At 37.4% G+C, this 71,430-nt stretch overlaps 4 protein-coding genes across 15 annotated transcripts; 1 reads left to right on the top strand and 3 right to left on the bottom strand.

Annotated features, from left to right (window-relative positions):
• Positions 1-6,028: 6,028 nt before the first annotated feature.
• LOC137746182 (uncharacterized) lies at positions 6,029-8,112 on the bottom strand. Of its 2 annotated transcripts, XM_088685432.1 has the most exons (4): positions 7,395-8,112; positions 6,934-7,027; positions 6,530-6,811; positions 6,029-6,427 (listed from the first exon to the last, which is right to left on the bottom strand). In XM_088685432.1, exons 1-4 carry the CDS (start codon positions 7,791-7,793, stop codon positions 6,360-6,362), a joined length of 843 nt encoding a protein of 280 aa, XP_088541558.1. In that variant the 5' UTR covers positions 7,794-8,112; the 3' UTR covers positions 6,029-6,359. The 2 variants fall into 2 exon arrangements, with proteins under 2 accessions (XP_088541558.1, XP_068342656.2); XM_068486555.2 differs by having other exon boundaries at positions 6,029-6,811; positions 7,395-8,110.
• A 9,846-nt stretch (positions 8,113-17,958) lies between these two features.
• Positions 17,959-31,597, top strand: LOC137732834 (uncharacterized). 5 transcript variants are annotated; one of them, XM_068472096.2, is made up of 25 exons: positions 17,959-18,097; positions 18,247-18,414; positions 18,956-19,065; positions 20,138-20,303; positions 20,460-20,560; positions 20,697-20,769; positions 20,929-21,064; positions 21,905-22,065; positions 22,380-22,504; positions 22,590-22,689; positions 23,795-23,891; positions 24,690-24,741; positions 25,020-25,121; positions 25,204-25,350; positions 25,482-25,644; positions 25,745-25,972; positions 26,060-26,214; positions 26,742-26,870; positions 26,988-27,105; positions 27,196-27,391; positions 27,574-27,685; positions 27,758-27,912; positions 28,785-30,216; positions 30,299-30,493; positions 30,752-31,597. In XM_068472096.2, exons 2-25 carry the CDS (start codon positions 18,282-18,284, stop codon positions 31,226-31,228), a joined length of 4,863 nt encoding a protein of 1,620 aa, XP_068328197.2. In that variant the 5' UTR covers positions 17,959-18,097; positions 18,247-18,281; the 3' UTR covers positions 31,229-31,597. The 5 variants fall into 5 exon arrangements, with proteins under 5 accessions (XP_068328197.2, XP_088543004.1, XP_068328204.2 ...); XM_088686878.1 differs by having other exon boundaries at positions 26,973-27,105; XM_068472103.2 differs by having other exon boundaries at positions 17,967-18,097; positions 18,269-18,414.
• A 1,686-nt stretch (positions 31,598-33,283) lies between these two features.
• On the bottom strand, positions 33,284-37,760 carry LOC137715819 (uncharacterized). 5 transcript variants are annotated; one of them, XM_088686691.1, is made up of 10 exons: positions 37,219-37,760; positions 36,551-36,652; positions 36,330-36,446; positions 35,655-36,191; positions 35,207-35,568; positions 35,017-35,116; positions 34,768-34,827; positions 34,483-34,566; positions 34,244-34,360; positions 33,284-33,970 (listed from the first exon to the last, which is right to left on the bottom strand). In XM_088686691.1, the coding sequence occupies exons 1-10, from the start codon at positions 37,288-37,290 to the stop codon at positions 33,665-33,667; spliced, it is 1,857 nt and encodes a 618-aa protein (XP_088542817.1). In that variant the 5' UTR covers positions 37,291-37,760; the 3' UTR covers positions 33,284-33,664. The 5 variants fall into 5 exon arrangements, with proteins under 5 accessions (XP_088542817.1, XP_088542816.1, XP_088542815.1 ...); XM_088686690.1 differs by having other exon boundaries at positions 36,551-36,655; positions 37,219-37,736; XM_088686689.1 differs by having other exon boundaries at positions 36,551-36,649; positions 37,219-37,433.
• Positions 37,761-50,386: 12,626 nt separating this feature from the next.
• Positions 50,387-56,814, bottom strand: LOC137717935 (uncharacterized). Of its 3 annotated transcripts, XM_088686282.1 has the most exons (4): positions 56,590-56,792; positions 55,435-55,529; positions 53,717-55,212; positions 50,387-53,133 (listed from the first exon to the last, which is right to left on the bottom strand). In XM_088686282.1, exons 1-4 carry the CDS (start codon positions 56,649-56,651, stop codon positions 51,028-51,030), a joined length of 3,759 nt encoding a protein of 1,252 aa, XP_088542408.1. In that variant the 5' UTR covers positions 56,652-56,792; the 3' UTR covers positions 50,387-51,027. The 3 variants fall into 3 exon arrangements, with proteins under 3 accessions (XP_088542408.1, XP_068313549.2, XP_088542409.1); XM_068457448.2 differs by having other exon boundaries at positions 53,717-55,529; positions 56,590-56,814; XM_088686283.1 differs by lacking the exon at positions 55,435-55,529 and having other exon boundaries at positions 56,590-56,798.
• Between the last annotated feature and the right edge of the window lie 14,616 nt (positions 56,815-71,430).

Genomic DNA, 71,430 nt, shown 5'->3' with positions numbered 1-71,430 from the left:
CCAATTTGTTTTTTTTTTTCTTTTCAAATTTCTAGGGTTAAAAACCCTATTTGATTAATTTCGATGTTTGACTCACAAATTCCACATAGCATAATTGCGTATTGTATGAACAAGTGTGTGTGTGTGTGTGGGTTCATATATATTGACAAAATATATGAATATATATACAATATAAGTTATAACTATGTTGAATTATTCTTCATATTACCAAAGTCATTCTCAATACAATGTGGGCAATATGTGCACTTTCATCCTCTTACAAGTTAGGGTTTTATCGTTTGGTATCTAAGGTCCACATGAGTCAATGGTATGGCGCTGACCTTGTATATAATTCCTCTGTTGTGGAAACCAAAGGTTCACACCCCGTTCTGACGACATTGGTGGCGGAGCACGCACAAAATCGTACTAGTATTTGAGTCTCCTGGAAGCTTAGCACTTCTGGCGACATTGATGCGGAGCACGCACGAAGTTGTAATAGTATTTGAGTTTCCTGAAGCTTAGCGTTACCCCGCCGCTTACCACCAAAGCACCGGCTCTTCACATTTCAGTCAATTTTCCAAACAATTATTACGACAGAAGAAGGATGACGTTATATACAAAATGCAACCAATTCAATCATAACCACCAAACGTCACCTGAGAAAGTAGCCTTATTTACACTTTCTTATTTTGGGCTTAAGAGCATACCCACCGTTGGGTATTGCTCGGGGGACAGTGTCCAAAACAATGGCCCGAGGGCCGGTGGGAGGCCTCCAGTGTGAGGTAGCCCGGTGGAAGGGGGAGGCCCGAGCAAAGGGCCCGTGAAGGATTGCCAGCCCTTGAGCCCGAGGTGGAGGTGACGCAAGGCTGACGCCAGGGTGGCGTCAGCGCATTATTTAAATTTTTTTGTGTCAGGTGCGTGCACCCCACCCGCGCGTGGGGGCGCGTCCCGACACCAAAATCAGGAAAAAAAAAAAAAAAAAAAAAGGCTGTCAGTTACCGTTGGGAAGCCACGTGGCTTCCCACGGTGCGTTAGATCTTAACAGTCACTTAATGTGGACCGTTAGATCTCAACGGTAAAAAAAAAAAAAAAAGTCAGATTTAATATCCACCGTTCGATCTGAGATCAACGATGGATATTAAAATGCTTTATAAATTAAAAAATAAATGAAAAAATAGTTTAAAAAATCTGAAAAGTTACCGTTGTGACACGTGGCACAATCTGGAGTGTTGGAATTCAAATTTTTTTATATCCAACGGCAGAGATTAATTAATTGAATAAAAATTTAAAAAAAATTGTAAAAAATTGTAAAAAATTCAAAAAAATTCAAAAAAATATCTGAAAAATCTGAAAAAAATTGTAAAAAAAATTGTTTTTACTTTTCTATAAATACCTTCTCATTATCATCTACCTTACACAACAATTTCATATTTTCTCAACTACTTTCAATCACATTCCTTTCTTTGTCTCAAAGTTTGAATCCATTTTTTTTTAACAAAATGACCACTGGTGCAGGTACGAATTGGTCGCTTATTGAAGATGTTGCGTTGTGTACTAGCTGGGTTGAAGTTACTCATAGTTCGCTTACGGGTAATGAGATGCAGTTGCGAGAAATGTGGAGTCTTATTCATACCAATTTTCTTGAGAAAATTGGTGGGAAAAGAACCAAAGAATCGATGTCCAGTCGTTGGAAATTAATTAGCCAATTGTTTAGTACGTGGAGAGACGCTTTGGCACAAGCTAGTAGTAATATTCGAAGTGGGGAAAATTACTCGGATTAGGTAACAATATATTATTTATTTGATACCCAAATTTACATTATAATTATTTGTTTGTATTATTTATTTGATACCCAAATTTACATTATATTTATTTGTTTGTTTGTATTATTTATTTACTAAACTTGGAACTCTAGCCCCATGTTATGATTAACATGACATATATATATATTTGCTAGTTACTTATTTTCATTATTTACTAAACTTGAAGCCTTCTTACTTATTTTCATTATATTTGTTACTTATATATATATATATATATATATATATATATATATATGTGTATATATATATATATATATATATATATATGTATATATTTGCTAGTTACTTATTTTCATTATATTTGTTACTTATATATATATATATATATATGTATATATTTGTATATATTTGCTAGTTACTTATTTTCATTATAATTATTTATTTGTTACTTATTTTCATTATTTACTAAACTTGAAGCCTTCTTACTTATTTTCATTATATTTGTTACTTATATATATATGTATATATTTGCTAGTTACTTATTTTCATTATAATTATTTATTTGTTACTTATTTTCATTATTTACTAAACTTGAAGCCTTCTTACTTATTTTCATTATATTTGTTACTTATATATATATATATATATGTATATATTTGCTAGTTACTTATTTTCATTATAATTATTTATTTGTTACTTATTTTCATTATTTACTAAACTTGAAGCCTTCTTACTTATTTTCATTATATTTGTTACTTATATATATATATATATATATATATGTATATATTTGCTAGTTACTTATTTTCATTATAATTATTTATTTGTTACTTATTTTCATTATTTACTAAACTTGAAGCCTTCTTACTTATTTTCATTATATTTGTTACTTATATATATATATGTATATATTTGCTAGTTACTTATTTTCATTATAATTATTTATTTGTTACTTATTTTTATTGTGTAGGAACTTCAAGCACAAGCTTGGTACGCTGCCAAAACCAAAAGCAAAAATAAATCATTCAACCGGTGGGAATGCTGGAATATTGTCAAAGATTGTCCTAAATTTAGAGTTGTGTCAGTCGGTCCAGAAGTGCACATGAACAGCACCCCTCTACACTCTACACCCGATCATGTTCATGAAGATGATGCAGAAGAAGTGCTCGAAACGCCCCTCCCTGAACAAGCGTCGGGTTCGACCCGTTTTCCAATTAGGCCTCAAGGTAAGAAGGCTTCAAAGAGAAAAGGGAGTGCTTCCAAGAACGATTATGCAAAGTTCATGGAAGAACTTACTCGCCAAGGTGAATTGACTTTGGCGAGGGACCTGGCGAAAGATGAGGCTGATAAGGCTAGAGAGGCATCAAAACAAGCAGTTGTTGAGAGAGAATTTTATGCTAATGAGAGAGAAAGAGAGCTACTTAGGCAAGAAAGGGAACATGTTAGAGAAGAAAGACGGGCTCAACAAGATCGTGAGATTATGAACATGTCTTTACAAGGGAAGTCTCCAAATTCTAAATTTTTTTGGAAGTCAGAGAAAGCGGACGTTGTGCGAAGGACGTGTGCAAGAGAAGCAATAGCAAGCCAAGGTGGTTCTAGCACCGCAAGAGAAGATCATCCTAGCACCACAAATTGGTTAAGTGATGATGAATAGAGTACTTTTTGTAATCGGAGCCCATAATTTTCCAATCACTTTGGGTTGTAATTTATTATTTATTGTTTGTATTATTTATGTTGTTTCCAATTTCTTGAATATTTATTCAAATTAATTTGGTAAGTTATTTATTAAAAGTCCACTGTTCTAATTAAAAGTCCTTATAAAATAATTAAAAGTCCATCGTTCTAATTAAAAGTCCTTTACATAAACATAAACATAAAAAAATTACATATACTAAGAATTACATAAACATAAACATAAAAAAAAATACATAAACATAAACATAAACATACTAAGAATTACATATACTAAGAATTACATAAACATAAACATAAAAAAAATTACATAAACATAAACATAAACATACTAAGAATTACATAAACATAAACATAAAAAAATTACATAAACATACCAAATAATAAAACACACCAAATAAAATAACATAAACATACCAAATTAAAAAAAACACACTAAATGAACTTAATTATCTTCAGCTTGTTTCAATGCCCACTGGTGCTCTATCAAGTCAATTTGTCGGGCATTGTGCATGTCTGGCATTTGAAATGCAGTATATCGTTGAATGAGCCTTTCATTGTAACGTTCATCCCTTTGTAATGGCTCATGTTGCACGGGCTTATCGGTGGCGTCATGAGCACAATATATACGTGTTCTTGAATTGTTCATCGGGTCTGGCTCATATTCATCAACAGCTTCATAATCGTACTCATCTTCCACAATCATGTTGTGAAGAATGATGCACGTCATCATGATGGAGCGAAGCGACTCTCCATCAAACAATCTGGCAGCACCCCTGACGATCGCCCAGCGAGCTTGGAGGATACCGAAACAACGCTCCACATCCTTCCTGCACCCCTCTTGACAGCTTGCAAAGTGTTTTTCTTTTGCACTCCGCGGACGTGGCACTGTTTTGACAAATGTTGACCAGCGCGGGTAGATGCCGTCAGCTAGGTAGTATGGCCCGTCGTACATACGTCCATTGACCTCATACGTAACTTTTGGTGCCTTTCCTTGCAGGACATCGTTGAACACTAGGGATTGGGCAAGGACGTTGATGTCATTTTGAGCTCCCGGGACCCCGAAAAAGGCATGCCAAATCCATGTATCAAAAGATGCCACCGCCTCAAGAATGATACTTTTTGCTTCTTTTCTATCCCCGTAAGCGCCTTGCCATGCACTTGGACAGTTTTTCCACGTCTAGTGCATACAATCAATGCTTCCAATCATCCCAGGAAAGCCACGCATCTCCGCCTTCTTCAACAACCGCTCCAAGTCCATGTGTGTAGGTTTGCGGAGGTACTCAGCGGTGTAGATAGATTCAATTGCTCCGCAAAACCTCATCAGGGACTCAAGAATGGTTGATTTCCCCATCCTCGTTATCTCATCCACTTGGTCTGCAGATGCTCCATATGCAAGCATCCGCAAGGCAGCAGTAATTTTTTGCTCAGGCAGTAGACCCATAACACCAAAAGCATCTTTTTTTTGCACAAAATAAGAATCATGGTTGCAAACAGCAATCATGATTTTGTTGAACAAATGTCGTTCCATTCTAAAACGACGTCTAAAGTACGTATCAGGGAATGCACTATTAAGAACAAAATAATCATCCAAGAGTTCCATACCTCGTCGTTGCCTACTTCTATCAAGGTTTCCGGAACGGCTGGGCCTGCAGATCTGAGCCGCAGCTTGGATGACTCGACGGGAATGTGAGGCTCTGCCCCTTCTTACTTCGTCATTTCTCATTTGACGCTCCTCATCCTCTTCCCTCTCATTTCTTACCCCCTGGTGATTGAAGATTGCTTCAGATTCGTTAAACAATTCTTCCTCTTCCTGATTGTATTCCCACATCATCCTTGAGAAAGAAGAAGAAGACATTGAAAGAAAGAAACATAAACTATGAATAATGATACAGATTTTTGTGAATAAGGAAGCAGAAACTATGAATAATGATAGAGATCTTGAGAATTTTGGTGTGAGATTTGTGAAGATGGATGGTGGATTATATAGAGGATTCATAAAGGATTAGGTTCTGCATAATGCCACGTGGCATGCCGTCATTCGTTACAAATCTGATGGAAATCTATCCTCAAAGATTGTGAACATATTATGACACGTGTCATGCCGTCATTCGTTAAAAATCTGATGGAAATCTATCCTCAAAGATTGTGAACCGATTATGACACGTGGCGCGACGTGATTGGTTAATAATCTTATCAGAAATCCATCACCAATAATTGTATTATTTTGTATTATTTAATAATACTTCGGATAATGACACGTGGCGCAACGAGAACGATTAAAAATCTTATCCGATATTACAATTAAAATTATTTTGTATTATTTTATAAAAAAAAAAATACTAATATTTTATTGCCTATTGCCAGGGCTATTGAAGTGTAACGGTGGAGATGCAAATTCTATTGCCAGGGCTACTTACTGTTCATTAAGGGCAGTTATTGTTCATTAGGTGGATTGAATAGTGTATTGCCAGGGGGGAGGGCTCCAACGCTGGAGTTGCTCTAAGTGTGAGAGTTGACAAGGAACATCATTAGAGAAATATGAACTTGAATGTGTCCCCTTAATTATTTCTCGATAATAGTTGAGAATCACATACATATAATCTCATAAATTATATTTATTTTAAAATATTTATTTCAAAAACAAAAAAAAATCACACACTTAATAATTTATACGACGAAAATAATTCAATCCAAGACACCAAGCATGGCATCAGAAAATGGTCCTATTTATGCTTTCTTATTTTGGATTTAGGGGTTTGGTGTGAAAAGAAGGGAGGAATGGTTGTACTTTTGACTAGAAGTCTAGAACACTAGAGAAGTATGGGGCATCCCCACACTCATCTTTAAGCTGGACCCTACAATTTCCAGACCACTTGGAGATAGATTAGGACCTCTGCCAGCAAGAGCTTCTCTCCAAGCGTACTAGGTCCAGTCGATCCTGCTGCAAACTGGCTTCACAGTGTCTTCAAGCTCTTTCTTAAAGTAGTAGGCTGAGGAAATAAAAAGAATTATAACTTAATCATGATTAAGTAATTATGATCACATGATTATGTGGAGTCCAACTGATTAATATTTGACATTAATTGGCTAACAGAATCTGGGGGGGTTAGATGGACGAAGGTCGATTTCTTGGGTCCAAGCACTCCGGTCTTGGACGTGCAATTGCCAGTAGGTTTGAGCCACCACGTCGGGATCCATTACTCCGTCAACCCCTAACGTCATCGTCATCCTCTGCGAAGTACTTGATGATGATTGGCTTCCTTCAGATGGGCCAATCACACCGTCAATAATCACATGCGCTATGTGTATCCCATGCGGTTGAAATTCCATTGACAAGCATTGTGATAGTGCTCTCAGTGCAAATTTTCCACAACCTAGTGATAATATCACATGTTGCCGTGACAGAAAAAAACTCTATTAATTTCACCTTTAGAAAGTGCCATAATAAATTAAACCAAGAAAACCAATGTTAAAAGTAGTTGTAAAGTGTACTTACATAGTTCAGAGTAGCCAGCAATCCCCTTGAGTGAACCTGAACATCCTGTAAACAAGATCGTTCCCCTTCCTCTTTCCACCATTGCCGGAAGTACCTTAAATTGATACCATGTTTAACATAAATATAAATTAGTACACCAAACACGCATTAAGACGCATATTGCTATGCAAAACATATTGTTAAACCGTTAATCTGAACAACTAATTAATCTTGTTCTTACCTCCAACTAATACCATGTTTAACATCCTATTAATTTATGTACTACAAACACATTAAGTATCTGTATTCCGTAGAATATCTATTGTCAAACTGTTAATCTGAACCGATACCTAAATTCAGGTGCATAATGGCAAATCACTTGTATCATAAAACTATGGATCTAGCTATTTAGGTTTTCAAACTATCAAAATATATTGTCCGACTTTGAATTTAGACCATTGATTAGCGTTCCTAGCTCTTACCTGTTGAGCACAGTGAAAAGCTCCGACAGAAGAAACGGCGAGGGACTTCTCAAACGAGTCGAGGCGGATGTCGGTGAAGTTGGTGGGGTGCCAATTGGGCGGCTGCTGGTACGCATTGTAGACCAGCACCTCTACAAAACCCAAAGACAAAACCCCTTCAAATGCCTCCCTAACGCTTCTAGACTCGGAGCAGTCTATTCTAATGGCGAAAACCTGCGCCTTCTCTTCCCTCGCAATCTCGTCCGCGAATTTGGAGAGCCTCCCGAGATTGCGGGCGAGAATAGCGACGGTGTAACCTTCATGGGCGAACTTTCGGGCTATGGAGCGGCCGAGCCTTGGCCCTACGCCCACGATGGCAGCTATACCGCGTTGAGGAGCTGAGCTTGCCATGCTCCTCATCTTTCACTGTGTAGGTGGTGAAATATGAGTAGGGGTTTTGGGTTGGCTGGGCTAGGATCTGCTACGGTGATACGTAAGTCCTTGCCTCCTTCGTGAGAGTCACAGCATCGTTCTTGCCTTTGCCCTTGTAGATGGAAGTGTCCGTCTGAAAGGGTTCTCGCTTCTGGGTTTTCGGATCTGTTATTTAAGAACCGCAGCCCTCCGCTTTTAGTTATGCTTCAGTGCCTAAGCTAATTATGTTTAGGATTATATCTGCAAAATATTTATATAAAAGTAGAAACGGTGACTTGTGCCAAAAATAATGATACATGTGCCACGAACAAGGATATTCAAATGTTAAAGGAGTTGTTGACGCTTTAAAAATATCATATGCTATATATTGGAATGTAGTTTCACTCCAGCATTTATCAAAAAATACAAACAGTGACGAAGTTGGCTTAAAGAATCTAGGAAGAGGAATAGCAACACATTTGTTAACCATTTTCTAGTATATTTACATAGAAGTTCAGAACTTTGTAAGTCAAATACACCAAAATGACTCTAATCTAATAGAGTAAATTTTCTTTACACGACATTATATATTGCTGAAAAATCACAATAATAGTGAATATGTGGATGCTGAAAGATCATAACAACCTCCCAAATTTATATGTAGCTCCTTTCTTGAATCGAATATAATAAATGAAGAGGGTTGAAAATCATTTTGCATCAAAATTTTCGGAGTCTCAATTATGGTTACCAAATGTTTAGACAACGAATATAGAAATTTTATATGACCTTTGCTTATCTTGTAGCGTAGGCATCATTTATTGGAATGTCAAGGGTTTTTAGTGTTGGCATGTATGCCACCTTTATAATAGTTCTAGCTGTATAAAGCTTGCTTCCACTTCTCATCCGGTGTCAGGTCGGCAGCAGTTTTGAAACATCTGTCCCTTTTACTTATAGGTCATTCAATTGATACACAAACGATTTACAACCATAGAAAAAATTGATATAATTAAAAAAAAAAAAAATAATTAGTATTTGATCCTTAGTTACTAATGTTTATTGACAAAAAATTTATTAGTTTTCAGATTTTAATCCAAGTCTCTAGTATTAATGTAATAATGAATTTACATGTCAGTTACATAATTTTTTTTAAAATAAAAATTAATAATTGATTTAGAATTTTAATACTCACACCTTTATTAAACTCCTAACTAATTTTTAATTCAAAACATTTCCAAAATAAATAAATAAAATTAGAATAGGTTTGTACCCGTTAGCTTTTTTAAAACAAGTTTTCAAATTTTTAATCTTATATGTACCCATTCATGTAATTTTTTCAAATTTTTAATCTTAAAATGTACTCATTCTTAAATATACCAATTTGTTACATGTAAAATGTACCTTTTTTTTTATATAAAATCTATTCAATTTCTTTTCTAATCCATTTTTAAACTTATATGGGTACATTCTTTTTTCTATGATTTGAGAATGTATCCTTGACAAGTTTAATCAAAGAAATTTACTAATGTTATTAAGCTTAATATTTTTTTTTTTTTTTTTTTTTTTGGTGATTTTGAAGAATGTTCCCATGTTTTGGTACAATAATTTTTTGGTTAATTTTGATAAATGTACCCATGTTTACACACACACACACACACAATAGTATATTTATATTTTAATATTTTTAATTCCACAAATTATGATTTTTTATTTAAAATCTCATTAATATAAACAACTATAAATTTTAATTTTTAATTTAAAAAATATCGTAACATACATAGAAATAAATTATCACATTAATTTCAGGGACTTCAATCAAAAATTGAAAACCAACAAGGTTTCAATCAAATAATATTCATAGTTAGGAACTGCATCCAAAGTCTCCCTAAAAATAATAATAAAAAAAGCCCAAAGCCTTCTTCGGTTAGGATAAGTTGAGTTTTGTGGAGACATAAATTAATAATTTAATAAGAGAATGATATTGGACTATAAGCTCTTTATGACGAGTTTACTTTTGACGTCATAAGCAGATTCACAGAGTACTTAAGGGATGTGGCATCTACCTACCTCATGGGTACAAGGCCTTCAGGTCGTCTTGGAGCCCTTTAGGCCCATGGTATCCTACCATCGAGCCATACTCGGCCTAAGGTGGTAGGAAGCTGACTCTTCAGAGTCTTTTTCTTAGGTGTTCAGTGTGAATGCATATTTCCGCCACTGGGCAATCAACTCGTTTGAGTCTTATAACCTGCTTGCCTGAGACTTGTAGACTTGGAACACAAAGTTGGAGTTAAGGGGAACAATGGTGTGATGTCTGTCAAAGAGGCTTCAGTGCCTAAATTAGTAATGTTTATCGACTAAATCAACACTTAAGTGCAAATAATAGCATGGAAATGTCTAGTAGAACGGGGGTGAAAACTAAACCTTCTTTCTTCGACTTAAATTGAAGGGCTCAGCTTACGTGTGAAACACTTTGCCTAGGGAGTACGGTTTGGCATAAGTTCGAGATTACCATTCTTTGAGCCATAAGTGGCTACTTATAAAGGATGGCTGAATGTGATATGCAAAGTAGTTGAAAATGACACGTGGCATACGTTGAGCCTTTTTAAGAAGCACTTCCCATAAGTGGAGGAAATAATGAAGGTCCATGATAGTGTGTGCCTTAAGAATAGGCATCATGTGCCATGTTTGTAGGTACTGAGTAAGCCCACTTCTTTGCTGGCGTCATCGCGTTGTGGTAGTACCTTGCAAATTTTAGCCTTTTAGCCAGGTCAGAGGAAGTCCAGCTGATCACTTATCCTCAACGAAAGTTCAACGTGCTCAACAGGCTTTAGCAGTGCTCTTGCTTGGCGAGGCTTTCTTGGCCTCGTAATGAGCCAGACGCTAACCTTCTTGTTATGAGCTAGGTCTTAGCCCTTAGAGTGTGTTTGTTATACCGAACTATCTTGGACTAGACTAGCTCTAAGGACTAAGTTGGATTGGCTTGGCTTGGACTAAGTTGGATAAGAATTATGAAGCATTTGGTGCACCACCAGACTAAGAAGCAGGACAATAAAAATGTTCATTTTATTTATTATTAAATTATTATTTTGTAGTTATTTCAATAGTCTAAACACCTAATTAATTCTAAAAAAATATTGTTTGACCATTTATTAATTTACTTTTGTCCTTAGAAAAACTAAAAAGTAAGAAAAATAAATTAATTAACATCAGTCATCAGCCCTTCTTCCTCACAGAGAGATACAAAATCATGTCCATCAAGCAAGACCGTTGTTTCTTTCTCAAAGCTGTTCTTCTTCTTCGGGAAGCAAAACCCATGTAAATATTTGATTACTGTGGAACAAATGGGAGAGAACCAAGAAATTAATCAAACCCAAAGTCATAAATTCAATTGAACAACATGAAGAACCTAGCCAAACCCATAAAATTTCTTGTCATAAAACACAAGATATAACGTTTTCGTCATTATGTAGTATTTGATTGATGGGTTTCAGAGTCAATAACGGGACAGAAAAAAGTAGATGGTTGATGGGTTTCAAATCTGGGGTGTAAACGACTCTCAGTCTGACCTAGTTCTGCAGGAGATTATAAAAGAGTCAGCAATGTCGGAGTTAGCAACAAATGACTACGACGAAAGCTGCTATATGCTAAAGCATGAAGTTGTAAGCGAGGATGGCCCTAGCTAATACCAAGCATTCACTCCGGATTATCTAACACAACTTAGTGAGGCATTTAATCGGCACGAGTCGGACTTAGCGTCATTTATGCTAGTCTCATCTTACGCCAAACATGGGATTGCTGTCCCAGCTAAGCCAGTCCCATTTAAGGAGGCCTAATAAACGGGGCTTTAGTTTATTCATAGTGGTTTTGACCACTTGCTCGTGGGTTGCTGCACAAGTTTCAATGTAGTATGCTTCTTACATAGATTCCACGTAAGACCCAATGTCTTGGATTTCATGTGGTTGATCTGGTGAATACATCAGACCCCTTGTCACATCCCAGCCCGGGCCCCCACCACATCCCGGGTTCAACTCCACCGTAGCACGGTATTGTCCACTTTGGGCCCCGACCACGTTCTCATGGTTTTGTTTCTGGGAACTCACACGAGAATTTCCCAAGGGGTCACCCATCCTAGGAATGCTCTAGTGTGAACTTGCTTAACTTTGGAGTTCCTATGAAACGCAAAGCCAGTGAGCTCCCAAAAGGCCTCGTGATAGGTAGGGATAAAAATATACATATAAGGATCACTCCTCTAGGCGATGTGGGATCTTACAATCCACCCCCCTTAGGGGCCTAACGTCCTCGTCGGTACACCACGACCAAGGTTAGGCTCTGATACCAAATTGTTACATCCCGGCCCGGGGTCCACCACATCCCAGGCCCGCTCCACCACCGTAGCACGATATTATTTGTTTTGAGCCCGACCACACCCTCACGGTTTTGTTTCTGGGAACTCACACGAGAACTTCCTAATAGGTCACCCATCATGGGAGTGCTCTCGTGCACTACTCGCTTAAGTTCGAAGTTCCCATGGAACCCGAAGCCAATGAGCTCCCAAAAGGCCTCGTGCTAAGTAGAGATGGGAATATACATATAAGGCATACATGATTCACTCCCCTGGGTTATGTGGGATATTACAATCTACCCCTCTTAGGGGGCCGATGTCCTCGTCAGCACACTTCCGGGCAGGGATTGGCTCTGATACCAAATTGTCACATCCTAACCCGGCAGGGATGTAACAATTTGGTATTAGAGCCTAACCTTGGCCGTGGTGTACCGACGAGGACGTCGGGCCCCTAAGGAGGGGTGAATTGTAATATCCCACATGGCCCAAGGGAGTGATCCTTATATGTATATTCACATCCCTACCTATCACGAGGCCTTTTGGGAGCTCACTGGCTTCGGGTTCCATAAGAACTCCGAAGTTAAGCAAGTTCGCGCTAGAGCATTCCCAGGATGGGTGACCCCTTGGGAAGTTCTCGTGTGAGTTCCTAGAAACAAAATCGTGAGGGCATGGTCGGGGCCCAAAGCGAATAATATCGTGTTACGGTAGAGTCGAGCCTGGGATGTGCCGGGGGCCTAGGCAGGGATATGACACCCCTTGTGGGTATTTTTGTCTTTCTATCCACGCATGATCAACATAAATATGACTTTTGGGCTGAGTTCATTTATGGTTTCATATGTGTGTCTTTTGTGCTTCTACCAACCAAAGACCTCGAGGATTGATTTTGAGCTACCTTCAAAGATTGGGATGCACCATCACTAGCAAAACGTAGAGGTTTGCATAACATGGCCTACAACCTCATCTCCTAACTGCTTGCAAGGGTTCAGTTATATAAATAGCCAGGTCACATAGGGAAATCGATAATCTCTCTTATTATTTAGAATTCTCTATGTTCTAGTTTCTCTCAAACTATCTCTCTAACTTAGGCATTGAATGCCCTTTCACGAACACCTTCTCCTATTTATCGAGTGTTTGTCAATTATGCTAACAGTGTTTCTTATTTTGCAAGTGTGACATCGTCAATCTAACCTTGTTTATCAGACACTGTGAGTTTGATTCGTATTACATTATTGGTATTATGGATTTTATATATTAAATATGGATCTATCTACTTTTTCTTTTTCTCTATTTGTGATTAGTTACCAATTTTATCTCTCTTATAATTTATTGTATAACAATCACTCTCATTACACTCAAATTTTTTAGCTCACTATATAAGTTTGATTCCTATATCAATGGGATTGCACTCAATTTTTCGACCCACTATCGAAGTCCTAAGTTCAAAAAAAACATTAAACTCAATTATTAAAGCAATTCAAGCTTAAGAATGAGACCAAAAAACAAAGAAAGTTGAGCTTAAGACCTCTGTAATGGTAGGACAAAGTTAAGGTGGATAATTACTAAATTCAACACACGTTGAATGAAGAAATTGATGTCAATCAAATCCTTTGATACTTAACTAGATTTTAGTTGCTCAACTCATAACAAATTGTGTTAGTAATTTCATAATATAGTACTTGTACAACTAAGACCACTTATTTTGAGCCAACCATAACTTGTTCCAACTTAAAACCAATTCAAGTAAATTGAGGTAAGCTAAGTTCATGCTTGATAAAACATAAACATTGGGGGATGTTTACTTACATTTTTTAAGGTGGTAATGTCATGAAATAATGTGAAAATGATATTTAAATTGTTCATGTACGAGATAAATATGGACCTCCTTAGTAATGTTATCTTTCTGAATTTGGTAATGGAACCTGTGAAAATGTAAATTAACCACATTCAATAGGAGAACGACATGTGGATTTTAGCCCAATATGACGATTTTACCCTTGACGTCGTGAGTAGACCACACCAAAACTCAAAGGGATAAGCATTTGCATGCCCTATAGGTCTTAGGCATTCAAGCCCACACATATATCAAGGTGCCTTTCGAGTCCAAGATATCCCGCTCTTGCCAGCGCGCATTTTCCGACTCAAGGAGTCAAGGGTCGATTCTTTGAAGTTTCCCTTGAGTTTCACGCTCCAACATCACTACCTACCAGAGGCCTCCAGAGACTTCCTATAGCTACCCGCAGAGACTGGTCTACATTGCACTAACAGAACATAGCAATCTGCTTAGTACGGCTTGAGGCCTCACATCTTAGTTGTCTGTGAGGAATCTCTCCTATAAATACCCAAGTCTAACTTTCCAAAATTATTAATTTGTCATCTCACCCTAACTCCATTAAGTTTTTCGTTCAAAATAAGTCATGTGACTTGCACATAACTGTGTTTAGGGTTATTTCGGACACCTCAACAAAAAAAAAATATCATCCAACTTTACTATAGATTGGAAGGTCCCGAATGACTATATTTTTAAGCCATCTTCACTTTGAAACACGTAGAAGTAAATGCAGGTCGTTTTCCTTTTTTCGAACGTCAAACCTTATATCATCGTTTAGATCAACCTTTTTTTTGTATTTTTTTTTTAGAAACCTAGAATTGTTTTGTCAAAGTGAACTTATTAGAAGGGGTGTTGAAATGTTCAAAATTACCTTGAACACAACTTATTTTGGATGAAAAAACTTAACGGAGTAAGGATAAGATGACAAATTAATAATTTCTGAAAGTTGGTATGATAATCGCTTAAAGTTTTAGTTCATATGACAAATTGAAAAAAAAAAAAAAGTGTATATATTCATAAATGACATTTTAAAAAACTTGCACATCAATATACCATCTTAAATTCAATCATGAACTAAGGGCACCGTATGAGGGAATTCGAACTTGATTACACTTTTAAATTGTATGAAGAAGAATTTGAACTTGGGTGATGCACATTGCTTTGAACCTCCAATCAACTTCACTGAGCTCATATATGTTTTTTATCTTTTTTTTCAGCTGAGTACCAAGTTTAGAGATCTTTCAAGGATATATATGATATGAACTCCAAGTCTAAAATTAATCTGGCAGAAAAAGCTCATTCATTTAGCTTCTTTATACCAATTACATCTAACATCAATGTCAATCTTGTTATGTTATTATGGTTTATCCCTTTATGGGTATAAATTAATGGTCAAAAAGCAGGCAAACTTAAAGAGAAACAATTTTAAATAGTTTAGCTTCCATGGGTAAACTAACCTAACCCTTAACCCTTAACCCTAATTCTAACCTTAACCCTAACACTAAGACTGCCTCTGCATTGGCACCCCTTCACGCTTAGGTTGGATTCCTAGACTACTAACACTGCATCACTGTGTTAGCAATTTATTAGCATGAAGCAAATTAGCATCAAGATATATATGCAGGGAAATTGTCATTTTCATAATCCATAGGGCAATAATTACAAACAAAATAATATCAGTGTATGTATTGTCATTTTCTTTACATTCTATCAAGTATCAATATTCTCATTGGAGTATATATAAATGAAGACAAAGCAGAGTTTTAATAAATATAGCCCTAATTTCAAGTTTGCATATCGATATTTGTGAGAATGTGAGGACAAAGTCCTACATTGGTTAGGGACCAACTCATGCAATGGCTTATAAGAGGTTGAGCTACTCCTCATATGCCCATTGGTTTTATGGTGGAACCTCAACTTCTTCATGGTAGCAAGATGTCCCACGTGTGAAGCTCGATGACCCCATGCGCTCCACATCACCCAATTTGTGTGGCCCACGTGTTAGGCTTGAAAATTCACCACGTATGAAGGGGCGTGTGAGAATGTGAGGACAAAGTCCCACATTGGTGAGAGACCAAATCATGCAAAGGCTTATAAGAGGTTGGGCTACTTTCCATATGCCAATTAATTTTATGATAAAATCTCAACTTCTTCAATATTTTTACCGATTCCGATATTTTAATAGAAAAAACAATATAAATAGTTTGAACTACCATAGTTTTAGAGTCTTCAATCAAACTACCCTTTTCTGCCATACTCTAGCTCCTCTTATTCACTCCCTCGACTTATTAACCATCACTCTAATATCACAACTTGAGTTCTTATTGGGTCGTAGCAAAATAAGGACAATGAAGAATAAAACTAATTCAACGGACCAAGATAAAAAGACCAGAAAATAGAACTTTGCATTTCTCTTGTATTCGAGAAGGATGAGCATTTGTGTCATTTCATCTTCTTTTTAGAAACCTTGGGAGCCTCATATTAGATTTAGATTTATGTAAATCTTAAAGAAGTGTTGGATCTATGTCGATCCATCATGACCCCATCAAATCCTTTTCTCATTCATGAGAGCTTTTTTCTTTATGCGTTTTCTCCGTCTATTCATCCAATTAAGGACCACTTTGCGTGTTTTTGGAATATATATATATGGAGACAAAAGCATTGATTGGGAAAGTGGTAGATTAAAATCCAAACATGGAAGATAACTATATGGCTAGGAATCAAATGGCCACTGTTTATACAATCTACTGTAGTCTACCATTATATTTCTGCTAGATACTGTGTTTTTCTAATTCCGAACATGGGATCTCTTCCAATGCCACTAAACTAAGACCTTGTTATCATTTATGACCGCACCCTCCTCAACACGTTATATTTAAAAGTAAGTGTGGATGCAAATTTCATCCAAGGTTGAATTGACAAACTCCACCTATAAAACAAGAAACATTGTGAGCCTAATTGATGAACACACGAGAAAAGTGGGGAGTGTGTCCGCCAAAAGGGTATCCGATGTCTAAGTCAAAGAGACAGTTTAAGAGAAACTATGGCACAATGCATGTTGAGTAGTAAATGACGATTATTGATTTCTCTGTTGAACTTGGTTATCTATAGGAGTGAACCCTCGCATGCACCTAGGAGGGGAGGCCACAAGCCATACTAGGCATACCGCTACGTGCTACTAGTGTGATGTAGACCAATCTCCGCATGCAGCTTATGAGTGGTCCTAGAGGCCTCTAATTGATAACTTTGCAGTAGCATGGACACTCAAGGGAAGAATCTACAGAGCAAGGTTCCTTCCACTTTGGACCGTGTATGAAATAGTGACATGACATATCATGGACCCAAAGAACACCTTGATACATAATTGACTCAAAGGCCTAGTACCCAAAGGGAAGGCATATGCCACATCCCAAAGGACACGGTTCAATTAGGGGTTGTTTCTGACTACTTCAACAAGTGTTAAAATAACTTTTTGACAATCATAAGCGCCAGACTATGTTTAGAAAAAGAAAAGAAAACTTAGGGGGATTATAGAAGCTGTGAGAAGCAGTTTTTCAAAATATTTCACATGTTTTCAATAAAAACACTTATTTTATTTTATTTTTGAACAAGCGATATTACTACACTAAAGGGGAAAGGGGTATCGCTTCACGATGGGTTAGCAATAATTTGGTTAGGGGAAGGGGGCTTAGCCTCACAATGAGTTCGCAATAATTTGGTTCAAATTCCCCCTTGCAAGAATGGAACCTAAGACCTCTCACTTACAAGTGAAGATGAATACCACTAGACTGTAGTACTAAATAACCAATAAAAACACTTATAAGCAGAATTTCTTCTTATAGAGTAATCAAACGGACCTTTAGTTATAACAAATAGTTCGGTCCATGACAATTGCAAAAAAGTTAGAAGGCCCAAACAAAATTGAACATTGGGGTCTTGGCCCATAATAATTAGGCCTTGAGATTCGGCTAATGCAAAAGCCCGCTCGCTGTCTCTCTCTCTCCCCTCTCTGTTGCTGTGTTCCCTGTCTGGACTTTTCCCATTTCATCAGCCCAGTCGTCGATCTTCTTCTTCTTCTTCCTCGTCAAATCAATGAACTCCCATTTCAGTTGATTCTCTGAATCTCCGATTGATCTGGTAGTTGAAGTAAGATCCAACTCCTCTCTCTCTCTCTCTATATTCGCTCTACATCGATCGAATCGTTTCATCACAATTACCAAATTCGGAACAAAAATTGAGATTTCTGGAGCACTATATTCTTTCTTATATACATATATATGTGTGTGTATGTATAGGTTTTTGATGCTGGAGTTGCAGGTGAAACTCTAAGATGGAGTGGACAACGGTGCAGCATCTGGATCTACGACATGTGGGACGCAGTTCAAAGCAGTTGCAGCCTCATGCTGCTGCCTTTCATCCCCATCAGGCCCTTGTCGCCGTTGCCATTGGAAACTACATCATTGGTAAAACACTACCCCACTTCCTCTTTTTTGTTTGTGATTATACCAGCTGCGATTTTCTACTTTGAATATGTTATATATCTCTCTGTGTGTGTATCTTTCTAGTTAGCGACATTGTTTGGAATTAGAATCTCTACTTTTATTTTTGGCCTTCTTTTGGAAAACTGTATCACTCGAGCTCGGGTTTGGGCGTGCGAGTGTGCCATGGGAGTAGTAAAGTGCTTTGATGTGTTGTAACTAGTGCATTTAACATACTTAAGTCAATTATCAGTGTAAAGTTATAATCTTCGATAAGTACTGAGGTTTTATTGATGTTCTTGATGCTGATTTATCTTTCTTGGGAAACTTTTAGTTTCTTATAAATTTTTAGGAATGACGACATGGATGTACTCAGTGACTCCATGAAATCCAAATACCGCATAAAAATTTCTAGATTGAATGTGCTCTCGTGCATATGCCATACAAACATGTTTGTCCTTAATATGTTTTTTGCTCCATCTGCACATCCGGTTATTTTTAATTTTTAATGTCTTTGTTTGCACAGAAATGGATGCATTGACAGGAAGCAAGATTTCATCTATTGATATTGGTACCCCCGTTGTCCGCATGTCCTATAGCCCCACAAGTGGGCATTCAGTGGTGGCGATTGTTGAGGTTGGTTGCCTATAAGCCCTTCTCTGTTTGGATGGTTTCAGATATAGATATTGGATCTCTTCTTATTGTTAATATCCGAGTTTTAGTTTTCGAATATCTCTACTATTATTAAGAGAACCCTCTTTGTCAACCAAAGAGGGTGAAATTTCAAATTTTAATAATTGCTTTTTAAACTGAGGGCATTAAGGTAGCTCCAATTCAAGCGCGCTCACATGCTCTCGTAATTTTTTTCTTTTCTACAGAAACTCCCTGTAACTTATCTGACATGCATATGCATCTGTAAGGTGCTAGTGCTTATGACTAATTGTTGCTTCATATTCTAACAGCAAGTATTTGCGAAATAAAGTGAAATGAACATAATTTATTTATTTATCATTGTATCATAGGAAGACATCTTAGTTCTTGGGTACAAATCCTTGTCACTACAACCCTCTGGTTTATGTTGAATTCCATGTTTTTGTTCTAGTGATTGTAGGTTCGTCTCATAGTAGCTTAAGTTATTGAGAACAAACCAACAAACTTTTCTAGAAGAGTCCCTTTTTATTTTTTTTTTATTTTTATTTTTTTTGTAACATTATAACTGCCAAAACTTGACACACTTTTAGAAGAGTCTTTAATGACAGACTTTTAGAAGCTTTTAAGTATGTGTGTCCTATTCCTTTTGTAAAGTGTGACTACATCTTTTGGTCACTATAATAGATTGTGCTTATTGATTGTGAGACAGATAGAAGATATGTAATTTACTGAGGGGCCAAATATTACGCTTATGCATGTTGTTGTTGGAGTATTCACTTGGTCACTCTTCAGATTGCATTAGAATGGTTATTAGTTAAAAGATGTGTGCTTTAGCATGAACCAGTGCAATTTCATTTTCTCTAAATATACAAGTCTTGAAGAGATTAATCAAAGCACAGAATATAATACGAGTAAATTTGTAGTCTCCTTCATTGGTTAATATATTTTGTAGGTTTTCTTTGTACTTCATTTATTTTGTGTTAATCTTTTGTTGCTTTATGTTGTATTACATTTTATTTGGTGTTATCTTTATCTTCCTCCGCCCTTCATTTTGTAGGACTGTACCATTCGCTCCTGTGATTTTGATGCTGAGCAAACATGCGTCTTGCATTCACCTGAGAAGAAGACAGAACAAATTTCTTCTGATACAGAAGTCCATCTCGCTTTGACGCCTCTCCAGCCTGTAGTGTTTTTCGGTTTCCACAAGAAAATGAGTGTCACAGGTTTTCTTCATTTTTTTCATTTTCTTTCAGTGGTTATCTGCCCCCAACAAACGCACACACAAAAAATGCAGTGACATGACAGTGTAGTAGTATTACATGTTCATTCATGCTGACTGTTTATCTCTAATTCTTGATACTGCTTCAATGTGCATGAAGTTGTTGGAACTGTTGAAGGAGGAAGAGTGCCTACAAAAATAAAGACAGATTTGAAGAAACCTATTGTCAATCTCGCATGCCATCCTCGCCACCCTGTCCTGGTATATGGTTGTTTGGTTGAATTTTGTACTTTTGTCCTTGTAGTCAGAGTACATTTGTGGCTTTTGGATAAACGTCTAATATGCGTAGTCCTTTTATTCTGTGATATTGCAATCATTTTCTTTTTGCCCATTTCAGTATGTAGCTTATGCTGATGGTTTGATTCGAGCCTACAACATTCACACCTATGCTGTTCATTACACCTTACAAAGTAAGATGAGAGCGTTTTTTTTTTAATAAAAAAAATCTTGAGCAAACAGTGAGTCTGATTCTTTCTTGTTGAGTGTTTGAGACTCAAGAGTAATAAATAATAATTTAGTCTTCTTTAAGTGGTTCATGTGTTTCTTCATCTTTTGTTTTTGTTATACAGTTGATAACACCATAAAGCTCATTGGTGCTGGTGCATTTGGTTTTCACCCAACATTGGAGTGGATCTTTGTTGGTGATCGACGGGGTACTCTGCTCGCATGGGATGTGTCAACTGAGAGACCTAGTATGATTGGAATGTAAGTCATTTATGGTAGTTATACTAGAAAAATTATAAAATGGAACACATAAAGTTCCATAAAGGCCAAAAAAGTTTAAAACTAAAGAATTGGAAAAAATAAAAACGTTGTTGTGCACAAGCCAATAGCGATTAGAAATTTATTCCTCTATTAATGCCTCATGTTCCTTTCTCGACTGATTCATTAATGCTCTTGTTTTGTTTTCTTGAGTTTAGTTTACTGAAAATTATTTATTTATCTTAAAGAAAATGGGCTTAAGTTTGTAGCAAATTTTGTGAATTGCTTACTGGACAATCTTATCACAGGCAGCCAGCTGTCATAAAAATTACAATATATGCCTTAAAACTTCTGTAGGGCCAGTTGACCTAATATATCTGGAAGCTCCTCCATAAAGCTAAGAGGACGGATATCATTAACTTAATCACTTAGACAAATGATAAAGGATTTAGAAGCTTCTTAGGTTTCCAGGCCATCAAAGAAGCCTCTTTTGATCATGAAAGTGGTAGTTTTTGATACTTCATTGGCATGTTTAATTCATTGCTAGTGCATACTTTTCCATAATCATTTTCATTGTTGACTAGGACTGCATGCTTCGTTTGTGATACTTCAAGTTCGAGTGGCTATAATGGCTAATAGATTCTCATTTTGTAGAATAGATTGCTTCAAAAAGATTGTTTTCATTATCTTCAGTTACAAGAGGCATGCCTAATTTGCTGCCAATATGATTTAACAGACATGTCATACTATATGAGCCACTCCTATTTAAAAATCTGCTTGTTTTGTCAATCTCTAGCTGGCTCTAATCAACATTTTTAAGTTTGACCATTTGCTGCAATTCAGTACACAAGTGGGTTCCCAACCAATAGCTTCAGTTTCGTGGCTCCCCTTGTTGCGGTTACTTGTGACTGTTTCCAAGGATGGAACTCTTCAAGTGTGGAAAACACGGGTTATAATTAATCCGAATAGACCTCCAATGCAAGCAAATTTCTTTGAGCCTGCTGGTTAGTTATTATTATTGTTTACTCTTTTCCCTTACCATGAGAAGAATATATTTCTTTTGAACATGTTGACTTCCTTTCGTTTTCTTTCTGGCATTTATTTATTTAGTAGTGTTAAAAAAAAACCACTGCAAGGAAACTAGCAATATGTATATGATGTTTGCTTATAATATAAAGTAGTATTTATAAATTCTTGTATGTGGCATGTGTGCTTGCAATTGCATAGACGCTAATGGGGCCATCTTTTTTTTGGCCATCACTTGATATATTCCTAGCTTGTAGTGACTTCAGTGTTTTCCTTTTTCTTTTTTTCGCAGCAATTGAATCACTTGATATCCCTCGCATCCTCTCTCAGCAGGGTGGTGAAGCAGCTTACCCTTTACCGCAAATTAAAACTCTAGAAGTTCACCCAAAATTAAATTTAGCAGCACTTCTGTTTGCAGTTAAGCACAACCATTTACATAACACACATTTTACTATACCCATATCCAAAAGTGCATATTTTTAATATTATAGTTTTGTTGTAGAATATGACAGGGGGAGACAATGTGAAAAATAGGGCAGCGTACACTAGGGAAGGAAGGAAACAGCTGTTTGCAGTTTTGCAAGGTGCAAGAGGGTCTTCAGGTAAAAATAAGATTTGCACAATATTGTGTATTTATTTGTTCTGTTTTGTTTGAGTTGTGACCTTTTTGAATGCTTTATTATTGGCCTTGTCCACCCGAGTTTTTCCCGGTTTAACACCACATCATCCTGAGGAAAATGCTACTTATTATTTGGTCTAAAGAAAATGCTTTATTATTGGTCTTTGTTCAAGGAATCTAACTAATAGTTTGGTCTAAAGATAATTATAGCAAATGTACATGCTATCTAAGTTTTCTCATGATTAAGTAGAATGTTTTCAGTAGTTTCCACAAAGAAATGAGTTCATTAAAGTTCTGGTGGTAGATAATACACTTTATGTTGGAGGTTATTGTGATCATATGTATTAGCAGGTGATCTTCAATTACTTTGAAGAAGTTATCAAGATGTGACTATTTTCTTTTTTTCTACTGCTTCTTGTTATGGTTTTATTTAAATTGGAATGGACTGTATACTTGTCTAGGCATTGCCTGAGAGTGGAACAAGGCAAGCAAAAGATTCAGATCCATCTGGGAGTGGAAGGTTTACTAATTAAGTGCTTGTTGAGAAGATCAATGCGTTCATTAATCATTAGTGGCACCTCACTTTCTGCTGCATTCTTAAATAGTTTTGCCCCTTTTTTTTGTCTTTTCTCTTCTTTAGTGCCATTCATAAATCTGACAAGGACTTAATGGGGAGAAGAAAAATCTTTAGCTGTCATACTTATTATGTACTTCTTAGGATACAAAGTTGAAAATTATTTCCGTTTATATGCCAATGATTGAGCATTTTCTTGATCAATCTGTAGACATCTTTAGGGTGTAAGCTTGCTAATCTTTGAGTTTTACAGGTACGCGTTCTGTAATTATATGTATCGTTTGTGTCTGTTATGAGAAACATAATTGAAGTAGCATTTCATGATTTGTGTTCTCCTGAATAATTTTGTTAGTTTCACATTAATATCGTGCCTTTCCCCCCCTTTGATATTTTGGTTTTTAAGATAGCAAATTTTTTTATAAACTTTTAATGTTATGAATAGAACCTTTATAGAGTTATTTCTATTGCTGCTGTGCTTATTGACCAGATATGCTAATGGTACTGGTATTTGCAGCATCTGTTTTGAAGGAAAAGCTTTCAGCTTTGGGTTCATCTGGAATATTAGCTGAACATCAACTTCAAGCTCAACTGCAAGAACATCATCTGAAAGGGTGAGATCAGAGTTTTTGTAAACCAGATTTGTTGTCCCGGTTATCAGCGGAAGTTTGATTTTAACTTTAGAGAACTTAAAAACCACCATGTGATTTTTCCAACAATTTTGTTAGGTTGTATTCAGCACCTTTTGTCAGCTATCTTGACCTCAGATGCTTTACATCTGTAAAGAGTTTCCCCATCTACCATTTTCACTTATTGTTCATTGAAAAAAGAGGGTGGTGCTATCCACACACCCCTTTTTACCTTCTACACACCCCTCTCAATTTCTGGCCATCCGATCGAATGAATTGAAAAGGGTAAGGACAGAAGTTAACAGGGGTTGTGGAAGGTAAAAGGGGATGTGTGGATAGGACCAATAAACTAACAGATGTCAAAATTGAGATGGCTTAGTTGTATTTTTTGTTTTGGACATTACTGGTGGAATAAGTTCTCTTTTAACCCTTTTCTTCTTTTGGGTTACTACTTATGGCATAGGCTGTAGTTGTTGACTTAATTTTACTGCTTTTCTTCAAGTCTTAGCCTTTCAATCAGTTTCGATAAAAAAGAATAAGGACTTTCACTCATAAAGTTTCCGTGGTATTAAAGGCTTTGTCAATTTAAATTATATTTTGTGTACATGTGTGTATATGTCATATTACTGCTTTTCTTGGTTCAAATTTGGGCTTGCACTCTTAAATTAGTCACTAAAGGCTTTGTCGGGTTAAATACGTTGGATTTGTTTGCGGCTTTATATTAATAATGTGATGAAGTTTATTAGTATTGTATATTGTCTAATAATTTTTCTTTTATTGCAGCCACAGTCAGCTGACAATATCAGACATTGCCCGGAAGGCTTTTCTCCACAGCGTATGTCACTTTTATCGTAAAGATGTGATGTAAAATTATTTTATTATTGACTTGTACTGTTATGAGGATGGATCATGGATAGGTTTTTATGTGACTCTAAGGGGATTGATTGTAGCTTAGGCAAAATTCAAAAACCATAGTCCAGCTTATTTTTTCCCGTCCCACTCCTTTATATTAAAACACTTCTTGGGGACTTCCAGTCTGATCTAATCTGACTTCTCAAGTTACTTGTTATGATTCAGTCTATTGTTGATTCATTCATTGCATTATTGTTATAGCATTTTATGGAAGGTCATGCCAAAAGTGCCCCAATATCTCGGCTGCCCCTCATTACTATTGTAGACACTAAGCATCATCTGAAGGATGTTCCTGTATTTCAGGTTAGTTTTCTCAGCTATAGATTGATTGTGTCTTGTGTTACTTTTCCTTAATTTGTATATGAAAACTTTGGTTCATCTGCAGCCTTTTCACCTGGAGTTAAATTTCTTCAATAAAGAGAATCGGGTTCTTCATTATCCTGTCAGGGCCTTTTTTGTTGATGGATTACACCTTATGGCATATAACATTTGTTCTGGAGCGGACAGTATCTACAAAAAACTTTACACGACGGTAGTGTTTTGACATGATATGCTATGATTTGAATTAGTCTGATGTCTTTGTAATTTTCCCTTTAGCTTTTATGAGGATTCCCACTTGGTGGTGCTAATGGTAGTGAAATCCTTTTCTCCTCTCTTTCATAGGTTCCTGGAAATGTGGAATATCATCCAAAGTACATGGCCTACGGTAAAAAGCAGGGCCTATTTCTTGTTGTCTATGAGTTTAGTGGTGCTACAAATGAAGTGGTGCTTTATTTTGAAAATACCGATTCTCAGGCAGCAAACAGCAAATGTACCACTATAAAAGGTTTGTCTGCCTATTGGATGCCTTTATTCCCCAGAAATGTCTACATATGCATGCAGGAGATCTAGTAATTATTCACAAATTTCATCTTTGAGTTTTGTAGGTCGTGATGCAGCATTTATTGGACCCAATGAAAATCAGTTTGCAATTCTTGATGATGATAAGACTGGACTGGTTTTGTATATTCTACCTAAAAAGGCTTCTCCTGAAGCTAATGAGAAGATTCTATTGGCTGAAGAACGCCAACCTGTGGATACTGACACTGGTCCCAAGGGTCCAATGCAATTTATGTTTGAAATTGAAGTTGATCGAATTTTTTCGACTCCAATAGGTACTGGAGGGAAGAATTTATCATGTTTAGTTTGTAAAAAAGTTTTCATCCATAGTATGTGCTAATCATAGTATTCTGTGATTGTAGAGTCAACATTGATGTTTGCTTCTCATGGGAATCAGATTGGCTTGGCAAAGTTGATTCAAGGATCCCGGCTTTCTAATTCTGATGGTCATTATATAGCAACAAAGGGTGAAGGGAAAAAGTCAATTAAGTTGAAACTAAATGAGATTGTACTTCAGGTGATCATATAACCATTATGGTTTAAAATTTATTGTTCAACAATTGAAAGTAATTAGGGCGTGCTGCTGAGTGCCAAAACCTTTCTTCCCCTTTACACTTCCTCAGTTGAAACTTGAAACTACCCAAGCAAGGGTAAAAATTTTCCACTCCTGTTTGCCTCTCTCACATTGCCTAAGAAAGTTTCTGGTTCAAGCTTAAGGACATCTCAAGTTTGTGTATTTTATCAGCAGACTAATTTTCCTGTGAAAAAAAAAAAATAGAGCAAATTTTCTTTATTATCCTAATATAGAGAGAATTTGATTGTTGCTCACTATGCTTGCATCCGATGCATAGGTGAAAATTTCTTCTATATGTATCGACTGCTAATTAAAATAGAGACATCATTTACACACGTCACAAGACGTGCAACTATATTCTTCTGGAATTGTATTCTTCTTAAACTACGCTGTTGTATACCTAATTTTTTGAATGTGCAAACCATTTTTAATCTGCCCCTTTCAAAGATCCAGCTGCTGTACTTTGACAGGTTCACTGGCAAGAAACTCTTAGGGGCTATGTAGCTGGAATATTAACGACGCAAAGGGTGCTTATAGTTTCGGCAGATCTAGATATACTCGCAGGCAGTTCCGCCAAATTTGATAGAGGACTTCCTTCAATATCCTTTACAACATTTTGGTGTATAAGTTTTTACGTTTTTTTTGTTTGGTAATCATTCATTTAACTCAATTATTGAGGCTTTTACAACTTGTTTGAGCACTTGACCTCTATTCACTTTAGATCTCTTTTATGGGTTGGACCTGCACTTCTCTTTTCTACTACCACTGCAATTAGCGTTCTTGGCTGGGACGGTAGAGTAAGGACTATTCTCTCTATCAGTATGCCTTATGCAGGTGTGTAACTTTATTGGCTGCTGATGTTGACGCGGGTATGTATCTCTCTGCTGTTATCCTTGTGACTCATTATGATGTATTTCTGTGCAGTTTTGGTTGGTGCGCTGAATGATCGGTTGTTGCTTGCAACCCCAACAGAAATAAACCCCAGACAAAAGAAGGGAGTTGAGATTAAGAGCTGTCTTGTTGGGCTTCTTGAACCTCTTCTTATTGGATTTGCCACAATGCAAGAGAGATTTGAGCAGAAGCTTGACCTTCCAGAGATATTATATCAAATAACATCAAGGTTTTTCTTTTTCCAGTGATCTTATACACATGCTGTCTGTTTTGAAAATTATTTTTGTGCTTCTTACATCATAAAGCACTAAAGCAGTATAACAGTATGGGTTGTACTGTCATTTTCTTCTTTTCCAAACCTTGATAAATATTGGTTCTTGAATAATTGCTGATGGCGCTTTCTAAATGAAGGTTTGACAGCCTGCGTATTACTCCAAGGTCTCTTGATATTCTTGCTAGAGGCTCTCCTGTTTGTGGAGATCTTTCTGTGTCGCTATCTCAAGCAGGACCACAGTTCACTCAGGTAAGAAAAAGTGGTGTTTAACAAATTTTGGTAGTTGTCTGTTTTGTTTACTGAACTTTTGAAATAACTTAGGTGTTGAGGGGTGTCTATGCTATCAAAGCTCTCCGGTTTACAACTGCTTTGTCTGTATTAAAAGACGAATTTCTGCGCTCTAGAGATTATCCAAGATGTCCTCCAACCTCTCATTTGTTCCACCGGTTCCGCCAGTTGGGTTATGCATGTATCAAGTATGCAGATAAGACAAAGTGTTCTTTTTTATTTTTATCCCGCAAATTTCAGTTTCTATAAATTTCTTACGGCTTTTTTTCAGCGAACTTATTCCATATCTTTTTCTTTAATGACTGCAGTTCAATTTTAAATTTTATGATATCATACTCTGACATATCTAATATTATGTAAGACATGCTTTGGGAGGTACTTGGGTAGTTGGGTTGCAGTTTGGGAAGTACTTGAATAAAACATTTGGAACTAAAAATCTATACAGACAAATCACCCTCAGACCTTTCTAACCTAGAGTTTTTATAATTTAAAAATTGTCCTAATATTAATGAGTAAAGGGTGTCTAATAGTGGTATCAGAAAATTTAAAATTAACTTTTGAGTCTTCTAAACTTTGCATGTTGTACAAGATTATGAAAGGAATATGTGGAACAGAGCAGGAGATAAATAATAAAAAGAAACTTGGTAGGGGATTGACTCTGATGTAGTGGTTAAAATAGGAATCCATAGTTTCTTTACCTTGTGCATGAAGGATTATAGGTCTGCCTATGCTTGGAGGAATTATTCAATCTGTGATAATGCTTGCTTGACAAAAGTTGTTCTGGTGGATCAAATTCTTTTTCAAGTGCATGCTTATGTACTTGAATTTATATTGAGCTTATATTTGACATCCCTTTTCAGGAGTTATGCTTGTCAAGCCGCATTGAAGGTTTTTCTTTTCTGTTGTTTATTTAGATTGCTCCATCCAGGGTTCCAGCTCATTGCTGAAGAACTGATGGATTGGTGGTTGTCATGTTACTTTCTGTAAAAAAAAATAGTTCTCATGTTACTTTGTCTTCATTGAAGCAACTTTTGTTTTATAACTTAAGATAAAATTGCAGGTTTGGGCAGTTTGATAGTGCAAAAGAAACCTTTGAAGTTATAGCTGATTATGAAAGTATGCTCGACCTCTTGATATGCCACCTTAACCCCAGTGCCATGCGGCGTCTTGCTCAAAAACTAGAAGAAGATGGCACAGATTCAGAATTAAGACGATACTGTGAAAGGATTTTAAGAGTCCGTTCTACTGGATGGACTCAAGGAATTTTCGCTAACTTTGCTGCTGAGAGTATGGTCCCTAAAGGTCCGGAATGGGGTGGTGGGAACTGGGAGATCAAAACACCAACAAACATGAAGGCTGTTCCTCAGTGGGAACTGGCTGCAGAGGTGATGCCGTACATGAAGACTGATGATGGCACCATCCCATCCATTATCGCTGATCATATTGGTGTTTACTTGGGATCAATCAAAGGACGAGGCAACATTGTAGAAGTAAGGGAAGATAGCTTGGTCAAAGCTTTTATATCTGCAGGTGGTGACAACAAGCTAAATGGTCTTCCGTTGTCTAAATCCACATCTAATGTGTCCAGGGGAGTGCCTGGTGGTGGTTCGTTGATGGGTCTGGAAACACTTAACAAACAATTTGCCAGTTCCTCTGCAGCAGATGAACAGGCTAAAGCTGAAGAAGAATTCAAGAAAACAATGTACGGTGCAGCTGATGGCAGCAGCAGTGATGAAGAGGGAACTTCAAAAGCTAAAAAGTTACACATTCGAATAAGAGACAAGCCCATTGCTTCTACTGCTGTGGATGTGGATAAAATCAAAGAAGCCACGAAGCAGCTCAAACTTGGTGAAGGGTTGGGTCCACCTATGACCAGGACCAAATCATTGACCATGGGATCCCAGGACCTTAGCCAGATGTTATCCCAACCACGTCCTCCAGTTAACAGTGGGTCAATGGCTCCTCGTGTAGGCTCTGCCCCTGGTGATCTATTTGGTATGGACTCGTTTACACAACCTGCAACAGTATCACATCAAGCTCCTACCTCAACAGTTAAGGGGGTTGGAGCTGTACCTATTCCAGAGGACTTTTTCCAGAATACGATACCATCCCTTCAGGTTGCAGCCACACTGCCCCCTCCTGGGACCTATCTTTCAAAAATGGATCAAGCTTCTCAAGGGTTTGAAAGCAACAAGAAAGCATTTAACCAGACCAATGCATCCAGTGCCAATGTCCGTCTTCCTGATGCTGGTGTTCCCCCTCAAGCTAGTCAACTGGCTGCTCCATTCGAGCCCGTTGGACTTCCTGATGGTGGTGTCCCACCATCCTTAGGCCAGGTTGCTGCGCAGCAACAATCTCATATTCAATCAACTCAGTTCCCAGTTTCTACTCGACCTCTTGATCTTAGTGTCCTTGGGGTTCCAAATTCTACTGACTCTGGAAAACCTTCAGTGCAGCCTCCTTCTCCACCATCTTCTGTGCGTCCTGGACAGGTAGTACTTACATGTACGTGGACACAAGCTTCGAATTCCCACCATTTAATCCACTTTTATTTCCTGGTTTTCCTCATAACAGGTACCCCGTGGTGCTGCAGCTTCTGTATGTTTTAAAACTGGAGTTGCCCACCTTGAGCAGAATCAACTTTCAGATGCGTTGTCTTGCTTTGACGAAGCTTTTCTTGCATTGGCTAAGGATCAGTCTCGTGGAGCTGATATTAAAGCGCAAGGGACCATCTGTGCGCAATACAAGATAGCAGTCACTCTTCTTCGGGTAGTTATAATCATTATTCAAGTGTTAAAATAAACAGATGAAATGTGCTCTTTAGGCTAAGTGACTTATGGATTATAGTACAACCCTTTTGCCTATATATTGACAATAAGGAACTAAAAACACCTGTGGGGGTTGGAATATCATATTCCATATTTGATTATTTCTATTGGTTGTAAGATCCCATAAAAAACTGATCTGAAATCTTGTGTTTCAAAATAATGGCAGATAACTCACCTCTAATTTGGTTTTCATCCACAGGAAATTGGGCGGCTGCAAAGAGTTCAAGGTCCTAGTGCAATCAGTGCAAAAGATGAGATGGCAAGACTTTCACGCCACCTGGGTTCGTTGCCTCTTCTGGCAAAGCACAGGATAAATTGTATCCGAACTGCGATTAAGCGGAACATGGAGGTGCAGAATTATGCTTATTCAAAGCAGATGCTTGAACTCCTGCTATCCAAAGCACCTCCAAGTAAGCAGGAAGAGTTGAGGAGCTTAGTTGATATGTGTGTGCAAAGGGGTCTGACCAACAAGTCCATTGATCCACTTGAGGATCCTTCCCAGTTCTGTGCCGCCACACTTAGTCGTCTGTCAACTATTGGATATGACGTTTGTGATCTTTGTGGGGCCAAATTTTCAGCTCTCTCAGCACCCGGTTGCATTATTTGCGGTATGGGAAGCATTAAAAGATCAGATGCTCTCACAGGGCCAGGGCCTGTTCCTTCACCGTTTGGTTGAGGTCTAAATTTCCGCAACATGCTCGCGTACGGGCCCAACTTTGATGGAATTAGCCCCAAACGTTGTAACATATCTTTAACCTCAAATGTAGTTGCTATATGGTTCGGAGGAGGCTTTACCCACACCGGAGAGATCATACCACTTCCCGTTAGGTATATAATGTATCATGTTTATCTGTTTGTATTTGAGTTTGAGTTTATTGTCATGCCCTTATTATTGTCTTTTCTCTTGTGTGTTTACCCCCACCCCACCCATTTTTTATTGTCATTATCCAATTCAGTGATGTTCCCAGTTTTGTGATTACTTTCCCTTACTTTGTAAAGAACTGGATCCTATGATATCTAAAATTTAGTTGAGCAGTGTTTTCTCCTTGTTGCTCTCTGTGAATCGTGATGCTTTCATCATTTATAACTAAAATTTGCATGCGATGTGGATACGCCTCTCTGTTTCCCTCTCCTCGCCTGACACATGAAAAAGCAGCGTATGTCCCGTGCGTCTCTCTCCTTGCGTGGAGAGGGAGACAAAGGGTTATTCACCATGTTGCATGCAAGTTTTTCTTCTCATTTAAACATTTAGTATCTTGTCCTGTTCATCCATCTTTGTACGTTTTGGTTCAAAGTAAAGTAAAATAATTGAAGTTACAAAAGCTAACAAGAGGGGCCTCTTCCCTTGGTGCATCTCAGAGCAATTTTTCAGTGTTTCTAGATTTTTTTTTTTTCCTTTAGCAAAGCAAGGTACAAAGTTAGATTCCAACTGTTTCACTTTGCCTGCTTCATAATTTGGCAAGTGGGAAATTGGGAATCCCTTTTTGCAGCACTACTACTTGCAATCCAATTGTTCCGAGGTGTAAATCCGACAACCGGAACAGTTTTTAGGTTCTCTTTCATCGGTTATTCATTTAGAAATTGGCAACGACAGTAATTATCAAATTTTCATTTCAGTTGTATCTAACAAACAGCGTTTTTGTTGTTACACGTCTTAGATGACAAAACGGTTGAATGAAGATCTAAAATTTAAAACGGTTGAGTTAGGCCATCTCCAACCATGGAGGGCTAATAAAAAGCCCTGCGCAAAGTTTTAGCTACAAGTGCTATATTTCGGCTTATAGAGCTTCTTTTTAGCCCTATACTAAAGCAGAGCTCTATCCCGCCTATGCCTATGCCTCAAGTAAATAAATAAGCTAATAGCAACGTTTGATCGGTAGAATATTTAGAACTTTGGAAGATGCTCAAGGTAGCTTGCTTCTAAGTCACTGCACTAAATGCGCATGTAGTCGTAGTAGTTGGCCACCCAATCTTGGTACATTTATATTAGGCTTTCGACACGCTTGAAATAAAAGCAAGAAGAGCAGGTATTGAAAGAAAGAAGCTAGGTCGGCTCATTTTAGCTAGCGGGGCAGACTTTCCTATGGCAATCCCATTGCGGCCTTTGACAGTCTAGTAGTATTTATTTTCACTGGTAAGTGAGAGACTATAGGTTTGATTCTTGCCAAAAGAAATATAAACCACATCATTGCTAGCCCACTCGTCCATCCCTTAGTGTAAATAATTTTGTTCAAAAAAAAAAATATATATATATATATATATATATATATATATATATATTAGCCAGATACGCTCGTTAGAGATGGCCTTACATTATAGGGTAGACCTTTAGTTGATCGGCCAAATTTGTTACCCTACGGCGCAAAGCCCAAAGGGAAATCCAAAAGCAGCCCTCTGTCCACTTCTCTTTATTTCTTCTTCGGAAGCTAAATCGTACTGCCAGTTTGTCACGCAAGGACATTTTTGTTTCCTCAACCAAAAGGCTGTAACCCTAGAGGTCCCTTTTTCAGTGGATTGAATTATTTTGTTTACTCGATGGTTTTTGTCTGCTGGGGATTAATTTTCACCCACAAATTGCATTTAGAGGTGCAAATTATTGTACCAAAGATCAAACAAAAAGACACGACTTGGTCATGTGGGGTTGTTTAGCTTATTATTAAATGAAAAAAGTTTGCCGCTTTTTACATGCTAGGAGTTATTCATCCTTTCTGACAAATCAAAATTTGACATGTTTGCAAAAACACAAGTGACACATTCTTGTTTCCGCATTCATGTGTTAATTCATAGTTCGATTCATTATCTTGAAAAGATACACAAAAAATGACTCCAAAAAAATTGCGCTCTTCCCCAAACCCAACTTTATATGCACTTTTCATGCCTTGTTTACTATACCAATATACAAACCCAAGAAAAACTAGTGTTACAGCAACTCTTAGAAAAGCACGGGACCTCCTTTATTTTGGTCACACTCGACCAACGTACTGGTTCCATCCAATGTGAGAGCTGTCGGACGAGTTTCCCTCAACAAACCCACCACCATAACCAATGTTCACAAAGACCATGCTTACTGTAGAATTGGACCAAATTTTTTTTTTGAAACAAAATGCGTCTGTCATCGCTGTAAGAGCAGCCTGAAGCTGAAATTGTATGGCATTATTTGCACCATCTGTGAAAAGGGCTCCTCCCTTCCCCTCCCTTCAAGGCATTGAACTACCTCATTTCTCAGTTCATTTGGTAGCTGCATGCAAACCCAATCAACCAATGACTCCAAATCCTTTGCGAAATCGAGTAAATACCAATCCAAAAGTTTGGGGATGATCAGTTTGTTTATCTTTGAAATGCCAACTGCTGCCTGTATGTATTCCCTTTTTGCTGCTTCCAACTCTTCTTCTACATGGGCTGCTGAGTACACTCTCACCTTTTGTTTCACAAGAATTTTTGCATATCAGAATGAACCGAATAGGTTTATACAGATGATTTCACATAAGGAAAGTGATTTTCAGGCTCCCCTTTTCTTCTCATGCACCCCTCCCTCTTTTTCTAGCCTTAGGTTTGAGTAAACGAAAGGGGAGTGAGAGAATACAAAGGAGGAGAAGGAGAAACCGGGAGTGTGAGTATCACAAGATTCACCATTTAATTGGGAAGCTTTGCCTTAATTTAGAATGAAAAAATAAATTTTAGATTAGCTTACAGTGGGGGAGGACCAGCTTCCACACGAAAGTGCAAACGTAACCAAGGGTTCGGACCACTCCAATCCGAAAACGCTGCGAGCTTTCATCTCATCATTTTTCGCAGCTTTTGGACATGTCTGTTGTAAGAGTAGAAACAATGTGAAACTTAATTTGCATTTCATATGCATGAGATGACACAAACTCAGTCACTCAGAAGTCAGTAATTCTAGCCTAAAAGCACTAGGGGGAATATACTTACAAATTTTAAGTGATAGGGCAGTCTTAAAATGAAATGCTCGATTGTAATTGCATTTAGCGAGTGTCCCCCGACACCTATTGTTGCCTGACGCAAAGACAGCCAAAATCAGCTTACGAAAAATGATTATATGACAGTTGATATCAACAGAAACAGAACATTACATGATGGAGTACTGTGCATGATGGCATTTGGGGTATACAAAGTTAAAGAATCCAATCCTTGTTTGTGCGTGTGTTTGTTTGTGTTCAATGGAATTGGTTGACATGAAGGATGAATTGATCTTACCTTTTGCATTAGACCTACAACCATTTCAGGAGTCTCGGGTATCCCATGCTCTAAAAATGCCTGCAACAGTGGTAATACAAACAGCTTTGAGTGTGTTGTTTTTGTTTTAGATATACCAGGTAAAAGAAAAGGTGTTTTCCAAAGGTACAATGTCCAATGTCTTTGAAAAAAAAAAAGAATTGATCAAACTTGCAGTTGGGACACCATAAATCTTCGATTTTCGGTTTCTTGATAGAGATGCGGCATCACCTTCATCATGCAGGAATTATAAGTGTTGATCCAAAATGCAAGCTTCTGCTGATGGTTTAGACCCTCCAGATTCACAGTGGCAAGCTTTCCAAGTAGGAACCTGGTGATTTTTCAAAAGAGAAATTAATTAAACACAATCCAAAGCACTATGATTAACTGAGGACCAAGATTAGACAAACCAAAAGCTCACTTTAATCTGTGCATCAGAATTAATGTGCTTGTTGTTCTGTTGAGATCAACTGAACCGATATCAATCGAATGGAGATGTTTATAGGGGCCAACGTCTATGTTTCTGAATTCCAAACAAACACCATAAGGATCTTGAAATCCCATCTCTCCATTTGCTGCATGAGCAGATAATGTTGATCTAGAACTTCGCACTTCCTCTCCCTTGTCCTTCAAATTGCTCATCCTCACAAAAATGCTGGACAAACACTTCACAATATCCTCGGACACTTTATTAGGAGTGACATCAGCATCCGGATCCCTATCATCCGAAGAACTAGATGAACTCTCATGTGCTCTTTCCTGGTCTACTAATCTGCATTCTAGCTGAACAATCAAATTTGCAATTAAATAACCACAATGTGTTAATGATTGGATCTAATAATTAGAAACTTTCATCAGAGCTTGCTTACCTCTAACTTCAACACGTCCGAACACTTTGCCACGGATTCATGTTTTGGAGGTGTTTTCTTTACTGGGGTTACAATTTTAGCAGTTTTCTTGTCAGGAGATTGCTTATCCTTCACCGCATTAGAGCATAACCGATTCTCTTTTCCTCTACCATCTTCTGCAATTGGTGTTATGGAATTGGGTTTCCTGGGAGTTTGTTTTCCATTGACTTGCCTACCAGAACAATTCCCTATTCGATCAGAGACGATATGATGAGTGGACATCATCCTTCTACTCGAAGCGCATCGAGCAAGCGAAGGTGGAATCCTGCTGGCTGATGCGGCTGACATGAACTCATTATGTGACATAGATTTTGACCTCTGATGTTTAGAGACTCGAACCGGGGTCTGCTCAATCGAATCATTCGAAGTTTCGACACTCCTGTTGGAGGACAGATACACAGCTTGCTGATAGAGACCTTGTCTAAAATTCACAACCTGCTCTTCGAGCCGAACAACCTCCTCTTCTAAAACAGCTACTTCAGCTAGAAGTTCTAATGTCTGAAACAAAAAACATCACACATTGTATCAATTCAAATGAAGTGCATTCTTCTTCAATTTCTAATCTTGGAAAAGCGTTCTTCTGGGTTTTTAGAGAGAGAGAGAGAGAGAGAGAGAGAGAGAGAGGATTGTACTAACATGTGAAGGGAGATAAGGAGGAAGACGAGGCAGAGCTCCCAATGGTCTTGTAAAAGCCCTCTCCAATGCTCTGTGGACATTCTCTTCATGTCTGAGCTTCTTCTTCAGCTTATCAACCTGCAAATTACAAACCAAACCAATAAGTCAACGACAACAACAACATTAAAAGAACAGTTCTTTTGCAGAAATTAAGAAACCCAATTAAAATGTTGGAAGATTACATCTTGCTGCAATGCCATTTTTCTTTCACGGTTCGATTTACGCCGATTGATTGCAGTTCTCTCAGTGCCCATTGCTCTGCTCTTCTGAGAATCCATCTTCTTCTCCTTTACAAATTCAACACCAAAATTATATCAATGTCATAAGCAAGAAAATGGGATCAGTGTGTCTGAGAAAAAGGACACCAAAGGGAGAAACAAAAACTATTCTTTTCTTCGGTAACATGGAATAAGAAAAAGAAACACTACGGAACAAAAGAAAATTAACCCAAATTTGGATTTGGATTTAGGATCAAAAGTGCCTCGCTTTTCACAGCTCAGTGGGAGATTAAACAAAATTGGAAAGAATGATTTTGGAAGTAAAGAATATTTAATGTCTCAATAGTTATGAAATTACATGCAAAAAATGGACAAGTAAATTAAAAGCCTTTACTTTTTCAAGTAAATTTGAGAACCCCATTTAGATGCCTATTGCCCATATCCAAAAACTCCATTTTCAGAAAAGTTAAGGTCTAGAAGACCAGAAGAAGAGAACCCAGAAATACTTTTCTCAAGAAACAAACACACTGACCTCGAAATTTGTTACTGATATGACCTCTCAGCTTTAATGAGAGAAGAAGAATTACAACCCAAAAAAGAAAAAAATAAAGAAAAAAAGAAAAGCAACTTACTTTATTAGTATCATGATTTATAGCAGGAGCAGCTTTCATGGTCTGAAAATTAGTGCGTACTCTGTTATTCATCTTCTTTTTCTTTTCTGGAGAATGAGAGAAACTATGATGCAAATTTAATGCATCCTGAAAAGATGAACAGAGGGATGACAACTTAATCTCTCATAATTTCATAACTGTAAATAAAGAACTAGAGAGAGAGGAGGAGGAGAGAGAGATTATATTTCATATATGATTAAGAGAGCGGGAAAGTTGAAGTGGGGAAGGCCCAGAAAGAGAATGGCTGCATTTGCATTTGGTGTTGGTTGTTTGTAGCTTCTCTCTCTCCCTCTCTCTCTCTCTCTCTCTCCCCTCAATCAGAGTGAAGTGAGAAAGCAGCAAAAGAACAGAGCTGACAGAGCTCTGAAGGAAATAGCAGAAAACGACGAGGTTTTAGACCTTTGAATTTGGTTAATCGTCGTCCAAGAAAAGCGTAACAGAGGGACAACAAGCCTGCTGCTATTATTATATTATTTTACAAACAACAATCGAAGCCATTAGCCAAGGTTCATTAGATTCTTGACATCACATTTAACTATCCACGATGATTTTCACACATTTTTCTAATGTTTTCACACCCTTTTTTTAATTATTGACCATTGAACTAAATAAATCAAATCAAAATTACAAAAAAAGTATATAAAAAGTTAAAAGGGTGTATTTATCATTTTTCTTAACTATCTCTTGTTTTAAAGTTTGAAGTACCAAATGAAATTTTTAGAGTGCGAATAATAATTCACAATTTAAATTGTAAACAATGTTTATAATATTAGGTGTAAGATGTAGGGTTTTTCTTCTTTCTTTAACATTAAATTAAGAAACATGAAAGTTAGAGAGGGATAGAGACAAGCACTAGGCCCTGTTTGGCAAATTGGATAAAGGATCGGATAGAATTAGTTATACGGATTCGGGTGTTTGGCGTTCACTCGTACTAAATAAGCGCCAGATTAATTTAACCGGTTGGATAGGATATAGGATAACACGGTATACACCCGCTTAATAAAACCAACCAAAACGCCCGGATTATTTAGTCGAGGAAGAAGAATATGGGAGAGAAAGGGAGGGAGTTTGGGGGGTGTGGCGGAGAGAGCTGGGGAACAATTATTTGAGATTCTTCTGCAGTCGGGGAAGAAGGGAGAGAGAGGGAGGGTGTTTGGGGGGTGCGGAGAGATCTGGGAACAAAAAAATGATTTCACTTTTTTTAAATTTTTTTTGTTAAGTTTGATTTCTCCTATCTAGTATAATATCAAACACAGTATAAATAATACGGTCACTAGTCTGATATTGCATCAAACACCCGACTAATTTAGTCAGTACTATCCGGTGGCTATTTATTATATCCGACAGAAATAGTCAGTATAGTCCGAGCTGCTAAACGAGGCCTAAAAGCATACACTCCCTTTGGAACCAGATCCACCAAAACTAAGCTCATCAATCAATGAATCTAGGCTGTTGAAATTTGATCTAACGGTTACAAACAAGGAGTTCTCTTAAAAGTTATAATAATTATAACCGTTAGATCAAATTTCAACAAATCAAATTCATTTATTAGTGTGCTCAATTTTAAAGGATCCGGAGGATCCGGTTCCCCTCCCTCTCAAAATTTTGAGTGCTGCTTCTTATTCTTGTGGTGAGAGAGAGAGAGAGAGAGAGAGAGTGACCTGGCAAGAGGAACAAGAAAGTAATGGAGTGGTGCTACTTGCAACTTTTAGCTTTTCTGTGTGTGACAACCCAATCTATCATCATGGATTAACATGGACAAATCACTCTCCCCCTCTTATCTTTTTTTTTTTTATTATTCCTACTACTACTTATCACAATTCATGACCAACCATTATTCCCTTCTCTTTACCTTTTTCATCTTCTCTCTTTGGATTCCTTTCATGAACTCAATTCTTTAGAGATAATACTTGCATTCCCCTTAAGGAATGCGCTCATTCTCCCATGCAAATAATGTAATTTATTGAACAAATTTCATTATTGAAATTGTTTAATTTCTTAAACTTCATTTGAAGATCAATCCTACAAAAATCATTTGAATAGTAGATTATTCAGTCATTGAAATGTATAGAACAAATCAACAGTGTAGGTACCAAGTAACATATTCATGATGAATCGTTCATTTATTTGATACGTTTGGATGATTAAACAATTTTTTATTCGAATAATTTTTTGTATGAGTGATCTTTGAATGATGATTAATAAATTGAAGGGTTCCAATCGTAGAGTTTATATGTTCAAGATACGTTATTCACAAATAGAGGGGTGCATGCATCCCCTCGTTGAGTTTATATTAGACTTGGCATTCGTGTCGTGTTTCTCGTTTTCGTGTCATACCGGATAGCTTAACGGGTCGTGTCGTGTATTACCCGTTAAAGTAAACGGGTAATATGACCCAACCCATTACTCGTTAAGAAAAATATATTTTAAGTCAATAAAAATGAAAAACATAATTTGACCCAAAAAAATGCAAAACATAATACTGAATTAGTATATATACTAAATTTCGGAGTTGACCCCTTCATGAAAGTTGTAAAGTTTTTCATTACGAGTGATTACATTTTTCACATTTCTAAAATAATTATTATTATTTTTATTAATTTTGCACTCAAATAAAAAACACTGTTCATGAGGTTTGGAGGGTTTTAAAAATCTAAACGACCATGTAACTAGCGTCTAAGCATTGAGGATGCAATTATGAACATTTATTATGCCTTCACATCTTTCAGACTTATACATTAATGATTATGAATTTTGTTTATTTTGAACTCCCTTAAAAATAATATTCATGAGAGTTTGTATGGTTTTAAAAATTCAAATGATCGTATACCCATCCTCAAAGCATAGAGGATGCGACTAAGAGCGTTTGCATATTTTTTCATATTTTTGGCACATGTAAATTAATAATTATAATTTTTTTAATGTATTTGGTATTTTTAAAATACTATAAAAATAAATAAAACTTAAATTTTAAAATTTATATAGAATAATAATTAATAAACAATATATACATATTCATTATATCTATTGTATTTTATAGTAAGTTTTTTTTAGTAGTTTAAAAAATTAAAATCATTAAAATAACTTTTTTCTTATTGTGTCGAAGCAGGATACCTGTGTGTCATTCTCATGTAAACCTGTTAAGGACCCATTATTATCATGTGATCCGATTAGTTATCATATTGACAAAAAACCCGTTATTTTCGTGTTGTGTTAAGGGGTCGTGTAAGAAATTGTCAGGTCTAGTTTATATGCTCAAGACACATTATTCACAACTAGATGAATTTTGAAGTGTGTGGTGAACATACATTAAAGTTAACAACCGGCTTGGTGTGAACGGAATAACCGCATGTTCAACAAATGTAAGAAAACTCATGCTGCTCTTCTTTAATTGATCACTAATATGATCTGATGTCGGTTGTGTACTTTACATGTTAAGCCCTCAACCTTTAACATGACGGTCCTCCATAATTGAAATGTTGCTGCTCCTTAGGCTCTAGGCTTTCTTATCGTCTTCCCCTGCGTGGGTTAGGCATTGTTTTGGGGTTGTTTCCCCTTTTGTTGGTGCTTTAAGAGTTTCTTTTACTTGTTCCATGTTCTCTTTGGGCTTTGCCTTGTTAATATTACTCTTTATTTAACCAAAAACCAAAAATAAAAAATAAAAAAAAGTTAACAACCGGCTTTCTCCATCATTAATTAGCACGTTGGCTTTTCCTTGTTTAAAAAGGCATTTAGTTAACCAACAGGGTTCTTTCCAGATCATTTTGGTGAGAATCTTGGGGATCTGTAAATCATATACATTCATCGTATACTGAGTGATCAGTTTTTGTCAAGTACTGTTTGTATTTAATTTTAAATAAAAATATTTAAAATGATTTATAATCACACGATATATGATGAGCAGACATAATTTACGGATTTTCGAGATTCTCACAAAGAGAATCCGACAAAAATTCGGATTCTTTAGTTAAAGCCCATTTATTATGGAATCAATAAATCTTGGGGTGTGCTATCCACACCCATTTTTTTTTTCTTACATACCTCTTGTTAATTTTTATCCTTTGATCTTCTTTAATTCATCCGATTTAACGGTCAAAATTTAGAAGAGTGTGTGAGAAGTAAGAAAAAGTGTATGGATATCATACCCCTAAATCTTTCAGTACATAAAGCAAAACAATTAATCAATAAATCTCTCTGAAAGATATGATACAGCACTAAACATGGGCCAAGTGCATCAACAACTTAATTATTACCTTTTGGTCCCCATAGCTGCTGGTAACTTGGCTCTTACGCTTGCAGATCTTTAGTACGTTGTAGTTTTTTGAAAGTAGGAAATTAAATGAAACACAAAAGCCCCTTGGGCAACCATTACAACAATTATCAAAGCTTAAGGCATTCCTTGAACTACTAGGGATAAAATCAAGCCAAACGCAATCTCAGGACATAAGAGTGCTCTATAACAGCTAATTTATCAGCTACAAAGTTGGCTTCGCGATAAACATGAACAAAACTAATAATCTCGTAATTATAGAAAAGTTTATGAATGTCTCCAAGTAGCAAACGAATTTTTCATGGAATTCAGCAAGCACCATTCACGTTGTAGTTGTCATCACAATGTAGACAACTCCTCAATAATTATCTGTTTAAGATTTAGGCGTAAAATTATTGTGTGATACTAAAATATAGTTGCAGTATAAAAAATTTATTTATGTTATGACATGTCAATAGATTATTAATATTATACCATAAGATATAAACTTGTCGTCTATTCATAATTTAACATGTAAGTTGATAACGACTATATTCTAATATACCATATACCATAATTTTATGGTTATCATTACTAACTAATGAACCCTACAAAATAGTAAATATGCATCGTTATATCTTACAAGTGTTTGCCATATCCTACCTCCCAATTGTAAGTGCCTTTTTAATAACCATAATTATTTTCAAATGATCATGGTTAGTGGAAAAATATTATTCATGCATGAATTATCCCAGTAGAACACGTGTCTTAAAAAGACAATTTGTTGCCAATTTAGATGGATTTGTATTAGAATTTGGGATTTTAGATCTGGGATATTTGCTCTCAACTGCTTCATCTGTACTATTGCATCTTTGTCAAAGATGATTATGAGAAATTTGAACTTTGGTGCGAAGTGATAGGGAGAATGCCTAAAATCAACTTACCTAATCAAAATATTCTACATCTTGACACTTTATTGTTCAGAAAATTTCATTTAGATTTTTATTTTCTTTCTGAATTTTTTTATTTTAGTCAAATAATCGTATATTATTAATTAAAATATTTGAGAGCAGAGCTTGGGCGTAAATAACTAAATATAGTACCCTTATAACTTGCATTTTCACATCCATGGACTTTTCTCCCCCAAAATTACTTATATATACATAAACACAAAATATATAAATCGATCCAATGTGACTAAATATCGGAATGGTTGTTAGAGGCATCGGGAACATATAGACAAGGGATCAAACATAACCATCAACGTACTCCACAAACTGCGGGTGAATGATAAATTTATAGTTAATTAAGGTGCTAACATCAAGTAGAAATGCGTAATTTACCCGCCATGTCTGATTATTTCAGGACAAATTTGGACGATTTATTAGACGCCAGTCCAAATATTGTTATGAATTTCATCTTGCTTCAAAGTCAAGTAACTCATTGTGTGAGGATACGATTGGGATACAAGAAAATGGTTTTTTAGGTCGAGATGGAAGAAAATGGTTGGTCTCTTGGACCCTTGGTTATAGAAGAAAATGACATATCAACTTAAAATGTGTGACTATAATTTTAACCAATTAGTCTTTCTTTCTTTTCATACATAACTCCTTAATAATGTTACATTTTAGAAGAAGAAAAAAAAACACTTCCAGGTCCAATACTTTAGAGAAACACTATATTAATTTTTTAGTAAATTAAAAGCACTAAAGTAATTCAACTAAAAATACAGCATCCACTTGTCTTATTTCAAATCATATATCTATTTGCTACAGTTGATTAACTAAATGACCGTTTTCGTTGACTTTTTACAAAAATAATCTTTACAAAGTTCTGTCAATCCTTTAGTAGCCAAGTATTGTTCGCATGCATGTCATATATGTAGTACTATATATCCCAATGTGCTAGTGCTTGTGGTAGTCGTGTAGGAATTTTACTTTCTATGTTTGCTCTGGAACTTATCTCTATATCAATATATCACTTGAAAAGATGTACAAATGTGACACCTTATGTAATTATTCTTGTTCATTAATAGAGTATATCATTATCGCTTCTTGTAAAAAATAAATAAAAATATCCGTCGTTTCACAACATTGTATCTACGCATTTACCTATAATTGCATGAGATAAAACCACTTCCATTAACTTTATAAATAATAAACATGCATGACATGATTAAAAAGAACAACATTAGGTACATGGTCTTAATGATTTATTTGCATTTGCATTTTCCTTTTTTTTTTTCTTTTTTTTTTTTGCAGAAACACGTGAGCGTTCACTTCATCCATTCATATAATATATCATGTGTACATTTATACATGTGCATGCGTGCATGGTTGATCTGTGGAAGCAAAGCATGCCCTCACTCAGTGAGTCTCTCTCAGTCAGTACTCAGTATCATGCGCTACCTCCAATCGATCGATCTGCCAATTACTAATTCAACATGATCATTCCTTAACTCTTTGGTCGGGAAAAAAGCAAAAGCTCTCTCTCATGAAATTTATCCTAACTTAATCATCAAATCATTTTCTTAATTGAAGCATCAATATTGCACATTTAACTACATGTTATTTTTACTTTACTTTTCGTGCATGTAGTCAGCATTTTATAACTTACATAACAGATCAACTTTATGTCTAATTAAATTGGAAACTTTTTTTGTGTCTTAACTGCATGAATTGCAACAACATATGTGATGTCACGGATGTATCAAATTTTTTTGTAATCATAAGTTGAAGAAGTGATGAGTCCTTAACGTGGACCATGTTGAATGGTATGTCACGCATGTCAAGGCTATGAACAACTAAAGCTTAATCTTTTTGCTAATATGCAACGAATACATATCCCCAAAGAAAAACCCTAAATTGCCCCATGAGCTAGGGTAGCCCTATATATTCCCAATTTTTGGTAATACAGGTCGTAGTGCCTGAGATTATCTTGTATATATTATTTAGCAAGAGAATTCAGACATATCATTTAGGTATTGGCATTAGTTGAGCCAACTTTAGCATCTGGTGGCATGTAACCATGCATGTTCAATTAAAAAGGGAATGTCTAAAACATCTGCCAAATCATTCATTAAAACGCCATGATCCATGACTGCTCCATGTTTAATATCTGCACCTAGTTAAAATTAGAGTCTACCAAAGCTAGTAGGTACTTCTATATTCCTTTCATGCTAAGAGTTTAAATAAAAATGGGGAAATATTACTATAGAAGGAACAGGAAAATAAACTGAAAAGGGGGGTCTAAATTAAACATGTAGTAGGGGTTTCCATATGGTTACTTAGGGTTTGTAAACACGCGACAGTACATTGATCGACACTGTAGAAATATTGAATTGAATTGGTTGATTTCCATTCATAGGGTAACCCTCTTTTAGATATACATCACAAGTCTTAGGCTACAAGGATTAGCATTCATCTACACTAAATTAATCTAAACTAAGAAAAGATAAATTCAAACTAGAGTGAAATATGAACCCATGCACTCTTGAAACCAATTTGACCAAGTCTTGCAGGGGCAGATCCACACAGGGACCAGGTAGTCCCAGATTCCCCGGACCACCTGGGAGCCGGAAAAACGCCCATGAAGATCTCCAAGGACTCTCCAAATTTTCGGCAGGGGAAGAGATCTACTCCTAGGACTATATAGGCCATGCCAAAGCAATTATTTTGTCAAATGATATAAAGTTATAGTCCAATCAAAACCTGGTGCATCCATGGAAGAGGCGTGAAGGAGTTGCAGGCTGCAGTAGCCCTCTTGCGAGGTAGATGAAAAACGCTGAATATCAAGGTATGAGAAGAAGGGATTAGTATTTAGATTTTTATGTTATTTTCCTTTAATGTGTTTTTGGATGTTTTACACTGGGACCATCCGATGTTAGAATCATGGATCCGCCACTAGCCTCTTGCAACTGCAAAAGACTTCTTGCAATTGGACATTTGTACAATTCTTACTCCAAAGTCTAAACTCTAAACCGGCATTAAATTTCACGAGATGGTCCTATATATGTAATGAGGCCCTTCTTTTGTATTTGAGGTGGATATGAGGAGCTAGCTAGTGGTCCCAAATTCATACAGGGAGAAGGGTAGCCGAGACCCCCACCATAAAATTTTGAGCTCATCGGTATGTAGTAGTAGTGTGGCTGTGAAAATGGGAGGTGAGATCGATAGCAAAAACAAAAAAGAAGGAAGTGGAACATTGCTGATGAAGATATTGATGCAGACAGAGAAAAAAAAAAGCCAAAAGCATGCAGCACATGCAAATAAACTCTCTCTAATCCCTTCTCCTCCATTCAGTACTGAGTGGTGAGATTCAGTTCTACATTTGGTCTACGGACTCATTGACTGTGAGGATATATAGGGTTAGAACTCGAGTGCATACGCTTTTGACACTATTTTGTAGAGCTCATTTTGTAATGTATTTTAATGATTCAAACCATCTATATTTTAGTACTTCATTCATAGATTTTCCTTACAAAAAATTAAAAAATCCAAAACCGTTGAGGCATTCATTTGTGGTGAAGAAAACGAACGAATATGGTTCTACAAAGAGACCAAATTTAATCCAATGTTTTCGGATTTAAGTGATTTTTGGTAGATATTATATTTGAGGTGAGACATAAAAGATATACGTACGGTTGGATCATTAAAATACATTACGAACTGGACTTCACAAACTGTGTATCAAAATATGTGTTCTCATATCCTAGCCATGCATATATATGTAGACAACTCATAAAAGAAAAGAAAATGAAATAACCCAAATGAGAAGGGCCACATTACATATACCCAGTGGCGGAGCTAGAATTTCGGGTTAGGAGGGGCCTCTTACAAATCTAAAGAAAACGCTACAACACCATCAACAATGCCAGCCCTGCAACAACCCTTTAACACGCTCGCGAATCCGTCTCTCATGCTCATGAAACTGTCACATCCCGGCCCGGGGTGCATCACTTCCCGGGCCCACTCCACCACCGTAGCACGATATTGTCCGCTTTGGGCTTACCATTCCCTCACGGTTTTGTTTTTGGGAACTCACGAGCAACTTCCCAGTGGGTCACCCATCATGGGATTGCTCCAGCCTCCTTCTCGCTTAACTTCAGAGTTCCTACGGAACCCGAAGCCAGTGAGCTCCCAAAAGGCCTCGTGCTAGGTAGGGATGGGAATATACATTTAAGGATCACTCCCCTGGGTGATGTGGGATGTCACAATCCACCCCCCTTAGGGGCCCGACGTCCTCGTCAGCACACCACAGCCAGGGTTAGGCTCTGATACCAAATTGTCACATCCCGGCCCGGGGTGCATCACTTCCCGGGCCCACTCCACCACCGTAGCACGATATTGTCCGCTTTGGGCTTACCATTCCCTCACGGTTTTGTTTTTGGGAACTCACGAGCAACTTCCCAGTGGGTCACCCATCATGGGATTGCTCCAGCCTCCTTCTCGCTTAACTTCAGAGTTCCTACGGAACCCGAAGCCAGTGAGCTCCCAAAAGGCCTCGTGCTAGGTAGGGATGGGAATATACATTTAAGGATCACTCCCCTGGGTGATGTGGGATGTCACAGAAACCCTCTCTCCCACTCATGAATCCATCTCTTAGCCATCTTCTTATCCATCATTTGGTCATCGTCTCAGCCATTACTTTGCTGCTCTAGATTTTTGGTCTAATTCTGATGTTTGTTTGCTCTATGATGATGGTGTTGATTTTTGAAGTCCACTCCATTTCATTAGTAGGTTCTGACCAGTAAGGAGCCGTGTTAATTGGAGGAAGAAAAAAAAACAACCTAATACAAAGGGCTAACAATAACTTGAAAATTGCACATGGAAAGCATAATTCAAGCTTGTGAACAACCACTAGCACTATGTGAAAAAGGCTTAAATTCTAGGAGAACCAGCTCTATCGCCTAGTTTCTCTCTCCCTCTGGTTTGGGCCATAATCCCCTAAAAACTTTTTGGAACATCAGAAGGATAACTCTAAGTTTTTCCTTGTAAAAAAAATATCAAGGTAGACCCGAAACCATTCTGGTCCTTTCATGGCTCCGTCCCTGCGTATACCAATTAAGGACACCATCTCATTTGAGCTCAGTGGCTCAACCACCTTCTAGTGGGACGACGGCAATCACAGCAATTTTCACATCTCTTGCTGTACATTTTCCAACTTTTTAATGTTCTGGTTGAATATTATATCTTATAATCCCACGGCGTTCACCATTGAATTTTTTAATGGTTGGTTTTAGAAGGGGGCTAAGTGTAGTGAAATACCACTTCAAGAAATAAATAATAATTTGACTGAAACAAAATTTACTATATATGTTTCTCTGTCTGTAAAGTATATGATTTTGAAGTGATTCGACCTACACTTTTGGGTGTTTGTTATAAAAATAAAAAATAAAAAACAAAAGAAGTTCCTTATTCTCGCTTCATTTTATTTCAAATTCTGGTTTCATTTTATTCTAAATAATATTTTGTTTCAAACGATTTCTGGCACACACATTTTGACTTAAGATAAATTCAAAAACGTTTTTGGCTATCAAAACTCATAAGCTGCTGCTTTTAGCCCTTTTAAAAGCAATCGCAAACAAGTGCTCTTTTATTGGACAACTGTCATAAGATGAATTAAGGATTGCCCAATCACTTACAAACCACGCATGTCAAGTAAACTTGAGTGGTTTTACGCCCATCCTAACCTTACCGCCGGGCATGTTGAAGATTTAGTTGGCTTAGCAACTGATCAGCAAGGTCACTGTTAAGGTGCAGCATGTAGCTATGGCAGCTCTCGTTGTAAATATGCTACTACTACTACGATGCCAGCCCTGCGACCAAAATGGTCCCCTAGAAGTCCTTTTCCATGGATCAGTTTCTGCAAACAGATCGATTGTGTGGCTTTATCTTCGTTGCTGGCAGGCACGCACGAGCTACCGCTCGATTGGAAGTCCGACTTACCTGTATCCATCCTCTAATTTTAATGACGATGTACGAACAGTAGTTGCATGCACTGCCCTGATTAGGCAGCCACTATAATGTGAAAATTACAGCAGTCGTTGCAGGAGACGCGTACGAACAGTACGTAGTTGCATGTACTGAATACTGTGAATGTAAAGTTGCAATCTTCATACCGAAATGTCGGCCAAAGCAACTACATGCCTGTGCCTGTGTATGGGGCATGCATGGACAAGTGACTAGACTGTTCGATCGAGGACATCCACGGGAAAATGCAAACACCAGAGTGAATATTACAGAAGGTAAAAACCTGTTTGTCAATGTCACAATAATGGCAGGAGAGGACAGAAGAAAAAGGAATTTGCTAGTAGGATTTTATGGGTGTGCTAAACGAACGAAAAATCAGGAGCATATTTGATATATCACTCCAACCACCGAGACATCATCTTCCACACTGCCAAGTACTAATTGTCAAACTATCAGAGAGATGGGCCAAAAGTTCACTTTTAATAAAAGTGATATTGTCTCCATCTTATTAATTACCAACTATACAATCTAACAGGCATTGATTTTTATCACAAAAACCCTTGATATTAGTTATGATGGGGTTATGATATTTAAACTCTTCTTTTTCTCTGTCTTTACTCGATGTGGGATATTTCAACACATTCCTTAACGTGAAACCCATTTAGCGAGTCACACGTCGAAGATCCACACATTGACAACCACGTAGAGTCACCCAACATGCAAGGCCAAGGGACCCACCCTTCATGTGGTAGTACAAACCCCTTCCCTAACTCCAATACCACGTCAAATTATCAGAGAGACGGATCAAAGACCCACTTCTAATAACACTAATATTATCCCCAACTTGTTAATTACAACCTACACAGTCCCGTGGCCTCGGTTAAAGTGGGGTTAGCTTTTTTTTTTTTTTTTTTTTTTTTTTTTTTTTAAGTCAGGTAAGATATCTTTCATTACATTAAAAACTAGTACAATGCCCAAAAAGAACCGCATAAACAACTACAATTAAAGTAAAAGGTCCAAGCAAAATGAGAGCAACAACTCAAGATACAACTAGAGACCCGCACAAGCGTTAAGACACGAAGGCTGCAAAAACAAACAACAAAAAACCTAATCTCCAGCAGCAAAAACCACACCGCTACCACTATCACATCCTCGGAGAAAGCCAAACTTCGAATCGAGAAAGTAGACACCAGATCCAAATCCCCTTCACGAACCCTTGCAAATATATACAAAGTATCTTGTGGGTGTAGAGTGAGGCTAGGGGTATATAAAATACCCAAACACAACACTTGGCCTCAATGGGGGTTCCGCATGCCAATTGGGGGAGGGAAAGTGAGGGAGAGAAGTGGATCTGAAATCCAATTTTTGATCGGAACCCGCCAATCCAAGCACATGATGGGACAAGGATGAACTATCACAGCTAGGGAGGAGGGAAAATTAAAAGACAGAAAGCAGTAAAAGCAAGCGAAAAACGTAGAATAAGGGGCATTAAACCCAAATCTGAGACAATCACAATGGAGTTAGGATATTTAAACTATTATTTTTCTTTGTCTCTGCCGGATGTGGTGGATGTTTCAACACCCAGTACTAATCTTTGTTGCAATATCAGAGCAAAGATGAAATCATATTTTGGCCTGGGCTTTCTGTTTAATAGTATAGAATCCAAGCCCAACATCACAGAATAGAGATATTTCCACCCTATAGAAATATTTATTCAACGGGCTTCTCTTCACCTAAAACATGTTTACTTCAGTGAAGTAAAGCCCGTTAGATAAGTATTTGTGACACACATATATGTAAGAATATGATCTGAGATACATATGGATGACAACTATTCTATTCTCTCACTCCTCAAAGGCTCAAAATGTTGCTGTATATCCAGGTAATTGAATATTTCACAAATCGTCTATCGAAAAAGGTACTAATTTGAGTAATTTCACGAACTGATACACCGCAGAAGTTCACATTCTTCTTGCATCAATCTTTCTGAATATTACAATCAAGCTCATATAAACAAGTAGTCATTTAGCAAACTGTTAACAGAGTAACATATTCAAGAGTAGTACTCGAGAAAGTTTTTGCAAACCCATGCCTGTGTGTCATTAATAGTGAGAGACTCGAAAACGTTTACATATCCTACTAGCAAATTCCTGTTTCCTAAAAACAAACTTGATTTAAGTTTCTGCAACACATCCTTTGCATACTGTACATGTTACTTAAAGCTTATTGCTCAGAGTGATCCGTTGATCCCTTTTCATATTTTTTCCTCATTGGTAGTGTTGAATGTATATTTTCATCTTTACTTTTTCTACATTGTGATAAGTTCAGTGTATTACAGCTAAACGGCGGTCGTTGTAAAAGCTATTCATTGTTTACAGCATAGGCTACTTTTTTCAGTTTCATATTAACGTATGACAACAGTGCGGACTCCTGTGTTGCTTATGAATGAAGAAAACTACAGACAAGCAGACCTATAGAGAGATCCGAAAGCAGAGAAACAGGATAACTTATTTTGATTTTTTTTTTTTTTTTTTTTTTTTTTTGTTGTCATTAACCATCTTGATGGAAAAAACTTACAGATCTCGGTGGAGACTTTGCCATGAGGGTTTGTGGACCCTTTACAAAGAAGCTGTTGGAGTCGCTTTCTGTAGTGCTGGAGGTCATAGAACTGACATCCTTTGACCTACCCGTCAACTTTAGCCTCGGAAAATGATCACCCCAGATATCATATGTATATTCATCCCCAAGCCGAGCCTTTTCTTCTTCAGCACTTTTCTGATCACAGAGTTTGGACCCAGGGGCTCTAACATGCGGAGAAATACGTGATGTTGAGGCCAGAGAAGAGGTTGAGCATACCAAATTAGGTGCAGGCCTACTGGAACCAGGAAAGGTGGCAGAAGGCAACAGAACAGTTCTGGCCGCAGGTTTTCTTGGTGCTGGTGGCTGCACTTGAGAAGCAAAAGATGGGTGGTTATTGCAATATTTTGTAGAAACCTCCGGCTGTGATAAGTTTGCCTTAGAAGCAGATTTAAAAACATGACTCTTCCGGAAGTGTTGTTGAGCCACTTGAGTAAATGGATTTCTGGCCTCAACAGCTTGGCCCACATCAGGAGATAGCGGCCACATCTGTTTTGGTATTACAGATGTGACTGGAGACAAGGGTGATGAAGGTGTAGAATTTCCACTTTGACTACTTGAAACTTCAAGAAGTCCTGTGAATTTAGCACCGGCACCTTTTCTCTTCTTACGCCTTCTACCCTTTTCCTGTCCAGTTTTGACTGTGAGGTTAGCAGGTTGGGATGCTTCTAGTTCATCGGGATTCTCAACTGACACAGATTTAGAAGTCAATGAGAAAGCCATGGCTTTGTTCTTTGTCATATCTGACAAATAATTAGTTTGTTCATGACCCTGTAGCATTTGATCTGCATGTTGAGCAAATTTTTCCCGCTCTGAGGCCCCAGCCTGGTCATCGGGATATCTACCAACAGATGATGCCTGCATTGAGGTTTTATCTTCCCGAACTGATCTTAGCAAACCGTTTATCTCACCAGACACAGAAAATCTACCATCTCTATAATTATGCGCATGAGATGATTTTCCTGAACTACTTTTAGAAGTAACCAAGGAACTTTTTCCGCTCGTGCACAAACAATCATCAGAGCAAAAGCCAGGCACCTGGGGCAATATATACCAAAATACTAGAAACATCAAGGAGACAACAAGAAATACTGCTGAAGAGTATTTTTTGACGCGCATCCAGACCACTGATTTCTTGCATATATTGATCATATGCAAGGGAATGCTTGCCTTCATGGGTATCACCAGAATACCAGAATTCACGGCCAGCTCAAGATCCCGTTGTACCAAGGCTGCAGAAAAATCAGTCTGGTACGATATCAGAAGTTTTGCTGATTCTCCAGGTTCAAGAGCAAAACCTTTGCAAGTTTGTACCATAAACCCATCCATCCCACACTCTTTTCCAGAAACCGTGATTCTTCTAATCTCCAGAGGCAAGTCTCCTGTATTCTTAGCATAGAGCTGCCTTGATAATGGCTGTAAACAAGAATGAGTGAAGTCTTCCATGCAAAACATGTCTGGAGGAGAAAAGTCAAGAGGAATTTGTAAGCTGAGGTTGAATTCTACACTCTGAACAGGCTCAGACTCTTCAAGAAGAAGCAAGGATAGCGACCCTCCAGATCCCCTCAGAGATAACCACTCCACACCAGATAGATTGTTTCTTATCAGGGCCGAACTTCTCCACTCACATCGATTTGAAGGGTGAAACAATACTGGTCCAAGAGATGCTCTACCATTGGGTTGAACATAAGCCTCTGTTTGTGCATTTTCTGCTATTGAGAACCCATACCTACTTGGAGAAGTGGATTCATTACAAACCACACTACCCGATGAAGGAGGCTGTGTAAGACCATCCGCACTCTTACATCGGTCAATAATCTCCCCTGAGTTCAGTATAAGCTGCATCACTACTGGCGCTTGGCTAGGATTCTTTACAGTGATCCATTTAGAGTTATGACTTCCTACCTGAAGCATTGGGAAGAATACCTCATGATCAATGAGCACAGACATGCCACTTCTGGTATCTTGAGATTTCCATTTTCGTAGCACCAACTCATCTGCCTCTGCTGTCTCCATTGCCTTCATGTATAGGTTCACAATAACATTTTGGTTACTATGGATGTTCATGTTTGTGGGTAAAAAAAAAAAGACACGTTACATAATTGGTTATGGATAGTTCATGTCTAAATAATCTCGAACAACACAAAAAAGAGTTCATCGGTTATGGATAGTTCATGGCTAAATAACCTCGAACACCACAAAAAAGAGTTAAACTGATTCAGAAATATACGGCACAATAACAGCCATAGTAACAAGCATGCTCTACCTTAATAGTCAATAAAATTGTAGAGACATGCATGCAATCTTTTATAACTCTTTTAAAGCGATTTGATCAGTGGAGTGGACACCTGCTGACTCCAGTGCCTTGAAGATGAGGAACCTTGAAAGAATGATACTTTTTACAAATAACTAAAGAGCATGCATGTTTCATACTAATAAATGAAAGGGAACGTTCTTGATCACTTAGTCAAAAGACAAAGAGACAACAAATAAAGGCACGGCAAGCCGTATACAGCAATCAAACTTCGAAAGCTAATCCAGTTTCAAACAAAAATGAGAATACACACACAAACATACATAGAGAGAGGTAAAATCTGCCTACCATGATCGGTAATGGCAACTGCATGCCACTTTCAGAGAACTCTGTCTGCATATCACCCAATTCACTCCTTTCAGACTGATGTTCAATGGTGGAATCATTCCAATGTCTTGTACAAATATGAATAAAATCCTGGCAAGGAATTTCAATCTGAGAGCTACTTGAGTCATTTGTCTGTATAAGTAACTTACATTGTCCATCTAATTTGACAAGTGGCTCAGTACAAGCAACAACAGCAACATATGTGTCGCTGCCAGGGAAAAGTAGTAAGCCTTCAGTGTACTTAATCTGCAAGGTTCTACCATCCGCAACTTCAGTAATCTCAAGAAGTCTCAACAGGTAAGGAGCAGAATTCTTCAGAGATATAGCAACAGCAGTCTCATTGACGGAATAGGGGACCAAAACCTCAAGAGATGCCGAGATAGGTACTTCAAGATCATCATTCATTGCTGTTCCATCCACTTCAGCCTCAAAAGGAAGCATAACAGTATCAGACTTGTACTCAGAAGGCCTTAGCAACTGCATACAAATTGCACCATAAATTCTTCCTTTCGATTCAGTTGAGAAGTCTATTTCTATGATAGTTTCAGTGCTGTGTGGACCAATCTCCCAGTTCATAAGGGGCCTCATGGCCAGAAGAGGCGAACCAACTTGTCCAGTACTCACAACCAGACGTTCTTTAACACTCAGCAACCCAAGTTCATCGGAACCTTGAAGTTTCTCAGTACTACATATTGCCTCTGCATGATGGGAAGTATGCTCCAGAGACACTGATATCCATGCTGTAACTTCCCTCACGTTGAAAATTTGATCAAAGGAGTTAAACAACGACAAATTCTTACTCCACCTTCCCCTGGAAGAAACATCCATGTCCAATAAAGGATGAATCCCATAAGGAGACTCTATGGCAAAACCTTTCGCCTGAACCAAGAAACCACCTGAGCTTGTCTGCAAAATTAGACGAGCAGAGGACAAGCCCAACCATCTAGGTAAAAATACAAAACAAATTGAAGCTGTTTCACCGGGTCCTAACTTAGTCTCGCTAAAGTTGCAAGGATAGAACTGCATGTCAGTACTGAATGGCTCATAAACATGTAAAATGGTGTCATTACATGTATTTGCCAAAGTTAAGAAAGCTAACGATGGAAAATTCATATGCTTTCGTCCCCAATCCAATACTGCAGGGCTAATTTCTACATGGGGTGAGGGGGAACCAGTGAAAGAACTAAATTTGGTCATCTCAGTGTTCTTGTTTAGCCTAAAATTTGTGCTCTTCTGATAAAGTAAAGGTCCGCTACAAGAAGAAAGATCGTTTTGATTAGAGCTATCAGCTTGAATGGATGACAACTCATTAGTAGCCTCCTTGGAGTTCAAAGAACAAGAAACAATCCCTCCATTAAGTAACTTAAACACGCCATTGTCTGATGACCTACTTTTGTTATTTGCCACCTTGCTATCTTCAGTTGATCCTATAGATGATATATCATCAGACTGATCCCCTGAAACTCCAAAATCAGCCACTTTGAGTTTATGCTCCAAGAAACCAGGTAATGTTGACGGAAAGCAGAACAAACGGGAGCTAGTACAAATCTTATCAAGATTGAAGTGGGTTCTTGGAACTCCACAGCCCAAACTGGTGTCACCAAGAAAATTATCCACAAAATCCACATTCAAATTATCTCCATATGATCCACAAGAATCATATTCCGATATTATCTCACCATTCCCAGAGCATTGCCCAAATGTAGTGAGGTAAAAGAGGGTGCATGCTAAAACCATAAGTAAACGGAATGCTTCGGTTGCATGCGACAATCCCCTGAACATTGAGCAGCACAGATAACATCACAAAATTACAATTTAACATGTATGAAAAATATTTACAGAACTTGATAACTTTGTACGCAACGAGGCCCTTAACTGCTAAAATTTTCCATCGCAAATAATAAAACAGAGATAACCGAACCACTAAGACAATTACGAAATGTAGGTGGCCAAGCAAATCATCATTTACTTTAAGTTTTTAACATTTGATTACCTACATTTTCTCAGCAGCCAAACGGAGTCAAAGTTATACAAACATGTTTTCTGAGCAGCCAAACGGAGTCAAAAGTCATACAAACGTGCTGAGGCCAAATTTCTTTCTGTGTTTTTAAAACAAATTACAAACCAAGCAGAGAAAAATATGAGAACAAAATAGAAAGCAGGTCCCGTATTTAATTTAAGTTAATAAAACCAAAAATCCCTCCTTTTACAAGAAGTTTGGAAATTTCTAAACTTCACCATCCTTTTAAAGCCCCAAATAATTATTACCCATTTATGTACACAGAAGCAAAGGGGGCACTCACTTCATTTTGCAGAAAACTTAATAAGCTCCAACAAGTTTGGAAATTTCTAAACTTCACCATTAATAGCTAAAGCTTTCCAAATTAACAACGAAACACAGGCGATAATCGAAATCCCGAAAACCCGCCATCGCTCTAATACCACTTACGAGAAAAAATTTAATCCGATAAACTCATCGAAACTACGACCGAGCTCAAAATATAAAAGATTAAAAATTAACAAAAAATTATTTATCAGACTATACGAAACCAAGACTCAGACGGAACAGGAAAGAAGAAAAAATCAAAACAATCGGAACCAAACGACGTAGGAAATGCAAACCAGAGAGTCATTTATCAGACTATCGGAGTTCCAAAAACGCCAAAAAGGTGTAAATTTTTCAACAATCCAGAATCCGAGAAGGAAAAGACAGGCGATGACGAGAAAGTAAAGCAGAAGATTCAAAACGTTAAATAAAAATTAGATCGTTTTTCTGAAAACACGCTTATTGTAAACATCGAAAGCGAAAAGAAATGGTGGAAGAATGTTTTTACCGGAGGTTGACGACGGCGAGCTGGCGGCCTTGAGCCGTGACTGTTAGGGTTTTGGACTCCATGGCTGAGCAGGAGAGCGGAAGAAGAACATGTAAAGGTTTGTCAGCAGGATTTTTTATTGGGGGTTTTGGTTGTTCAGAGGAGAGTATGCGTATGGTTAGAGCAGGAGCAGCGGCCAAGACCACCTGATATGAGCGATGACTGGCCACAGAGTCCACTGAGGACCAACGAAACCACAGATATCCGGCGCTGGACCGGATGGATTTACCAAAGTGCCCATGTGGGTCCGCTGTGAAGTTTTTCTTTGACGGAAAATTACTCGGCTCCTATTATTTTTCGTTGCAGGCAAATTACAATATAACACGTCCATGTACAAATTATTTATAAATTTCCAGTAAGCGTGCACTTTTTATTGGATATTACTATCCATACGCTCATTTTGTTTTTCACATTTTTGTTTTTTTAATTTTTGGTCATAGAATAGGATAAATTGAAAAAAAACAATGAATAAAACGTAACAATAGTGTAAGAGGTAAAAATAGGTATGCTAATAATACTTTTCCTTTTTCAGCTTATTACATTCTCGGTCTTGTTTTATTTTAGTAGTTAGATTGAATGGTCCTTTTTAATCATTTCATTTTTAGTTTTTGTTTGCATTTTATTTAAAACTTGTAAACTAAAAGTTTATTACAAGTGATGGATTATCTTAGTATATACGGTTTTCTTGTTTTCCTCTATTTTGAGTTCAAACTCTCTTCGGTTTCTACAATTATATGAAATTACTATAAATTATTCAAAGTTGGTCCAAAAAAAAGTTATTATGTTTAGTTTTCAAAGCTAAGACTACTTTTTGAAATAGTTGTCAAACGGATTTTTAATTTTGTTTTAAAAGAAATGAAAAAGAAAATATAAAAACGGAAATTGAAATAACCATCAATTGAGTCGTAAACTATACGCTAAGAGGGTATTAATGGAAACTCAATATATGAGTTGAATGGAAGTTGGAACTGTAGTTGTGGTGAACTTCAAAGTTCAAAACGGGGGCTGTTGGTGCTCTCCCCAACCCCAAGTCTTTAATTTAGGTGGTGAAATGACGTTTGCACCCTTGACACGGTTTACGTGGTCCTGGGAAATATCTTCCAGCTAGAATTTGAGGGCGCGAAAAGGCAGTAGCTTGGCGCGTTGTGGTCCGAGCCTCACCGCACCGCCGGCTCGCCCTTTTAGGACTTCGAGGCTGCACGCACTCCACCTTGTCCTCGTGTGCGGCAATTTGTACTTTTGCTCTTATTATATAACCCTGACAAAATGGTAATTTTAGTTATTATAATGAAAAGATTGTAAAGAATAGGGTGTGAATTGTAATTTTCGCTTATATGTTAAATATTTGGTTATAATATATGTTGTGCTGTTAGACGGTTAGTTTCACGGTTATATAAGTTTGTATATTTTATTTAAATTGACAATCGTATAATATTTGCCTTGTAGAGAGAACTTTATTTGATAATCATGTGAATTGTGCATAACACCTTCGATATTTTGTAGACTTATACAGATAGGTTCAAAATTTATGAATAAAATGGCAATTACCCTAACTTACTTGATTTTAACTTATTTATATGGCCTTGCCCTATTCTATGGCACTTTGATTATCTTAGTACAAAGATGCATCTAGTTTTAGTTTTCACAATATTGGATATCGAATTTCAAGTTTTTACATTATAGTTGACACTGCATAAGTATTATGTGTCTAGATTTAGATTTCCCCCACTGCATGTGTATAACGTGTCTATATTTAGATTTTCACTAATGCATGTGCATAACGTGTCTAGATTTTCACTACTGCATGTGTATAACGTGTCAAGGTGTACCTAGCATTAAATTGTTGTTACGTGAAAAGAAATTGCATTCAACGACTATATATAACAATTATTCAAAGCATTTAATCTCATTGTATTAATCACGTGATCCGTGGTAAAAATGAGAGTTATATGTAAGTAATATATAAACACTCTCGTTTTTTACTTTAAGTGAAGAAAAATGTTACTGAATTTGAATCTCGTAGACAAAGAATTCGATATAATAGTTTAAAAAAAGTCTCATGTTTTCTCAAATATATCTTTTTTGTTTATCAAATTTTTACTTCACAATTGAAAGGATAATGCTTGCATTCTTAATTGGAGAATGATCTAATTTCCCCTTGCAAATAACCCATCTTCATCGTTAAAATTTTAAAATTAGAATCGTTAAATCTTTTAATCTTTATTTAAAGATTATTTATACAAAAAAAATCATTCGAATCGAAAATCGTTTAGTCATCCAAATGTAACAAACAAATCAAGGGTTCATCATAAATATACTATTTGGTACCATACGGTTGATTCATTTTGATACATTTAAATGACTAAACGGTTGTTAATTTCGAATAATACCAGGGGTCTTGACGTGGGGATATATTGACGGTAATGAGGCGCAATATTCGGAATATGGTAGGTGGCTTTATGGCAATTACCCTAACCTGCTTGATTTTAACTTATTTATATGGCCCTGCTCCATTCTATGGCACTTTGATTATCTTAGTACACAAGATGCATCTAGTTTTAGTTTTGACAATATTGCATGTGCGTTACGTGTGTAGTATTAGTATATCAGATTTCAGGTTTTTAAATTATAGTCGATACCGCATGAGCATTACGTGTCTAGATTTAGATTTTCACCACTGCATGTGTATAATGTGTCTATATTTATATTTTCACTAATGCATGTGTATAACGTGTCTAGATTTAGATTTTCACTAATGCATGTGCATAACGTGTCTAAATTTTCACTTCTGCATGTGTATAGCGTGTCAAGGTGTACCTAGCATTAAATTGTTGTTATGTGAAAAGAAATTGCATTCAACGACTATATATGACAATTATTCAAAGCGTTTAATCTCATTGCATTAATCACGTGATATGTGGTAAAAAGGAGACTTATATGTAAGTACTATATAAACCAATGTTCAAAAAAACGGCCTAGGCGCTAGGCGGTGGTGACCCGAGGCGTTTTCTTACAAATCGGTTAGAAAGATCGGTTGGGCTCTAGGTGGCGCCTAGGCGGGTGAGGCAGCCCTAGGTGGCTCTAGGCGGCTAGGAGGCTAGGAGGTTTTTTTTTTTTTTTTAAAATTAAAAAAAAAAAAAAATCCTATCTACATTACTATATTTCCTTATTTTCCTCCTATTTTGCATTTTGTGTGGTTTAAAATTGGGAACTTATTGTACATGTGTCATCCTACAATACTCCTTACTATGGTTCTATGACATATATGCTTAATGTGTTTTTAAATTTTGAACTTGTTGGATACTCTTTTTGCATTTTGTTATTCTTTTATTATCTTATCCATGGATTTCATACAAGTTCAATTTTTTGTAAGTGTCAATATGCACTTATTTACAAGATATACAAGAAATTTACCTAAATCTGCCTAGACCCCGCTTAGCCGCCTAGGCGCTAAGTGCCAGCCCGCTACCCGACAAACGCCTAGCATTTTTTAGAACCTTGATAAACACTCTCGTTTTTTACTTATAAGTGAAGAAAAATGTTACTTAATTTGAATCTCGTAGATGCAGAATTCGATATAATTGTTTAAAAAAGGCCTTGTGTTTTCTCAAATATATCTTCTTCTTTTTATCAAATTTTTACTTCACAATTTGAAGGATAATGCTTGCATTCTTCCTTGGAGAATGCTCTAATTCCCCCTTGCAAATAACTTATCTTCATCGTTAAAATTTTAGAAAAACTAATGAAAATAATTTGAAAACTTTGAGTTTTAATCAAAATGACAAAAAAAATGTTGTAAGTGAATAGTACCCAGGAGTGACTTTTCAGAGGAAAAATGTCTTTTTCGTTAAAAGTGAACAGTATCAGGAGTGTTTCGTTAAAACTTCCTAAAATTTTAAAATTAGAACTGTTAAATCTTTTGATCTTCATTTAAAGATCATTTATACAAAAAATCATTCGAATCGAAAGTTGTTTAATCATCCAAATGTAACAAACAAACCAAAGGTTCATCATGAATATACTAGTTTGTACCTATACCGTTGATTCATTTTGATACATTTGAATGACTAAACGGTCGTTAATTTCGAATAATTTTTAGTAAAGATGATCTTTAAATGAAAATTTGAGTGATTCCAAATAGAAATTTTTATGATGAAGATCTTAGAAGTTCCAAATCAACTACATTAGCTTTTAAGGCAATTTGTTATTTACTAGTTATCTATCTTTGATTATTTTTTTTTTTTTTTTTTTTTACGGCAAGTGCTAACTAATAACGTATTTTTCTATACATGACTAAACCACATCGTCTCGAACACATGAAAAATTAAAAAGAATCCAATTTTCCACTAATATTTGCTTTAAAATCTTATTTGTTTTTTTCTTATTTTTTTAATAGCTTTCCCGAGCTTTCCCGATTCGTGTGCCCCACTTTCTAAGACCACTGACTTCTTGTGCGCGTGGGCAAGTATAAACTTCCAAATAGTGATGGTAGACAGTCGCGCCTACCCGTACTACCCGTGAGGACGTCGTCTAACACAAAAGACCAAAGCAACAGGCGACAGCTTTGCGGCGGTGTCACACTCACCTCATATTCCCCTTAATTGTTGTCAAATATGCGCCGTCGTTCAACATAGGCGTTCTGTAGCCGTTGGATCCACGTATAAGGGGGGCCCAATGGGTTTTGTCATGGCACAGACATAACAATGGTCTTGACGTGGGGATATGGGGATATATTGACGGTACAGAATGAGGCGCAAGATTGGAAATATGGTTGGTGGCTTTGTGGCCATGACTTGAGTGGGACCAATTGGTTGCAGCTGCCTTTTAATATGATAGCTTGCTTAAATGACCGTATACATTTTTAAACGATTGAATGATTTTTTAGATACAATTTTTTTGGATTTAATTTTTAGTAAAAATATAAATTTATTTTGAAAAAAATATTTGAAGTGTTTATTCTTGCAAAAACTTTTAAGTACTTTTAAAACTTAAATTTTTTATCTCTAATAACGTTTTAATCATTTAAAAACATTTCCTAAACGAGTCTGGTGTTGTTGATGAAGGTAGTTTTGTTTTGCTTTGGTATAGTCATCGCACACTTCATTCAATGCTTTAGAGAAGGACTTATAAAACATTGGTATATGTGATATTTTGTGCCAATAAAATAAAAACATATGTAGTTATGGTAGTTACGGTTATTCGTTCTACTTTTGAAATGCATTTTCCACAACATTTTAGATTTGCAAGCTCATCTCAGGCGGCCACGGGTCATAACGCACTCTTCGCATACAAATCCACTTTGAAGTTGACTTATTCGCTCGGCCAATCGTCGGAATGTATACGAGATGCGATAAGCTCAATATCTCAATAGCACCTTTGTATAAAGTATCGATTAAGACTTCATATTTGAAAAGCAGAAATGATCTGCCACTCGATTCACTTTAATTTGATTGTCTTTCTTGATTCCAATTACAACATATATATTTTTGTTTAAATATTTTTGTTTCATTGACACAAGACGCTTTGTGGTGATGTCGTACCATGTAATTTGTTATTCTAAGATTAACCAATGTAATTATAAACATTAATTAATTCACTCAAAATAAAAAACCAAATGAGTGCTTCGTTTGCTAAACAAATTTAGTTTGTAATCATGTTGTATGGAAGCTTTTTGGAGGCAACGCAATAGTCACGATTTATTTCAAGTGTTTGTAATTCATGTGATTTAAAACGTGTCATTTATTCATTTCAAGATAAGCTAGTAATTTATTTATTTTATTTTTTGTCAAAAGATGAATTTACTATAATCTTATTGAAATGTTTACATTCTCTACAAGAATATTAAATAGAAACTTAGGGCATGTACAATCCCAACTATGAGTGCCACCCTTTTTGAAAAAGAAAAAAAGATGCAACTACATGTGCTGCCTTACCTTCACGAGGTTTGTAGGCTACCTTAGCAGATTCCAAAGACAGAAGAAGGCGCCAAATATCATGGAAGACACTATCCATGCATACAACGGCATCCTCCACCTTGTTCATCATCTGGAATACAACCCTTGCATCCGTCTCCACTATTCACTCTTTCAATACCCATGTGAACACACCGTCAAATCTTTCAATCACATCCGTTCATCTAACATCGTACGGTCATAAATTATTAGAAATTTTTTATTTAAAATTGAATATAAACAGTATCTGATAAAAACTGACTGCACAATGTACGATAAACGGATGTGATTAGAGGATCCCCAAGATCCTCATCGAATATCCTCACAAAGAGGATTTGATGAGGATCCTCTCTCGTGAACACAAACTAGCAAGGCTTCTGTGATCGCCATTGCTTCACCCGTTGCTGTATCCTGGAAGAAAAGGCCCCCAATCCCGCCAGCAAACTGGAGAATCCCGGCAAAGTCGTGAGCCACCCAACCAATTCCCACTTTCTTAGTCCAGGCAGCGTCACAATTAATCTTCAAAAATCCAAACCTTGGTCTATGCCATTTAATTGGAGGGGTTGCATTTCTCGGTAAACAGACCGATTGGGTTGCTTTCTTTTCAGCAGGCTTTAACGAGTTGTTGAATTCCCCCATCTGTCGAAACTGATGAGTCAATTTTATATTATATATGTTACCTTATTCTTAGTATTCTTGTTATATTTTGGTAATTATTTTAGTAAAATTTTGATACTATGCTTAATATTTTTAATATAGGATATTCGACTTCTTTTAGAGCAAAAACGGACGAATTTTGGAGTGATTCAAATTGGAGGACGTTCGTGTGTCTCCTGGCATGTTCATGTCAAAATTTGAGATTTTTCTACGAAACGGTTATTTTTTTGCGATGGAATAAAGAAGCAGTGCGCGGTACTGAAAAATGACGTTTCTAGTCTTAATTGCGATTTTTGGAGCTCAAGATGACTTCTGATGGGTTCGTAGCCTTTTGGAGAAGTGTTAAGAACATTCAAAGCTTTAAATCTAGCTATTTTGGGCCCGTTTTGGAACATATATATGGGTCCAAAATGTAGCTGTGTAGATTTTAGGCGAATTTTCCCTTTTAATTTAGGGTTATGTTTCCTATTTTATTTTATTTTATTTGGTTCCTAGTTCGATTGGAAGATCTTTTATTAGGAGGATTTATTTTAGTAGGTTAAATAAGCTTGGCCGGCCCCAATTATAGTCTTCTTCTTCTCCATGCATTTTTTGAGGGAGGAAATTGGCCAAGCGTATAAATTTTCAAACTTTTACATTTAAGGTGTTTTTGATCTTTTATTATTTCAATGCACAACTTTGTGATTTTTATTATGATTATGTGTGACCAATTCCTTGTTTGCTAGGGTGAGGCCACGAGCCTTAACAAAAATATGTAGTTTCTTTTCAATTTGCTTATGGTTATGTGCATGCAGGTTTTCAAATTGTTAATCACCGGTTTAAACTATTTATATGTCATAGTGATTCGCGACCATTAGGATGTTTAGAAAAGTAATTTAATGCAATTTTGGTTGGAGGTCTGTCTTTGAAATTGACGAAGGCTTCTTGTGATTAATATGTGCAAGTTCATTTAGGATGAATACCGCATCTTAAGGGTTGCATGGTTTTTCAAAAGGTTTCACAAAACTTAATGAGTCATGCATATTTAGATTTGATATGAATACCACAGACGGATTGCATGTTTGATATACGCTCTATTTTGGGGTCCAAGTAGGCAAATATTAGGAAAATCTAACCTTCGAAATATGCATGTATATGTCATAAGTAATTGGAAGAACTATATACGATTGTTAAGGTGACGGTGGATCCCTAGTGCTTTCTTAAATTGGTTTCTACAAAACTGTTTCTTGTTCCTCATTTTTAATATTGCAAATTTGTCTACTTTCTTTTATTAAATTCGTTTTTATTTTATTAGGTCATAAAATCACTCATCCCAAATATTTGCTTTACAATAATTAATTGAAATTTGGTTTGTTATGAATTATTTAATAATCCTTGTGGAGAACGACCTTACTAGAACCATTTATACTACAATATCCTTGTCATTCTTGCAAGTATTATCGATGTTTTTAACCCTTTTACGAGTGTAGTAAAATCCCTATCAGAAACCACATCTCCATAACATCAAGGGGATTATATCAAATACCTTGCAAGATCAAATCATTTCTACTCTTTCATATTCTCTATAGCCCAAAAGATATAATTTGCAGAACCTCGTCCCTGCGTTCCTCATTTTGAAGCAATTCAACAATTCTAACCCAACAATTTATGACACACATTAACCCGAAATGTCCACCTAGACTCCAAATCAAGTTATGCTGGATGACACTAAGAAGGTGACGAAGCCATAAAGTGTAATGAGGTGGACAATGAGAATAAATGTAAACCTAAAAGTGCCTAAATATAAGAATGCGCTAGTGAGCTAGAATGAACTCATTTCACACATGATGTTAGAGCATAAGTAAAGTACAATAGAGTAGGATAAGAATTATACCATCAAAGGTAATCACCTATACCAAGATTTTTTAAGAATACTCGTCGACACAAAAGCCCACGTAAGTTCAATACGCCACATTTCACCCTATTTAAGGGAGATGAAGACCTGAAAATGCACTTAAAGCATTACTGTAGTGTGATGATCCTCTATAGGGCCAACGACGCCTTAATGTGTAAGATATTCGCCACTACTTTGTAGGGTAAGGTGCCGGATTGGTTCCATACCCTGCCTCCGCAGTCCATTCGGAGTTTCGATGAGCTTTCTGTAGTTTTCACTAAGGAGTACTCATCATACCACTCAATCAAGAAGAAGTCTTACCATCTCTTCAACATAAAAAAAAAAAAAAAAAATCCAAATAAGTCGCTTCGCAACTATGTCAAGAAGTTCAAGGTGGAGAAGGCGAAGATAGTCGGTTGCAACGACTCAATCGCCAGTACAGCCTTCCGAAAGGGACTCCCAACAAATCATCCCCTATTTGGAGAATTAATCATGAAAGAAAACCTGACTCTAGCAGATTTATTCGCTATGGCAGTGAAGCATGCACTTTGGGATGAGGCCCAACGAGCAATCAAGGCACTTAAGCAGCCTCAGAATAAATCTGAGGCAACCTAGAAGAAAGTGGACAAGAAGCAGTCCAACAACCGAAGCAGGCAGAGAGCCAAACGCAGAAATCGATCCCCGACAAGAGAATGACAAGTGGATAGTATGCGTAGATTACACCAACCTCAACAAGGCTTACCAGAAAGATCTGTTCCATGTCCCCCGAATTGACTTACTAGTGGACTCAACTGCAGGGAACCAGCTATTTAGCTTATTGGACGCATATTCTGACTACAATCAGATTGCCATGTTTGAGCCCAACAAAGAGAAAACTGCGTTTGTGATTGAGCGAGGCACTTACTGCTACAAGGTTATGCCTTTTGGCCTCAAGAATGAATAATCTACCTATCAAAGGTTAGTAAACATGATGTTCAAGAAGCAGATTTGGGGTTAACATGGAGGTCTACGTCAATGACATCATAGTAAAAGGAAAGCAACGGTCAGACCAGCTCAGAAACTTGGTAGAGACATTCAGTATCTTTAGGGAGTACAAGATGAATCTCTACCCTGCCAAATGCACATTTGGAGTCTGTTCAAGCCGATTCTTAGGGTACCTTATAACCCAGCGAGGAATCGAGGCGCATCTCAAGCAGATCAAAGCAATCTTGGAGATGAAATCCCCAACCACTTTAAAGGAGATCCAAAGTCTGACCGGACGAACAGCCATGTTCAACCGTTTCCTCTTGAGTTCAACCGATCAAGCTAAGCCATTTTTCAAGGCCATTAAGAATGCGCAAAGAGACAAGTGGAACGATAAGTGCGAGAAAGCATTTCAAGACTTGAAAAGATATTTGACATCCCTTCCGCTACTATCCAAGCCAGAAGTAGCCGAGGAATTATACATCTACTTGGCAGTCTTAGACGTAACAGTAAGCTCTGCCTCATACGATAAGAGCTGGGGGCCCAACTGCTAGTATTCTAAACTTCTAAAGTTCTCCTCGATACGAAAACAAGATACCCAAGGATTGAAAAGCTAATTTTGGCACTAGTTGTTGCAGCTTGGAAGCTCAGAACATACTTTCAGGCGCATACAGTCGTCGTTTTGACTCAGTATCTTCTACAATCTATCTTACATGGTCCAGATGCTTCTCAACGAGTAACGAAGTGGACGTTGGAACTCAGTCAATACGGCTTGGTTTACCGACCCTGCACGACGATAAAAGCTCAAGCCTTAGCAGACTTCACTCTTGGCTTGGAAGACATTACAACTCAACCCAAAAACTCTCTTAAGCACGCCTTGGCCGAACCAACCTTTTCTGACAAAGACTTTTGGCGCATGCACGTCGACAGTTCATCTAACTACAAGGATTCTATAGCAGGCTTGATTCTCATCACCTTAGAAGGCTCGATGCTCAAACGGGTAATCATTCTAGGCTTTAAAGCATCAAACAACGAAGCAGAGTACAAGGCTTTATTGGCAGGCCTCCGAATGACACAAGATCTGGCAGTCAAAAAGTTCGTAATCCATTCCAATTCTCAGCTTATCACTAGCCAAACTACTAGGAATTATGCAGCAAATCATCCAATAATGACACTATACCTCGAGAAGGTACGAAAATAGCTTGAGGCGTTTCATACTTACACCCTTACATAGGTGTCATAGGCAGACAATGCTCATGCAGATGCCCTGGCAACCTTAGGCTTCGCTTTGGACTACCAATTTATACGCTCCATCCCGATCTAGTATATGGGAAAGCCGAGCATAGAAAAAGAGCTGGCAGCTGAGGTGTTACAAGTCAACATAACCTCACGCTGGCAAGATCTCAACATCGACTACCTAATCAATATGACACTCCCTACAGAAAGATTAGAAACTAGAAAGCTCCAAATAAAGGCGGCATGCTACTACATGTGGAATGGCATTCTCGTCCGAAAGTCCTTTTCAGGCCCACATCTCTGCTGCTTAGTTCATCATGACGACTTAAAAGTTCTAAGCATGATCCACGAATGAGTTTGTGGAAACTACTCAAAAGACCAATTCTTAGCACATAAGGTATTCAACGTCGGCTACTACTGAGCCATTGTGTATCAAGACGCTAAGAAATTTGTTTAAAAGTGTGACAGCTGCCAATGCTTTAAGCCTGTAACTGCACAGTCTGCCAGCGAGCTCCACCCGCAGACAAGCCCGTGACCATTCATGTAGTGGGCAATCGACTTGGTAGAGCCCATGACCATTCATGTAATGGGCAATCAACTTGGTAAGGCTTATGGCGCCTGCTACTAAGGGCAAGGGCATGATGATCGTGGCTACCGACTACTTCACTAAGTGGGTAGAAGTTGAGCCCATGACCACCACTACTCAATCAGATATAGAGCGCTTCATATGGAAGAACATCATCTGCTAATTTGGCATCCCACAATTTATCGTCACCAACAATAGCCCGTAATTCGTGGGTAAAGACTTGGCGAAGCTCTTCTAGAAATATGGCATCAAGTAGCATATGTTTATGTTTAAATATCCCCAAGGCAACGGGCAGATAGATGGATCTAACAAGACAATCCTGGACTACCTCAAGAAATCCCTTATTGACAAGCAGGGAAAGTGGCCAGACGAACTTCTCGATGTCCTATGGGCATATCGCACAACCAAGAGATGAACAACCAGTGAACCTTTCTTTTTGGCATTTGGTTCAAAAACAAACATCCATCCCAATGTCATCGTGCCCAGCATCAACACTATATTGCCAACTTTAGAGCAGAACAGAAAAAAGATAGCCACAAATTTAGATTTGGCAGAGAAGGAACTCAAGAAAGTTATCACCCGCATTGCAGCTTACCAATAATAGCTCATTTCCAACTACAACAAAAGGGCAAAGATCTAGCAATTTCACCCTAGAGATTTAGTCCTAAGAAAAGCATTCATCACTGCCTGAAAAAAAGGCTCCGAAAAGATGAATCATATGTGAGAATGTTCGTACAAAATCAGCAGAGCAGGTGGCAAGGGTAGCTACACTTTCACCACCATAAACAACAAATAGATCGACAAGTAGTGAAATGCTTACAGCCTGCTGAAGTACTACGTATGACCTCCCACTTCTCCCTGAGCTCTGCTCAGACGAAATAAAGCTCGAAGACTCAAGCAGCTCGACGAGCCCTACGCAAGCCGAGAACTATCCAGTTGTTATGCAGTTTCTACCTTTCAGCTAAGTTTGATATCCTTCATCTTATTTTTTTAATGAAGATTTCTGAAGTTATTCATCACTTGGCTTAATCGCGTATCTGCAACAACTAACTACTTCTACTCTCAGTGAAGATCGCGCCCAATCAGGGACTTAGGATTGACATCTACCATCGTGCGAGGAAAGAGGCATATTTTTCCTTCCCTCAATATATATTGCAGGAATTGCGCCCCCTGAGGACCAATCTTGCTCTCCCCATGGGAGAGGGTAAACTACGCACTTCGAATATCCAGATGTGGATGAGTCGTGCTGCCCTGGTGTAACTAGAGCACGATGGCATGCGCCGGCATCCCTAGAAGTAGCCACAATGGTTTTTTTTTCAAAGCTTAGCTAGATTTGAAGGATTTTAGGCCTTTAGCTTGATTTGTGGGAACCCGGGCCTCAAAGACGGAGGAGGCACGCGGCGCAGCTCACCTTTTGGACGGCTGCCCATGAAGATGGACTGTAGTTGAGCATCCTTGATATGATCAACTGCTGGCAACCCCAGTTGAGCATTCTGTATGTGACCAACTAGTGATCTTCGTGTTATGGAATAATATTATTTCTACACGTTAAAGGAACATCCTTTTTTATCATCCTCGATGTAACCAGCTAGCATTCGCAGTTAAGCATCCCTGGTGCAATACATAGGTGATCTCTACAAGGATATAAAATTCTAGCATCGCACGCGTTTGAGCATCCTTGATGTGACCAGCTAGCGTAAAGAGCTGAGCATCTTATATGTGACCAACAAGAGATCTCTGCGTATCCCTGGAAACCTAAAGTCTCTGCCAATTCAACGAGCAACCTAAGGATTCTCAAAGATCCCTGGGAACCTAAAGTCATTGCTAACTCAACGAGTAGCTTACGGTTTCTGGAAGACTATCTACGATACACCATTCGAGCAGTTAACCGCATAAACGTATATAACCGCACAATTTTGTGAAAGGTTAATAGGTTAATGCAAACATGCACTGCCTAGCACATAACAACCCCTTGGGTTTACAATGATTCCTAAATTGTTGTGCTACTTGCTAGGCAACCTACATAATTGGTTACATAAAGTGCAAAGAGTTCTTTTGAACCATTGCCCACGAAATTCCATAGAACCACACACTTTTGATGCGAAATGTTAGTGAATTTCATGTTCCAACAATCTTTAGTACGTTGTGATGCAGGCCAAACAGCTCAAAAGATTGGAGAAATGACAACTAGCAAAGCAGCCTCTGGTCAGGGGGCAACAACGCGAGATAAAGCTTAGCAATTTAACGCCCTAGAAGATCAAAGTTAACAACCGAGCAGTCATGCAGACTCACTTACTTCTGTAAGTAAGGCACTTGGCTGCTGACTTTCTGGTTAACAACTTTGCAAAGGTCCTAAGCCTAGGTCGGCAGTCATATAGGTCATGCAAGCCCGTCTGCTTATTAAAAAGTAGTGCGCTATGCTAATGACCTTGTGATTAAAGATCCAGTGGACCACTAATACGAAATATGCAACTATTGAGGTTATTTGGCCCAACAAGTTAGAAGTTTTGAAAGATGCCTCAAGTAAGTAAAGTTTCACACCTGACAACCAGAAGTTGTTGCCTAAATCAATGAAGATGAGCTTGACTACTTTGTTCAAAGCAGCCTGCTCGATTGTTCATTCTACGGCAAAAGCTTAAAGCAAGGCAAAAAGACAAGATGAAGTAAAGCGAAGAAAAATAGTTTATTAATTTCTAGCAAATTGGTAAACTGTCATGAAGGCCAACAAAGTTCAAGCAAAGGAAAAAGCAAAGAAGGAAAAGAAAACAAAGTAAATCCTAAAGTCTATCTAAAAAGACTACTCCTTAGCAGCTTGGACATCTTTAACAGCCGCATCGCTTCCAGCAACATCAACCTCTCGCGTTTAATTTACAGCTGCCTCATCTTGGGCAGCGCTGTCATCAACCGCCCATACCTGGGCGGCACCACCTTCAGCCGCACTTACCTGGGCAGTCTGATCCTCAATTGCTCCACCAATGGCACTCTCAAAGGAAAACTTAAGTAGATATTGGGAAGAAATATCAAATCGATCGAGGTCCTTATTAAAAAAGGTGTACTCAAACGACATGCCCAAAAAATGATCTATATAGTCAAGTTTGTAGAAGTCAGCTTGACCTTAGGTAATGTGAACCTTAAGATTAGACTTCTCGCTCTTTATCTGCTTATTCTCCTCAATCAGGTTAGTACGAGCATTCTGCAACTCATCTAGTTCATTCTTCAGGTTCTCTCTGGCAGACAACGCTCCTTGCCGCTCCACTTCTTTGGACTCAAGTCTACTGACTGCTTTCTTGAGTCGAACAACATCTTTATGCATGGCAAATAGCTTTACATCCTTGGCATCGTAGGCATACCGAAATTCCGAAATAGCACGCTTAAGGTCCTGCACTAACAACGCTTGGATTTCAATCTCTGTCTCTGCAACACCATACTTCCCCTAGATTGTGTCAAACTAAGCCTTCAAGTCACTGATCTCTTGACAAGTGGTCTCAAGTTACTAAGCAGTGGGGGCAGAAACATCAAACCTATTCAAAAAGACA

The sequence above is a fragment of the Pyrus communis genome, chromosome 15 (genome assembly GCF_041283825.1).
Source record: "Pyrus communis isolate YQ-2024b chromosome 15, ASM4128382v1, whole genome shotgun sequence".
Lineage (NCBI taxonomy): Eukaryota > Viridiplantae > Streptophyta > Magnoliopsida > Rosales > Rosaceae > Pyrus > Pyrus communis.
The sequence above is the reverse complement of the archived record's forward strand: the minus strand, read 5'-3'. Positions and strand labels throughout refer to the sequence as shown.

Bases quoted from the DNA above. Each gene is read 5' to 3' on its own strand.
- LOC137746182 (XM_088685432.1), bottom strand. From the start codon at position 7,793: ATGAGGAGCATGGCAAGCTCAGCTCCTCAACGCGGTATAGCTGCCATC. The intron at 7,028-7,394 runs GTAAGAGCTAGG...TATCAATTTAAG, and splicing joins CTTTTCACTGTGCTCAACAG to GTACTTCCGGCAATGGTGGA. The intron at 6,428-6,529 runs GTTAGCCAATTA...TTATTTCCTCAG, and splicing joins ATCTAACCCCCCCAGATTCT to CCTACTACTTTAAGAAAGAG.
- LOC137732834 (XM_088686878.1), top strand. From the start codon at position 18,282: ATGGAGTGGACAACGGTGCAGCATCTGGATCTACGACATGTGGGACGC. The intron at 18,415-18,955 runs GTAAAACACTAC...TTGTTTGCACAG, and splicing joins CATTGGAAACTACATCATTG to AAATGGATGCATTGACAGGA. The intron at 26,871-26,972 runs ATATCCTTTACA...TTGTTTGAGCAC, and splicing joins TTGATAGAGGACTTCCTTCA to TTGACCTCTATTCACTTTAG.
- LOC137715819 (XM_088686690.1), bottom strand. From the start codon at position 37,290: ATGAATAACAGAGTACGCACTAATTTTCAGACCATGAAAGCTGCTCCT. The intron at 36,192-36,329 runs GTTAGTACAATC...TTTTTGTTTCAG, and splicing joins CTCCTTATCTCCCTTCACAT to ACATTAGAACTTCTAGCTGA. The intron at 34,567-34,767 runs GTAAGATCAATT...TCTTTGCGTCAG, and splicing joins TTGTAGGTCTAATGCAAAAG to GCAACAATAGGTGTCGGGGG.
- LOC137717935 (XM_068457448.2), bottom strand. From the start codon at position 56,651: ATGGAGTCCAAAACCCTAACAGTCACGGCTCAAGGCCGCCAGCTCGCC. The intron at 55,530-56,589 runs GTAAAAACATTC...CTCAATGTTCAG, and splicing joins CTCGCCGTCGTCAACCTCCG to GGGATTGTCGCATGCAACCG. The intron at 53,134-53,716 runs GTAGGCAGATTT...CTATACATGAAG, and splicing joins AGTTGCCATTACCGATCATG to GCAATGGAGACAGCAGAGGC.